The following is a 72,089-nucleotide window of genomic DNA, read 5'->3' as shown; positions in this document are numbered from 1 at the left end:
AAAGGACACGCTCTTCTCATGGCACTGTTTTCATGGTGGTGTGAGGTCCACCTGTCTCTCTGCTGGCTTCTCTCTTTTATATCTCAAAAGAGATTGATTTAAAATACAACCTAATCTTGTAGATTGAGTCTTGCCTCATTAACATAACTGCCTCTAATCCTGCCTCATTAACATCATAGAGGTTAGTATTTACAACATAGGAAAATCACATCAGATGACAAAATGGTGGACAATCACACAATACTGTGAATCATGGCCTAAAGTTGACATGTGTTTTTGGGTGACACAATTCAATCCATGACATTTCACACTTTGGCCCTCCAAAATTCATGTCCTTGCCACATGTAAAACATATTCACCCCATCATATCATAGCAAAAGTCTTAAATCAACTCCAAGTCCAAAATCCAAAAACTCCTTTTCATCTGCGAAATCTAGAATATAAGTTATATCTGCTTCCAAAGTACAATGGTAGAATAGGCATGAGTTAGACATTTTCATTACAAATTAGAGAAACTGGAGGGAAAGAAGGAATAACAGGCACCAAGCAAGTCAGCAGAATACATTATGTTAGCCCTCAAGGTTTATAAATAATCATCTGTCCTCAGAGCATTACACAATGGCCCTGCCCTCTAGAGCCTAGGTATTGGCTACACTCTCTGGAGGCCCCTTAGCCCTGGGCTTCAGCTCCCCTTTCCAGGCCCAAAGGAATGGCAACTCTGCTCTCTTAAATTTGGGTGGCCTCATTCTCTTAGTCCATTTGAGTGGCAACTCCACCCTTCGAAAATGAGGCAGCTCTGCTTCCTGTGTTCCTTGTCTCTTCAGCTCCTGCTTCCTGGTTCCTTAATCTTTCAGCCCCTCTGGCTTCATTGACCTCATCTGCCCTGCTGGGGCAAGTGTTCCAAAGCTCTGTAGCTCCACCAGTAGGTGCCTGGGGGCATCCCACTCCACCATGGGTCAGCTCCAGTACTGACTTGCACTGGTCTCCAGGTTCTGTTGCTGCCAGTTCTCTGCTGCTTCTCACAGCCTGTGCTGTCTCCAGTGTAATAGCTCTCCTCACTTCCTTCTGAGTCCTCACCAGAGTCATCTTTGATATCACTAATTCTGCCAACGGTCTCTTGAAGGCAATCTAGGCTTTTACTGTTAGGCACTTTAAAACTCTTCCAGCCTCTATCCAGTCACAGTTTTAAAACTGCCTCCACATTTTAGCTATCTGTTAGAGCAGCACCCCACTCATCCAGTACCAACTTCTGTCTTAGTCGTCTAGTGCTGCTATAACAGAAATACCACAAGTGGACGGCTTCAACAAACAGAGATATTCTTTTACAGTCTAGTAGGCTAGAAGTCCAAATTCAGGGCATCAGCTCCAGGGAAAGGCTTCCTGTCTGTGTCAGCTCTGGAGGAAGGTCCTTGTCATCAATCTTCACCTCAACTAGGAGCTTCTCAGTGCAGAGTCCAGGTCCAAAAGACACGCTCTTCTCATGGCACTACTTTCTTGGTGGTATGAGGTCCACCTGTCTCTCTGCTGGCTTCTCTCTTTTATGTCTCAAAAGAAATTGATTTAAGATACAACCTAATCTCATAGATTGAGTCTTGCCTCATTAACACAGCTGCCTCTAATCCTGCGTCATTATCGTCATAGAGGTTAGGATTTACAACACATAGAATAATCATATCAGATCACACAATGGAGGACAACCACACAATACTGGGAATCATGGCCTAGCTAAGTTGACACATATTTCTGGGGGACACAATTCAATCTACAACAACTATTAACCGAAAGGTTGGTGGTTTGAACTCACTCAGGGATGCCTTGGAAGACATGCCTGGAGATCTGCTCGCTAAAGTTCACAGCCTTGAAAACCTGATGGAGTAGTTCTGCTCTATAACACATGGGGTCACTATGAGTTGGAAATGACTCGAAGCTGGTTTGCTTTCTCAGCAAAAACTGTAGACATACAATCTTACATACAACTTCAGAGATTTCACAATCCCCTGAAAGCAATTTATGGACTCCATAATTAGACCCTGGGTTAAAATTCCCTGACAATAAGAGAAAGAGGACCGCAGGATGGTTCCATCTCTGGTACCTGTTGTTAAAACAAAAATCATATTAAGCCAATAATAAAAATTGATTAAGATTTATTTAATATGCAATTTGCAAATTGGGATATAATTTTGACTAGAGTGTCAAAAATATTCCAAAGAGGAAAGAACTTTCAAAGATTCTTATACCCCAGCTTACTGCTAGTAACACAGTTTGTAGTCAGTAGAATTCCATACAGCATAGACTTGAAGAACAAGTAAAATAATGATTGATTATCCTAAGACATAGCTCCAGGTTTACCTTTGGAGTTTCTGTTTCTTCAAACTGTCTGCACAGAGATAATTCGTCAAAAGAGCACAACGCCTGATGCAGAATGGTCCTTACTAGTTTACTTATACCCTTGTTTGACTCTGGAAACCTTGGTGTCATAGTGGTTAAAAGCTATGGCTGCTAGCCAAAAGGTTGGCAGTTCAAATCCACTAGGTGCTTCTTGGAAACCCTATGGGACAGCTCTACTCTGTCCTATAGGGTTGCTATGAGTTGGAATTTACTCAATGGCAGCGGGGTTTTTTTTTTTTTTTAACTCAAAGGTGACTTTAGGACACCAATTCTCTCAAAGCTCAAGGTCCAAAGATCATCTCAGGGCAATAGCTTGGGTGGGTCATCCCAGTCTCCAAGGAACTCAGAAATCTGCGTTTCATGAGAATTGAAATTCCATTTCTCACCATGTGTGGATACTTTGCTTTGAAAGGTCTGGAGCCTTTAGACAGTTGGGTTCAAGAACTTTGAATACATGAAGTGTTGAGAGTGAAGGCAGTTGATTATTCGTTGCTCAAAGGAGGGAGAGCCCATGGAATGGAGTGGCTTGGAATGGATCCAGTGAGATCCTGTAAGAATGGGTGGGATCTGGACAGATAGAAGGATATGCACCAGAAAGTTAGGATCCCTATTTACTTTGTCCTTCACTATGCCTAGTACTGTTGTTATTGTAAGTTTCCATCGAGTCAATTAAAACTCTTGGCAATACCATATTACAGAGTAGAGCTGCTCCATAGGATTTTCTTGACTGTAATCTTTTTTTTATTATTATTTTATTTTAGATGAAGGTTTACAGAACAAACTAGCTTCTCATGATGGCTAACGACCCCATGACATGTCGACACCCTCCCTTGTTGACATTGGGTTCCCTATTACCAGCTTTCCCGTCCCCTCCTGCCTTCCAGTCTTTGCTCCTGGGCTGGTGTGCCCCTTTAGTCTTGTTTTGTTTTATGGGCCTGTCTAATCTTTGGCTGAGGGATGAATCTCAGGAGTGACTTCACTATGAGCTAAAAGGGTGCCAGGGACCATACTCTTGGGTTTTCTCCAGTCTCTGTCAGGCCACTAAGTCTGGTCTTCTTTCATGAGTTAGAACTTTGTTCTACATATTTCCTGAGCTCTGTCTGGGACCCTCTACCGTGATCCCTATCAGAGCAGTCAGTGGTGGTGTTGACTGTAATCTTAATGGAAACATCGTGAGAAGTTTTCTTCCATGGTACTGCTGGTGGGTTCAAACCGCCAACCTTTAGGTCATCAGTTGAGTGCAAAAAGTGCTTGCTATATGTTGGTAGCCTTTCAGTAAATATTTGCACAGTCTTTCATGCCTCATTTCTAGTGAGGGACTTGAGCCAAGAAAATGGCAAAAACTCGGGCCCCAAGTTCTACATGAGTCTCTGATACAAAGCTACTGACACAAATGGTGGCAGGTCTCGATGGCTCTAGTGATCATCCAGAAACACGGCAAGTGTTGTATAAGAGTTATTTAGGGCTCAAACCTGTAAAATTAAATGTCTTGACTTTATTGCTAAGGAACTAAGAAGCAACAGATATATCAACATTATATTATGAAATTCTGATACCCCCTGAGGAGTAGAACTTGGTGGTGGTGATTCTAAATCTGAGACATTAACCCTGAGGCCCAAATCCCCCACAGCAGAGGAAAAGCTGACATTTTCAGTGTGGCTCTTCTAGCTTGCAGCATTCACCCTCTCACTGAGCCTCATTTCTCAGACAGAGGAGGGAAGAGAGGCTTTTGGGGCAACAATGTCATTTTTAGCTTTGGCTTTTTCTTCTCTCCTCTTTCAGAAACACTTTAAGAGGATGTGTTATCATCAGACACAGAGCATTCTTCCCCCACTCCCACCCCCTCCCTGGCCTACCCCTCCTCTTCCTACCTGTACACAAGTGGGCTCTGTACCTGCCGCATCATCCCTGTGGTACAATGAGTCAGCTGTGGCTTTCCTATATTCTGAGATGTAAATAGAATTGTTAGCTATTAATTGAATGCTGAGTTGCTCTGGGGCATTTTCTTTTTCCTTTCTGTATAATTTACATACATATCTATACATATATTTGTCTATCTTACACATTTAATACAAGTGACAGTGAAGTTTTCCCCTTTGAGAACCTTGCCATTACCCACAGCAGGGCTGTGTCATTCACCTCTATTCCCTATTGATTGTTATGAATAAAACGATCGTGTAGTGAAGTGCTGGAGGCCCAACACGTCCAAAAAGTACAGAGTTGACTATTTCACAGTCCAGTTGAATAGTATGTATGCGTTGAGGATGGTGGTGATGATACCTTCTCTCTGAAGTTTTTTTGCCCAAGGACGAGGGACATAAATTAGCATATCACTCCTGGCCCCTCTCCCCATTCCCTTAGGGGTGGAGAAGTGCCTTTGCTTAACACTGAGTTTCAGAGAAGGAACTGGTCATCTCCTTCCTCCTTTCCTTTCTCTTTGGGATTTGCCTGCCTGCTGAGAGTACTCTTCATTCTGTCCTCCATACCATCAGCTGAGCTCTGTAAGCCCCTGCTCCAGGGAAGGGGACAGGGCTGAAGTTTGGAAAGTGCAATTCTGTGGTTGGGTATTAGGAAGACTATGGCTGCTAAACATCTATGCCAACTTCATAATAAGGATGATATTTTGATCTCTGATTTGTTGTAGTCCTCTGTGTATTTCCATTGCAGAAATTGGGAGGGGAAAAAAGAGCATAATTGATTAACCGTTTCATAAACCAAAAAAAAAAAAAACCTGTTGCCATCGGGTTGATTCCAACTCGTGGTGACTCCGTGTGTTGCAGAGGTGCTCCATGGGGTCTTTTTTTTGGCTGTAATCTTTATAGAAGCAGATCACCAGGCCTTTATTCAGTGGCACCACCAGCTGGGTTTGACCCACCAACCTTTAGGTTAGTAGTTGAGCCAAACTGTTTATGCCACCTACGGATCTCACTTTCTCAGACAGCCCCCAAATAGGCCAACTTTTAGTCGTTCAATTACTAATTTAGATGACATTACTCAGCCTATTGTCTTGGAGAAGCCCAGGGTAAAGCCTATTTAGAGTGGACTGCATTTGGTGAGAAATCTATGAATTTGAAATTCTGATTTCAGGTGCAGGGTTTATAATTTAGACATGAGTGTACTTTTGTTTTATTCCCTTTCCACTGCAAACATAAGAAAAACCCATGTGAACCTACTTTTGTAAAAGGGCATTGTGGGCGTTGAGTAGTAACCTGAAACTACCAGGGTGGATGCTTTAGTCAATTTTGTAAAATTTCCTATGCTGTTTCATCGTCAGTGATATAGGGATGAAAGTACTTCACAAAGTTGTTGAGGGGATTCAATTAAGTGACAAAATGTGTATGAAAAACAGCTAATTCAGTACTTGGCCCATCACAGGTGTCTTAGTCATCTAGTGCTGCCATAACAGAAATACCACAAGAGGATGGCTTTAACAAAGAGAAATTTATTTCCTCACAGTAAAGTAGGCTAAAAGTCCAAATTCAAGGCATCGTCTCCAGAGGAAGGCTTCCTGTCCCTGTTGGCTCTGGAGGAAGGTTCTTGTCCTCAATCTTCCCCTGGTCGAGGAGCTTCTCAGGCTCAGGGACCCCGTGTCCAAAGGATTTGCTCTGCTCCTGGTGCTGCTTTCTTGGTGGTATGAGGTCCCCATCTCTCTGCTTGCTTCCCTTTCCTTTTATAGATAAAAGGTGGTGCAGGCCACACCCCAGGGAATCCCCTTCACCTTGGATCAGGGAGGTGACCAATCCCACCCTAATCCGCTTAACATAAAATTACAATCACAAAATGAAGGACAACAACACAATACTGGGAATCATGGCCTAACCAAGTTGACACATATTTTTGGGGGGACGCAATTCAATCCATGACAACAGGCATTTGGCAAATGTTTAAAAAATACCAATGGCGTAGATAGGCACCCTGTCTTCAAAATAGTATTCTTTATGATCAGTGAACACAGTAAGACAGCATTTTGCTGTCCAAGACAGAGCAATTTAAAAGGAGTGAAAAATAAATCACTTTGTTTCTAGTGGCATCATCTTTTCGCTTCTATCTATTTGCTAACATTCTCTTTTTATTTTTGACTGAGCCAATGCCGTTTTGAATACATAAGACCTAATTTTCTTTTTTTAATTTTATTGTGTTTTAGGTAAAAGTTTACAGTGCAAATTAGTTTCTCATTCAAAAAATTTGTGCTCAAATTGTTTTCTGACATTGGTTCCAATCCCCACAATGGGTTAGCACTTTCCCCCTTTCCCTTTCCACCCTGGGTTCTCCGTGTCCTGTTTGTCCAGCTTTCCTGTCCCTTCCTGCCCTCTCCTCTTTGTTTTTGGGCAGGTGCTGCCCATTTGGTCTTGTATACTTGATTAAGCTGAGAAGAATGTTCCTCACATGTATTAAGCTTTATTTTACAGGCCTGTCTAATCTTTGGCTGAAAGGGGGACTTTGGGAGTTGCTTCAGTTATGAGTTAGCAGGGTGTCCGGGACCTATAGTCTTGGGGGTTCCTTTAGTTTCTGTCAGACCAGTTAGCCTGGTCTTTTTTTTTTTTTTTAATGAATTTGAATTTTGTTCTACATTTTTCTCCTGATCTGTCTGGAACCCTCTATTTCTATCCCTGTCGGAGTGGTTGGTGACGGTAGCGGGCACTGTCTAGTTCTTCCAGGCTCAGGCTGGTGGAGGCTGTGGTTTATGTGGTCCATTAATCCTTTGGACTGATATTTTCCATGTGTCTTTGGTTTTCTTCATTCTCCTTTGCTCTGAACTCGATGGGAACAATAACGTATTTAATTTATTTATTGTGCTTTAGATGAAGGTATACAGAGCAAATTAGTTTCTCATTAAGCAATTAATACACATTATTTTGTGACATTGGTTGCCAACCCCACAACGTGTCATCACTCTCCCCTTCTCAACCTTGGGTTCCCTATTACCAGCTTTCCTGTCTCCTCCTGCCTTCTTATCCTTTTCCCGGGATTGGTGTGCCCATTTAGTCTTGTTTTCTTTTAAGGGCATGTCTAATCTTTGGCTGGAGGGTGAATCTCAGGAGTGACTTCATTACTGAGTTAAATGAGTGTCCAGGGGCCATAGTCCCGGGGTTTCTCCAATATCTGTCAGACCAATAAGTCTGGTCTTTTGTGGGTTAGAATTTTGTTCTACGTTTTTCTCCAGCTCTGTCCAGGACGCTCTACTGTGATCCCTGTCAGAACAGTCAGTGGTAGCAGCCAGGCACCATCTGGTTGTGCTGGACTCACTCTGGTGGAGGCTGTGGTAGTTGTGATCCATTAGTTCTTTGGATTAATCTTTCCCTTGTGTCTTTGTTTTCTTCATTCTCTCTTGCTCCAGACAGAGTGGTACTAGTGAGTGGGGTGTCTTAGATGGCTGCTCACAAGCTTTTAAGACCCAGATGCTACTTAGCAAAGTAGGATGTAGAATATATATATATATATATATTTTTTATAAACTATAATAAGCCAGTTGAGCTAGATGTCCCCCAAGACCACGGTCCCCAGCCCTCAGCCCAGTAACTCAGTCCCTCAGAGAGTTTGGATGTATCTATGAAGCTTCTATGATCTTGCCTTGGTCAAGTTGTGCTGACTTACCCAGTATTGTGTATTGTCTTACCCTTCACCAAAGTTACCACTTATCTATTGTCTATTTAGTGTTTTTCCATCCCCACCCCTCCCCTCCCTCATAACCATCAAAGATTGTCTCTTTGTGTGTGTAAACCTTTTCATGAGTTTTATAGTAGTGGTCTCATACAATATTTGTCCTTTTGTGATTGACTTATTTCACTCAGCATAATGCCCTCCAGATTCATCCATGTTGTGAAATGCATCACGTATTCATCATTATTCTTTATTGTTGTGTAGTATTCCATTGTGTGTATGTACCATAGTTTGTTTATCCATTCAACTGTTGATGGGAACTTAGGTTGTTTCCATCTTTTTTGCTACTGTGAATAATGCCGTAATGAACATGGGTGTGCATTTGTCTATTCGTGTGATGGCTTTTTATTTCTCTAGGATATATTCCTAGGAGTAGGATTGCTGAATCATATGGTATTCCTATTTCTAGCCTTTTAAGGCAGTGCCATTTTGTTTTCCAAAATCATTGTACCATTTTGCGTTCCTACCAGCAATGCATAAGAGTTCCAATCTCCCTGCAGCCTCTCCAACATTTGTTATATTCTGTTTTTTTGATTCATGCCAGTAATGCTGGGACGAGATGGTATCTCATTGTGATTTTGATTTGCATTTCTCTGATGGCTAGAGATCGTGACTATTTCCTCATGTGTCTGTTGGCCATTTGAATGTCTTCTCTGGTGAAGTGTCTGTTCATTTCCTTTGACCATTTTTTTAAATTATTTTTTTATTAACTTTTATTGAGCTTCAAGTGAACGTTTACAAATCAAGTCAGTCTGTCACATATAAGTTTACATACATCTTACTCCGTACTCCCTCTTGCTCTCCCCCTAATGAGTCAGCCCTTCCAGTCTCTCCTTTCGTGACAATTTTGCCAGCTTCCAACTCTCTCTATCCTCCCATCCCCCCTCCAGACAGGAGATGCCAACACAATCTCAAGTGTCCACCTGATATAATTAGCTCACTCTTCATCAGCACCTCTCTCCCCCCCACTGTCCAGTTCCTTTCATGTCTGATGAGTTGTCTTCGGGGATGGTTCCTGTCCTGTGCCAACAGAAGGTCTGGGGACCATGGCTGCCAGGATTCCTCTAGTCTCAGTCAGACCATTAAGTATGGTCTTTTTATGAGAATTTGGGGTCTGCATCCCACTGATCTCCTGCTCCCTCAGGAGTTCTCTGTCGTGCTCCCTGTCAGGGCAGTCATCGATTGTGGCCGGGCACCAACTAGTTCTTCTGGTCTCAGGATGACGTAGGTCTCTGGTTCATGTGGCCCTTTCTGTCTCTTGGGCTCTTAGTTGTCGTGTGACCTTGGTGTTCTTCATTCTCCTTTGCTCCAGGTGGGTTGAGACTAATTGATGCATCTTAGATGGCCGCTTGTTAGCATTTAAGACCCCAGACGCCACATTTCAAAGTGAGATGCAGAATGTTTTCATAATAGAATTATTTTGCCAATTGACTTAGAAGTCCCCTTAAACCATGGTCCCCAAACCCCCGCCCTTGCTCTGCTGACCTTTGAAGCATTCATTTTATCCCGGAAACTTCTTTGCGTTTGTCCTTTGACCATTTTTTAAGTGGATTATTTGTCTTTTTGTTTTAGAGGTTTTGGGTTTTCTTGTAGATTTTAGAGATTAGATCTTTGCTTTGTAATAGCCAAAATTTTTTTTTCCAAGTCTGTAGGTTCTCTTTTTCCTCTTTCGGTGAAGTCTTTTGATGAGCATAAGTACTTAATTTTTAGAAGATCCCAGTTATCTAGCTGATCTTCTGGAGTTTGTGTTCCGTTAGTTATGGTTTTGTATCCTCTTAATACCGTGTATTGGGGCCTCTAACATTGATTGTATTTTTTCTTCTATAATCTTTATAGTTTTTGGCTTTATATTTAGGTCTTTGATCTATTTTGAATTAGTTTTAGTGTATGATGTGAGGTATGGGTCCTGTTTCATTTTTTTGCAGATGGACATCCAGTTTTGCCAGCATCATTTGTTAAAAAGACTGCCTTTTCCCCGTTTGATGGACTTTGGGCCCTTGTCAAAGATCAGGTGACCTGAGGTGGATGTATTTACATCTAGGTTCTCAATTCTGTTCCACTGGTTAGTGTTATCTGTTGTTGTACCAGTATCAAGCTGTTTTGACTATTGTAGCTGTGTAATAGGTTCTGAAGTCCTCCTACTTTATTCTTCTTCTTCAATAGTGCTTTACTTATCCGGGGCCTTTTCCCTTTCCATATAAAATTAATGATTAGATCTTCCATCTCTTTAAAGAATGCTGTTGGTATTTGGATTGGGATTGCATTGTATTTGTAGATTGCTTTGGGTAGAATTGATATTTTCAATGTGAAGTCTACCTATCCATGAGTATGGTATGTTTTCCTATTTATGTAGCTCTCTTTTGGTTTCTTGCATTGGTGTTTTGTAGTTTTCTTTGTTTAGGTCTTTTACATCCCTGGCTAGATTTAGTCCTAAGTATTTTTTTTTTTTATTTAAAAATTCTGTTTTTTTAGGGGTATTGTAAATTGTAATTTTTTCTGGATTTCATTTATGTCATTCTCTTTATTCACACATAGAAATCCAACTGATTTTTGTATGTTTTTCTATTTTCTGATAGTCTGCTGAATCTTTCTATTAGTTCCAGTAGTTTTCTTGTGAAGTCTTTCGGGTTTTCTATGTATAGTATCATATCACCCACAAATAGGGACAGTTTTACTTCTTCATTACCAATTTGGATGCCCTTTATTTCTGTTTCTTGCCTTATTGCTCTAGCTAAGACTTCCAGCACAATGTTAAATAGGAGTGGTGGTAAAGGGCATCCTTGTCTTATTCCTGTTCTCAAGAGCAATGTTTTTATCCTCTCTCCATTGAGAAAGATGTTGGATGTTGGTTTTGTATAACCAAAAAAATCAAAAGCATTGCCATCAAGTTGATTCTAACTCATAGTGACCCTGTAGGACAGGGTAGAACTGTCCCATAGAGTTTCCACAGAGGGCCTGGTGGATTTGAACTGCTGACCCTTTGGCTAGCAGCCATAGCACTTAACAACTGTGCCACCAGGGTTTCCTGATTTTGTATAGATGCTCTTTATTATGTTGAGGAATTTCCCTTCTATTCCTATTTTATTGAGAATTTTTATCGCAAATGGATGTTGGAGTTTGTCAAATGCATTTTCTGACTCGATTGAGATGATCACATGATTCTTTTATTTATGTGGTGGATTATGTTGATTGATTTTCTAGTGTTGAACCATCCTTGAATACCTGGTATGATTTCCACTTGGTCGTGGTGTATTGTTTTTTTGATATGATGCTGATTCTGTTGGCTAGAATTTTGTGGGATATTTTTGCATCTATATTCTGAGAGATATTGGTCTGTGATTTTCTTTTTTTGTGGTGTCTTTTTCTGGTTTTGGTGTCAAGGTTATACTAGCTTCATAGAACGAATTCAGAAGTATCCCTTCCTTTTTTATGTTCTGAAATAGCTTGAATAGCACTCATATAAGCTCTTCTCTGAATATTTGGTAGAATTCTCCAGTGAAGCCATCTGGGCCAGGGCTTTTTTTTTTTTGTTGGCAGTTTTTTAAATTACCTTCTCAATCTCTTCTTTTGTTATGGGTCTGTTCAGATTTTTGACCTCAGTTTGTTAGTTTGGGTAGGTAGTGTATTTCTAGAAATTTGTTGATTTCCTCTAGGTTTTCAAATTTGTTGGAGTATAGTTTTTCATAGTACTCTGCTATGATCCTTTTTATTCCAGTTGGGTCTATTGTAACGTCCCCCATTTCATATCTTATTTGGGTTATTTGCGTCTTCTCCTGTTTTTCTTTTTTCAGTTTGGCCAGTGGTTTGTTGATATTGTTGATCCTTTCAGGCAACTAACTTTTGGTTTTGTTGATTCTTTCTATTGTTTTCCTTTTCTCTATTTCATTTATTTTTCTCTGATCTCTGTTATTTCCTTCCTTCCAGCCAGGTGCTCCTTGGAAACTCTATGGAGCAGTTCTACTCTGTTCTATAGGGTCGCTATGAGTCGGAATCGACTCAACGGCACTGGGTTTGTTTTTTTGTTTTGTTTTGGTGGCTTTGGGCTTCTTTTGCTGTTTTCTTTCTATTTGCTTGAGTTGTGTAGCTAATGTTTTGATTTTGTCCCTTTCTTCTTTTTTGATCTGTGAATTTATTGCTGTAAATTGACCTCTGAGCACTCCAACTGCTGAGTCTCAAAGTTTTTGACATGATGTGTTCATTGTTGTTTGATTCTAGGAATTTTTTTATTACATTTTTTATTTATTCTATTACACAATGGATTTTAAGCAAGGTGTTATTCAGTTTCCATGTATTTTTTTTTTTCTTGGTCTTCCTTTTATAAATTTCTACTTTCATGGCATTGTGATCATAGAAGGTGCTTTGTATTATCTCAATGTTTTGGATTTTGTTGAGGATTGGTTTGTGGCCCAAGATGTGGTCTATTCTGGAGTATGTTACATGTACATTGGTAAAGAATGCATACCTTGCTGCTGTTGAGTGGAGTGTCTATATATGTCTATGAGGTCAAGTTTGTTGATTATGGACTTTAGATTTTCCATATGTTTGTTGAGTTTCCCTCTAGGTGTTTTATCCTTTACTGAGAATGGTGTGTTGAAGCATCCTATTATTGTGGAACTGTCAGTTTCTCTTTTTGGTGCTGTTAGAGATTGTTTTATGTATTCTGTAGCTCTGTCATTGCATGCATAGTTATTTATTATGTGTTTGTCCTCATGGTGAATTGTCCTTCTAATCATTATATAATGTCCTTCCTTGTCTTTTATGGTGAGTTTTGAATTAAAGGTTATTTTAACTGAGATTAGTATTGCCACTTCTGCCTTTTTTTGATTGCTGTTTACTTGATATACTTTTTTCATGTTTTGATTTTTAGTGCATTTATGTCAGTTTCTAAGGTATGTCTCTTGCAGACAGCATATTGATGAGTTTCGTTTTTCATCCATTCTGTAACTCTCTGTCTCATTATGGGTGCAATTAAGACATTTAAGTTCAGTGTGATATTGATAAGTGTGAGTTTACTGCTGTCATTTTGCAGTTTTTTTTGTTTGTTTTTGTGGTGCTGACATTTTCTTTGTTCTTCTTACTCCCCTGGCTGAATACTTTTGTTCATGGATTTATTTTTGTTTCTTTTGTTTTTGTAGATCTTGTGTTTACTGAGGCTTTATGTTTTTCTTCTTTGTTTTGATGAGTAGGTTTGTTAAGTTTCTTTGTGGTTACTTTGAAATTTAAGTCTAAACCAGTCTTTTATTACTTGATATCACCTTGACGTCCTCTGCGTTTGAAAATTCTATACCTACACCATTTATTCCCTTTTTTATTGTTCTGATGTTCTTGCAATTTACAGATTGACTTCCCTGGTTCCCTGTTTTAAAAATTTTAGTTTTGTTTTACCCTTGAGAGTACATTACTTATGTTGGTATCTGGCTGATACTGTCCTGTGTCATAGATTCAGGGTGGTCTGATGTTGGTTCTCTAACTGAAGGACTTCCTTTAATAATTCTTGTAAGTTTAGTTCAGTTTTTAATATTCCCTTAATTTCTGTTTATCTGGAAATGTCCTAATAGTACCATCATATCAGAAGGAGAGTTTTGCAGGGTGTCTTAATCATCTGGTGCTGCCATAACAGAAATACCACAAGTGGATAGCTTCAACAAAAAAAATTTATTTTCTTACAGTCTTAGTAAGCTAGAAGTCCAAATTCAGGATGTCTGTTCCAGGGGAAGGCTTTCTATGTTAGCTCTAGGGGAAAGTCCTTGCCATCAGTCCTCCCCTGGACTATGACCGTCTTCATGCAGGAACTCTGGGTCCAAAGAATGTGCTCTGCTCCCCACACTGCTTTGTTGATGGTATGAGGTCACCCAATTCTCTGCTTGCTTCACTTTCCTTTTATTTCTTGAAGATAAAAGGTGGTCAGGCCACACCCCATGGAAACTCCCTTTACGTTGGATCAGAGATGTGACCTGAGCAAGGGTGTTACATCTCACCCTAATCCTGTTTAACCACAGGCAGAGATTATGATTTATAACACATAGAAATATCACAAAATGGAGGACAAACAAACAATACTGGGAATCATGGCCTAAACAAGTTGACACATGTTTGGGGGGACACAATTCAATCCATGACACAGGATATATTATTCTTGATTGGCAATTTTTTTCTTGCCTTCTTGCCTGTATGGTTTCTGCTGAGTAATCAGAGCTTAGTCTTGTTTCCCCTTTGTATGTGACTTTTTTGTTTTTCTCAAGCTGCTCTCAGGATTCTTCCTCTGTCTTCGGCTTTAGTGAGTGTGATTATAATATGTCTTAGTGATTTTCTTTTGACTTCTATCTTATACGGGGTGTGTTGAACTTCTTGAATGGTCAGCTTTTCATTTTTCATGATATTAGGGAAGTTTTCTGTCAATAATCTTCAATGATCCTCTCTTTGTTTCCATTTTCTACCCCTCTTCTGGACCTCTGAGCACACAAAAATTTTTGCTTTTGATTGTTTCATACATCATTCTCAAGGTTTCTTCATTTCTCTTCATTCTTTTCTCTGATTTTTCCTCAAAGTAGTATCCAAGAATTTGTCTACAATTTAATTGATCCTGTCTTCCACTGTATCAAATTTGTTCCTAAAATTTTCTATTGCACTGTCCATTTCTGAAAACTTGTTTATCTCTGGATTTCTTATTGCTGTTTTTGTATGATTTCTAGTTGTTTATTTTGATGTTTTGTATCTGTATTATTTTTCTGAATTCTCCCACTGCTTTGTCTGTGTTTCCCTGATTTTGTGTGTATTTTCTATTATTTTGTCTATTTTTTCCTTATTTTATCTGTGTTTTCCTTCATCTCTCGGAGAGCCCTGGATATTAGAATTTTGAATTCCCTACTGGGTAGTTCCAGTGCCTTTCCTTCTACTGGAAAGTCATCTGGTGTTCTAATTTGGTTGCTTTCTGGAGCCACCACATCCTTTTTTTAATGTTTTGATATTGTCTGCTGTCTTCAGAACATTTAGGAGTTCTGTCCTTCATTTATTGATTTTGGGTTTGTTTGTTTTGTCCTGCTTTTTTGCTTTATTTGGTGACGTATGGGCAGGCAGCCTGGGCGTGCTTTGTTTCTTGGTCATCTGTGGGAATGGTACGTCTCACCACCTTGACCAAGTGGGCAGGGATTGTTGCTCAGCTCTGGTGCAGCAGGGCAGGTCCAGTTATTGGGAGAGACAGGAATGGGTCATTAGTGGCATGTACCAGGGACAACAGGGCTGGGGAGGGGGAAGTGCAGGGCATGGTTTGATGGTCCATGCCTGTGGTGCTCAGGGGTCCAGCGCCCAGCACGCAGGACAGATAGACAGGAGAGAAGGTAGAGGATGTGGTGTGTGGAGCTAAGTGGGTGAGGGAAAGAAGAGAGAAGTGAAACAGGAGCAAAAAATAAAGGAAAAAAGCAAAAGCAATTAAAATGGCTGCGCAGTAGGATTTGGCAGGTGGGGCGGGGTAGACCTGGCAAGGCAGTATTCTGGTGGCTTTCTAGCTGGTGTAGCTCAGCCTTTAAAGAAGGGTCATGGTCGGCACACAAGGCTAGGTGGCAGGAGAAAGTAAAGAATGGAAAGAGAGCAAAAGAAAATAACAACAGCAACAAAAATAGATATGGTGCTGGGGGAGTCAGCCTTTGAGGGTGGGGCAGAATTGCGATGGCAGTGAACTGATGTCTCCCTCGTCAAGCAGTGTAGCATGGCTCATCAGGAAGGGACTGAGGCAGCGCAGGGTCTCGATGGGAAGGAGGAAAAGGGAGAAGGGGAAAGATAAAGAAAAATTAAAAATATGGCACTGAAGGAGCCAGCCAGTAGGGGTGGCAAAAACCTGGGGAGACCATGTGCCAGATGGTCTGTAGCCAAGTGGCACAGCACAGCATGTTGAGAAGGGGGGGAGGAGCAGTGCATGAGGTAGGTGGGTGGAAGAAAGGATAGGAAGCAAGGGAGAGAGAGAGAACAACAGCAAAAAAAAAAAAAAAAGAAAAGAAAAAACAAACAAAAAGAAAAAATAAATGCACTGAACAAGCCTTCCAGTGTGGGCAGCACAGACCCAGGGAACCCGTGTGCTGGTGGCTCTCTAGCCAAGTGATGTGGCACAGCCCATCAAGAAGGGGCAGAAATGCCACATATGGGTAGGTGGGGGGGAGAAAGTAAAGGAAGGGAGAGAGCAATAAGGAACAACAAAAACAAAAAAATGACACTGAAGGAACCTGCTGGTGGGGTGTTGCAAAACCAGGGAAGCTGTGTCAGTGGCTGTCTAGCTGAGCAGTGTGGCACAGCTCATCAAGCAGGGGTAAGGAAAGCACAGGTAGCTAGTTGGGCAGGAGGAGGGAAAGGAAGGAATTGAGAAAGATAAACTGAGAAAAAGTAGAGTTGAGGGGGCATGCTGGTGGGGTGGTGCAGACCTGGGGAAGCTGTGTGCTGTTGCTATCTAGATGAGCCGTGTGGCACAGCCCCTTAAGAAGAGGTGGGGACAGCATATGTGTCTAGGTGGGTGGGAGAAATGAAACAATGAAAGGGAGAGAGAGATAAAAAATAAATAAATAAATAACCAAAGGAAAAAAAAAAAAAAAGAAATGGCACTGAGGAAGCCTGCTGGGTGGGAGGTGGCACAGACTCAGGGAAGCCATACGCTGGTGGCTCTCTAGCTGAGTGTTGTGGCACAGCCTGTCAAGAAGGGGTAGGGATGGCACAGGTGGCTAGGTGGGTGGGAGAGAGGAAAGGAAGGAAAGGGAGAGAGAGAAGAAATAAACGAACAAACAAAAAAAGGGTGCTGAGGGAGCCTGCTGCTGGGGTGGTGTAGACCTGGGAGGCCATGTGTCAGTGGCTCTCTGAGCAGCGTGGCACATCCTGTCAAGAAGGTGTGGAGATGGCACACGGTGCTAGCTGGACGAGAGAAAGTAAAGGAAGTGAAAGAGATGAAAAGAAAAGCCAAAAAACAAACAAAATTGTGCTGAAGGAGCTGGTCAGTGGGATTGGGGTGAATCCAGGTGACAGTGAGCTGTTATTTTTCTGACTGAGCTACCACAGCCTCTTGGAAAGTGGCAGAGGCCTTGTACAGGCAAGAAGTGTGGGGAGTGGCAAAGCATGTATCCATGGTTACTGGGGCCTCTATCTACAGTTGGCTTCCCATACTCCCTGTCTTTGTTACTTGGTGTCTGAGGTCCAAAATGGTGAGTCTCTGCTGAGTTAGCTGGTAGGGGACCCCCACTCCATAGCTCTCCTTGTTCTCTGTTCTTCGTCAGTTTCTTATTCCATTTAATGCTCGATTGAATCTTTATCCCTTCATTTGATGCTTAGGGTTCCAGGATTGATGTTTGTATCTGTTTTACTTAGTTTTTTGAGTCTTTGCTGTAGAGAGACAGCGTGGTGCTTCTGTCTATAGTGCCGTGTTGGCTCTGCCTCCCAATAATGTGTTTGAGATGGCCACTCGCAAGCTTTCAAGAACCCAGATGCTACTCATCAAAGTAGGAAATAAAATACTTGCTTTATGAGCTATTTTATGCCAATTGACCTAGATGTCCCCTGAGACCATGGTCACCAGCCCTACGCCCCAGTAACTAGGTCCCTTGAGGTGTCTGGATATATCTAGGAAGGTTCTACGGCTTTGTCTTTGTCAAGTTTTACTGATTTCCCCTATATTGTGTCTTGTCTATCTTTTCATGAAAGTTACCACTTGTTTACTATCTAGTTAGTGATTTCCACTCCCCACCCCTTTATAACCATCAAAGATTGTTTTTTTCTTCTGTGTGTAAAATTTTCTTGAATTTTTATAATAGTGGTCTCATATAGTATTTGTCCTTTCGTGATTGACTAATTTCACTCAGCATAATGCCTTCCAGGTTCATCCATGTTGTGGGAAATTTCCCAGGTTCATCATTGTTCTTTATCATTGGGTGGTATTCCACTGTGTGTATGTACCATAATGTGTTTATTGATTCATCTGTTGATGGGAACTTAGGTTGCTTCCATCTTTTTGCTGTTGTGAACAATGCTGCAATAATTATGGGTGTGCATATGTCTATTCCTGTGATGACTCTTTGTATCTCTAGATTATATTCCTAGTAGTAGAATTTCTGGATCATACGGTACTTCTGGAAACCCTGGCAGTGTAGTGGTTAAGTGCTACAGCTGCTAACCAAAGGGTCAGCAGTTTGAATCCACCAGGCGCTCCTTGGAAACTCTATGAGGCAGTTCTACTCTGTCCTATAGGGTCACTATGAGTCAGAATTGACTCGAGGGCACTGGGTTTGGTTTTTTGGTTATGGTACTTCTATTTCTACCTTTTTAAGGAAGCAACTTCCTGTTTTTCATAGTGGTTATACCATTTTACATTTTGACCAGCAGTACATAAGAATTCTAATCTCTCCACAGCCTTGACAACATTTGTTATTTTCTGTTTTTTTGATTAGTACTGGTAAAGTCGGGAGAGATGGTATCTCATTGTAGATTTGATTTGCATTTCTTTAATGGCTAATGATCTTGAGCATTTTCTCATGTGTCTGCTAGCCTCCTGAATATCTTCTTTGGTGAAGTGTCTTTTGATATCCTTTGTTCATTTTTAATTTGGATTATTTTGTCTTTCTGTTGTTGAAGTGTTGAAGTATTTTATAGATTTTAGAGATTAGACCCTTCTCAGATATGTCATAGCCATTTTTTTCCCCCCAGTCTGTAAGTTCTCATTTTACTCTTTTGGTGAACTCTTTTGATGAACATAAGTGTTCAATTTTTTGGAACTCTCGGTTTTCTAGTTTATCTTCTGGCGTTTGTTCATTCTTAGTTATGGTTTGTATTGTATTTATGACATGTATTAGGGACCGTAGAATTGTCCCTACTTTTTCTTCCATGATCCTTATCATATTAGGTTTTATATTTAGATCTTTGATCCATTTGGAGTTAGTTTTTGTGTGTGGTGTGATGGATGGGTCTTGTTTCATTTTTTTACAGATGGACATCCAGTTTGCCAGCACCATTTGTTAAAAAGATTGTCTTTTTCCCATTTAATGAACTTTGGTCCTTTGTCAAAGATCAGCTGACCATAGGTAAATGGATTTACATCTGGGTTCTAAATTCCATGCCATTGATCTATGTGTGTGCCATTGTACCAGTACCCGCCTGTTTTGACAACTCTGAGTGTATAGTAGATTCTGAGAACAGTTAGTATGAGGTCTTCTACTTTGTTTTTGTTTTTTTCTTTGGTAATGCTTCGCTTATCCAGGGCATCTTTCCTTTCCATATAAATTCAGCGACTAGTTTTTCTGCCTTGTTAAAGAATGTTTTTGGTATTTGGATGGGGGTTGCATTATAACTGTAGATCACTTTGGGTGAGATTGACATTTTCACAATATTGAATCTTCCTATCCATGAGCATGGTATGTTTTTCCATTTATGTAGGTCTCTTTCATTTCTTGCAATAATGTTTTGTAGTTTTCTTTGTATAGGTTTTTTACATCCCTGGTTAGATTTATTCCTAAATATTTTATCTTTTTAGAGTCTATTATAAATGGTATTGTTTTCCTGATTTGATTTCAAAGTTCTCTCTGTTGGTGTTTAGGAATCAAACTGATTTTTGTATGTTAATCTTGCATCCTGCTACTTTGCTGAATCTTTATATTGGTTTTAGTAGTTTTCTGTAGGGTTGCGGTGAGCTGGAACTGACTCAATGGCACTGGGTTTGGTTTGGTTTTGGTTTTTCTTGTGGAATCTTTGGGGTTCTTCATGTACAGGATCATATCATCTGCAAATCCACCCACTGCCAATAGGGGTAGTTTTACTCCTTCCTTCGCTTTTCATTGCTCTTTCTTTTTCTTGCTTATTGCTCCAGCTAGGACTTCCAGCACAGTGTTAAATACCGACTGCTGTCGAGTCAATTCTGGGTCATAGTGACCCTATGGACAGAGTAGAACTGCCCCATGAGTTTCCAAGGACTGCCTGGTGGATTTGAACTGCTGACCTCTTGGTTAGCAGCTGTAGCTCTTAACTACTGCGCCACCAGGGTTTCCACAATATTCAATAGGAATGGAAATAAAAGGCTTCCTTGTCTTGTTCCTGTTTTCAGGGGGAATGCAGTCAGTCTCTCTCCATTGAAAATGACATAGGCTGTTGATTTTGTATAGATACCCTTTATTATGTTCAGGAATTTCCCTTCTAGTCCTATTTTATCAAGAGTTTTTATCTGGAATGGATGTTGGACTTTACTGAATGCCTTTTCTGTGTCTACTGAGATGATCATGTGATTCTTTTGTTTTGTTTAGGCTGTGGATTATGTTGATTGATTTTCTAATGTTGAACCATTCCTCCCTACTTGTTATGAATCCATTTGGTTGCAGGGTATTATTATTATTATTTGATATGATGGTGAATTCTATTGGCTAGAATTTTGTTGAGAATTTTTGCATCCATATTCATGAGAGATATTGGTCTGTAATTTTCTCTTTTTTTTTGGTGTCTTGCCTGGCATTGGTATCAGGGATATAGTGGTTTCACAGAATGAATTCAGAAGTATTCCTTCCTTTTCTATTCTCTGAAATAGTTTGAGTAGCACTGGTGTAATCTCTTCTCTGGATATTTGGTAGAATTCTCCAGTGAAGCCTTCTGGGCCAGGGCTTTTTTTTGGGGGGGGGGGGGTGGAATTTTTTTTTTAATTGTACTTTAGATGAAGGTTTACAGAGCAAATTAGTTTCTTGTTAAACGATAAACACACATATTTGTTTTGTGACATTGATTGCCCACCCCAAAACATGTCAACACTCTTCCCTTCTCGACCTTGGGTTCCCTATTTCCACTTGTCCAGCTTTCCTGTCCTTCTTGCCTTCTAGTCCTAGCCCCTGTGTTGTTGTGCCCATTTAGTCTTGTTTTGTTTTATCGGACTGTCTGATCTTTGGCTGAAGGGTGAACCTCAGGGGTGACTTCAGTACTGAGTTAAAAGGGTGTACTGGGGCCATACTCTTGGGGTTTCTCCAGTCTCTGTCAGACCAGTAAGTCTAAATTGTGAGTTAGAATTTTGTTCTACATTTTTCTCCAGCTCTATCTGGGACCCCCTATTGTGATTCCTGTCAGAGCAGTTGGTGGTGGTAGCGGAGTACCATCTAGTTGTGCTGGATTCGGTCTGGTGGAGGCTGTGGTAATTGTGGTCCATTAATCCTTTGGACTAATCTTTCCCTTGTATCTTTGGTTTTCTTCATTCTGCCTTGCTCCAGACAGGGTGGGACAAGTGGAGTATTTTAGATGGGCACTCATAAGTTTTTAAGACCCCAGATGCTACTCACCAAAGTGGGATGTAGAACATTTTCTTTAGAAACTACGTATGCCAATTGAGTTAGATGTCCCCTAAGACCACGGTTTCCAGACCTCAGCCCAGTAATCTGGTCTCTTGGGGAGTTTGGATGTGTCTATGAAGCTTCTGTGACCTTGAGTAGGTTAGGCTGTGCTGACTTCCTCAGTATTGTGTACTGTCTTACCCTTCATCAAAGTTACCACTTATCTATTGCCTAGTTAGTGTTTTTCCCTACCCACCCCTCTGCTCCCTTGTAACCATCAGAAATTGTTTCTTTCTGTGTGTAAACATTTTCATGAGTTTTTATAGTTGTGGTCTCATACAGTATTTGTCCTTTTGTAATTTGTTGGGAATTTTTATTACTTCTTCAATCTGTTCTCTTTTTATGTGTCTATTCAGATTTTCTATCTCAGTTTGTGTTAGGTAATGTGTTCCTAGAAATTTGTCCGTTTTCTACATTTTCGATAGGCTCTCAAATTTACTGGAGCACTATTTTTCGTAGTATTCTGTTATGATCCTTTTTATTTCAGTTGGATCTGTTGTAATATGCCCCATCTCATTTCTTATTTGGGTTATTTTGCTTCTTCTTCCTTTTTTCTTATGTCATTTTGGTCCATGGCTTGTCAATTTTGTTAATCTATTCAAAGAACCAACTTTTTGCCTTATTATTTCTATTGTTTTTCTGTTTTCTATTTCATTTATTTTTGTGCTAGTCTTCATTATTTCCTTTTCTGGTGGCTGTGGGCTTCTTTTGCTGTTCTCTTTCTATCTGTTCAAGTTATAGGGCTAGAGTTTTGATTTTGGCCTGTTCTTTTTTGACGTGTGTGTTTATCGGTTTTAGTTGGCTTCTGAACACTGCCTTTGCTGTGTCCCAAAGGTTTGTGTATGATGTGTTTTCATTTTCATTTAATTCCAGAATTTTTTATTCCTTCTTTGATTTATTCTATTACCTAGTTGTTTTTAAGCAAGGTGTTATTCAGTTTCCATGTATTTGATTGTTTTTCCTTGATCTTCCCATTAATACTTTCTACATTTATGGTGTTGTGGTCAGAGAGAATGCTTTATATTATTTAGATGTTTTGGATTTTATTGATGGTTGCTTTGTGGCTTAAAATATGGTCTATTTTGGAGAATACTCCATGGGCATTGGAAAAGAATGTATACTGCACTGCTTTTGGGTGTTCTGTATATATGTGTCTATGGTGTAAAGTTGGTTGATTTTGACCTTTAGATGTTCTGTACATTTGTTTAATTTCTTTCTAGATATTCTGTCCTTTACCAAGAGTGATGTGTTGAAGTCTCCTACTATTATTGTGGAACTGTCCTATTTTTCTTTTCAGTGCAGTTAAGGTTTGCTTTATGTACTTTGGAACCCTGTCATTAGGTGTGTATATTTTTACCAAAGTTAGTCTTCTTGTTAGATTGTCCATTTAATCACTATATAATGCCCTTCCTTGTCTTTTATGGTTGATTCTTCCTTAAAGCCTATTTTATCTGAGTTTAGTATTGCCCCCTCTGTCCTTTTTTGGTCATTGTTTGCTCGATATATTTTTTTCCATCCTTTGATTTTTAATGTAGTTTTGTCTTTGTGTCTAAAGGGTGTCTCTTGCAGACAGCATATTGACGAATCTTGTTTTGTTATCCATTCTGGCACTTTGAGTCTATTTAGGAGTACATTTAAGCCATTTATGTAGTCAGTGTCATTATCGGTAGGTATGAGTTTATTGCCGTCATATTGTACTTTTTTTTGTGGTGATAATGTTTTCCGCCTCCTACTTTCTTGTGCTGAATTCCTATTGTTTGTGGATTTTCTTTTCTTTTCTTTCACTATTACAGATTTTGTGTTTACTGAGTCTTTATGTTTTTCTTCTTTTTTATTCTGATGTTTAGGTTTATTGATTTTCTTTCTCTCTTACTCTGATGTTTAGGTTTGTTGATTTTCTCTGTGGTCACCTTGAAATTTACCCTTTTCTTCCTAAGTTTGATCCAATCTTTTATTACTTTATATTGCCTTGACTTCCTCTCCCTTTAGTCCCCATTTTACTGTTTTGACATTGTCATCATTTACAAGAGGTCTCTGTTTCCCTGTTGTAAGTCTTTTAGCTTTATTTTATTATGGAGAATTCTTTACTATAGGGTTGCTATGAGTCAGAATCTACTCTACTGCAAGGGATTTTTTTTGGTTTTACCTAGGTTGATATCTGGTTTATACTGTCTTGTGTCCTAGATTCTGGCTGTTGTCTGATGTTGGTCCTCTAGCCAAAGTCTTCCTTTAATGTTTCTTGTGAGTTTGGTTTGGTTTTTATGAAGTCCCTTAATTTCCCTTTATCTGGAAATGTCCTAATTTCACCATCATATCTGAAAGTTTTGCAGTATATATTATTCTTGGTCTGGCAGTTTTTTTCTTTCAAGGTTTTATATATGTCACCCTATTGCCTTCTTGCTTGCATAGTTTCTGCTGAGTAATCAGAGCTTAGTCTAATTGTTTACCATTTGTAAGTGACTTTTCTTTTTTCTTGAGTTGCCCTCAGGATTCTTTCTTTGTCTTTGGTTTTGGCGAGTGTGATTATGATATGTCTTGGTGACTTTCTTTTGGGGCCTATGTATATGGGGTTTGTTGAGCTTCTCGGATGGTCAACTTTTTATCTTTCATGATATTTGGGAACTTTTCTGCCAGCAAATATTCAACAATCTTCTCTGTGTTTTCCATTTTCTCCCCTGGTTCAGCAAGTCCGATCACATGCGAAGTTTTGCTCTTGATTGTGTCCCAGATAATTCTTGGGTTTTCTTCATTCTGTTCTCTGATTTTTCCACAAACAAATTGATATCTATGGATTCGTATTTAATCTCCCTGAGCCTGACTTCCATTGTTTCAAATTTGCTCCTAAGACCTTATATTTAGTTGTCCATTTCTGAAATTTTGTAGTTTATCTTTTGGATTTCTAGTTGTTGTTTTTTTATAATTTCTGTTTATTTTTTGACATTTTGTTCTTGTATTATTTTCCTGAATTATTCTATTGATTTGTCTGTGTTTTCCTTGATTTTGGCTACGTTTTTGTTGGTTTTGTATGTGTTTTCCATGATTTTGACTGTTCTTTCCTTGACTTTGTGTTTTCTTTGATTTCTTTTTTAATCCCTGGGAGAGCCCTAAATATTAGTGATTTGAATTCCGTATCAGGTAGTTTCAATGCCTTTTCTTCTACCGGAAGGTCACCTGATTCATTATTTTGGCCACTTTCTGGTGCCATCTTGTCCTGCTTTTTTATATGTTTTGATATTGTCTGGTGTCTCTAACATTAAGGCATAATTTCTTTATTGATTGTATGTTCATTTGTTTTTCCCTGCTTTTTTTGTTTTGTTTTGATGTGTCTGGGCAGACAGATTGGGTGTGGTCTGTTGCTTGCTTATCTGTGGGCATGTTTTCTTTCATCCCCTTGTCTGGGCTGGCAGGGCAGCAGCAGATAGGGTGATACTGCTGTACACTGGTGAGGTGGCTGACTAAATACTGGACAGGCATTGTCTGCCTCCTGAAATTGGCCCAGTGGTGTGAGAGAATTCACAGACTCTCACCACATAGGCACCAGTTTTGGACAGGGAGTGGTAAGGACTCCCTTTCACCATTCAACAGCTGATAGAGTGGCAGGAGGGAAGGGGTAGTGTGGGCCTTGTTTGGCAACAGGCTTGAGCTCCTGGGACACTTTAGCCACAGTGGCATGGCAGAAGTCAGTGGACAGGGATGTGTGGCCTATGGGGCTAGGTGAGGGAGAGAAAGAAAAGAGAGAGAAAGAAGAAGGAAAAAAATAGGTAGCCAGTTGGTGGGGGCGTGGTGGACCTGGGGGCCTGCGTGGAAGGGGGATAGATGGCACATGAGGCTAGGAGGGAGGTAGAAAGGAAAGAAAGAAAGGAAAAGATAAAAGAATAAGGTAAATGGCAGTGCAGTGCAGGTCAGTGGGTGGGAGCAGGGCAGGCCTGTGGAAGCAGTGGGCTGGTGTACTGGAGACTCTCTATCCACCATGGTGCAGTGGTGGCCAGTGGTAAGGGGAGAGGTGGCCTACAGGGTGAGATGGAAGGGAGAAAGGGAAGTAAGAAAGGAAAAAAGAGAAAAAAATATGGCAGCACAGTGAGGGCCTGCAAATGGGGAAAGGTCAGATCTGAGATCTAGTGGGAAGGGAGGGGAGGTGGCTTATGGGGCTAGGTGGGAGGGAGAAAGAAAAGGAAGAAAGAAAAGAAAACAAGGAGAATAAAGAAGATGATGGTTCAGTGGAAGCTGGCGGGTGGCAGTGGGGTGGACCTAAGGTGGTAGTGAGCTGGTGGCTCTCTAGCTGCTGTCACAGAGGGACTAACTGGTGGGATGTGGGGGTAGGTGGCATACAGGGCTAGTTGAGAAGAAGAAAGAAAAGGAAGAGAAAAAAAGAATAAAAAATGGTGGCATGGTGAGGGCTGGCTAGTGGGGTTGCGGTGGACCTGGGAGCCAGCGTGAAGGGAAGGGAGGTGACATACCAGGCTAGGTGTGAGGGAGAAGGAAAAGAGAGAAAAATAGAAAAAAAATTGATGGAATGGTGGAGGCCACTGGTGTGGGTGGGTTGGACTCGGGGCAACGAGGGGCTGGTGTGCTGTTGGCTCTCTAGCCATGGTGGTGCAGTACAGTCTGGCAGGTAAGGGGGGGAGGTGGCATATAGGGCTATGTGGGAGGGAGAAAGAAAAGGAAGAAAGAGAGTAAAAAAAGAAAAGACAGTAATAAAAAAATTAAAAACTTTTACCATGGGGGAGCTAGTGAGCAGGTACAGGTCATACTGTACCACTGGAAGGGAGAAAAAAAAAAATAAAAAAGAGAGAGGGTGACATATGGGGCTAGGTGGGAGGGAGAAAGTAAAGAGTATAGAAAGTATAGAAGGTCTAGAAAGAAAAAGTAGTGAAAAAATGGCGATGTGGTCAGATCTAGTGGGCGGGGGCAGGGGGGACCTGGAGTGGTTGTTGGCCAGTGACTCTGTAGCCACAGCAGTGCTGCATGGCCCTGTGGGAAAGGGTGGAGGTTGCATGTGGGGCTATGTGGGTGGGAGAAAGAAAAGGAAGAAATTGGGAAAAATGGCACAGTAAGAGCCAGCAGGTTGGGGTGGGGTGAACCCAGGGTGGTGGCAGGCTGTCTATCCAAGTGGTGTGGCATGGCCCAACAGGAAGGGGTGGAGGTGTCATAAGGCGCCAGGTGAGAGAAAGAAAAGGCAGAAAGAAAAAAAAATAATGGTGCTGTGGGAGCTGGCAAGTGGTGGTAGGGCAGACCTTGAGTGGTGGCAGGCCAGTGGCTTTCTAGCTGAGCAGCACGATGTGGCCCATCAGGAAGAGGTTGAGGTGGTGTATGGGATAGAAGGGTGAGGGGTGGGAAAGCATGTTTCTCTGGTTTGCAAGTGCTCTCTTTCCTGTTGGGAGCTCCATGAAGTTGCTTTCTTGTACTTCCCGTCTGGGGTCATTGCTGGCTGCGTTCCAAGACGGTGATGCTGCGCTGTGTTAGTTGGCAGGGAACCTCTACTTCATATCTCTCTTTGTTCTCTGTTTTCTGTCAGTTTTTTCATCTATTCAGTATTTGATCTAGTTCTTTATCCCTTCCTTTGGTGCTTAGGGTTCCAGATGGGACTGGACTCAATGATATCTTAATTATGCTCTAATTCCAGTATTAGAAAGGTGTGCTTTATGAGTCAGAAAGCAAATTTACTTCATTTCTAGATTTCTGATTTTTTAAAAAAATGCCTTCTATTGTATTATAGATATCATATTATATATCATTTTTGGAATATAAACCCACTTTTACATGCTTATTAAGCTTGAAGCTCTTAAAAATCACTCAATTATTATTCAATATTTGGTTATTAAGAACTTAAAATTAAATACTTATTTTTTAATTGAAAATTATCACACGTCAAATGTATTAACTTCCCAGGGCTTCAGTAAGAAAGCTCTAAAGCTAGGTGGCTTAAAACAACAGAAATTTCTTCTCTCACAGTTTTGGAGGCTGGAAGTTTGATATCAAGGTGTCAGCTAGGTTGGTTCCTTCTGAAGGCTCTGAGGGAGAATCTGTTCCATGCTTCTGATGGTTGCCCATAATCCTTGGTGTTCCTTGGTTTGTAGACACATCACTCCAATCTCTGCCTCCATCATCACATGGTGTTCTCCACTCTGTGTGTGTCTCTCTCTGTATTCAAGTTTTCCTCTTCTTAGAAGGACACCAGTCATTAGATTTAGGGCCCACCCTAATTCAATATGATCTCATTTTAACTTGACAACATTTGCAAAAAACGTTTTTCCAAATAAAGTCACATTCACAGGTACTGGGGTTTAGGAATTCAACATACCTTTTTGAGGAACACAATTCAACCCATAACATCAATGAAAATAATCCATGAGTTGGAGACTCTTTCTTTATTAAAGTTTGCTTCAGTTCTTAGAAACCCATGAATAACATGAGTGCAGAAAAATTCCAAGGTTATATAATACTGAATTTTACTGAATCTTAGATGCACATTTTTTCCACATTATAACAACTCTGAAATCAGAAGTTGTCTTACAGTAGATGGCATTTTAGCATCATGTCATAGATTAATTGTGGTGCTTTCCTTTTCTTGGAGCCCTGGTGGCACAGTGGTTAACAGCTCAGCTGGTAACCAAAAGGTCAGCAGTTCGAATTCACCAGCTGTTTTTTGGAAGACCTATGGGGCAGTTCTACTCTGTCCTATAGGGTCACCATGAGTCGGAATTGACTCAGTGGCAATGGGGTTTGGTTTGGTGTAGTTGGCTTCTTTTCTTAATAATAATTAAAATAATATACTTGCAATTAATGGCATCTTAGATTTGATGAAATACACTACATATTAATTTACCGTAGATGCCTAAATTTTATTTCAGTTTTCTAGTCTGACATAAATGCATTATGTATCCTAATCTTTCACCTTAAATGAGATTTTCATGAACCTAATATATCTTAACATAATCATTTTAAGTAAACTAAGCTATATGGAATGTTTTTTTATTCAGTGTGAATTCCAAGGTGGGCTTAAGCTACAACTTAAACATGTCTGGGCTTGTTGGATGAACTGGGCATGCATATGAGGTGTTTATGTGTACAAATTGATTTATATGGGGTGTTCTTGTTGGAGAAGGAAGAAAGTTTTGTTTCAGTGTCTACGGCAGGACACAAGCATATAAATGGGGTGCTCTAGGAAGCAGAGACTAAGACAGAGGGGCAGTATAAGCAGTTTATTGAGGTAACACCTGTAAAAGATAAAAGGGAGAGAAATTGTATTGGGCAGGGAACACCTACAGATCTGACAATAGAGTCAACTCAACAGGTAGCTCTGGAGCAAAGATTGGCCATGAGATTGGGTACCCCACTGGGCAGAAATGACCAGGCTTTAATATACCCACAGTGTAGTCAGACTTGGTTGCAGGCTGCCCAAGAAGACCATGGTCTTGCCCTGAACACTGAGGCAGATCTTGAATAAGCTACAGTTGGAGACTGTAAGCTAACAGGGCTCCTTGCAGGTAAAGGGCAAATTATTTCTTGAAGGGAGATCTGAGAACTACTCAGGACAGCACAGTATGTGTCTTAATTAAATGGTGGTTCTTGTCCAAGGCCTCACGTCTGAATCCTGTAGGAAAAAGTGTGTCAACAACTGAGAAGTCTCTGAGATTTCAGCTTACTTTCAAGCTAGCAAATCAGCCTGGCACAGTTTCATGGATGCTGTCAGAGGACATGGAACTCCTGGGTCAGAGACAAAGGGCTTGAATACTCATGACACAGTAGCCATCATGTTTACGTTGATTCCCTGTGCTCCAGTTCCCACAGGGAGATGTGAAGAGGGCTAGGAGACACTTGCAGATGCAGTGGGGTGTGTTGTATGAGAGGAACCCTGCCTGAGCTTATGGGAACCTGAATCTTTTACAATGGGCAGAAAGCCTACCTGAATTTTGTCCCAGAGTGCAGTAAACAAGCTTTCCCCTTGCTCCAGGGGGAGACACGATATCTTTCAAGGCAGCTGACGATATATACATTCTTAAGAATATAATCTAGAACAAAGCCAGCGAGTGCCTCTGCTTACAAAACTTGCAGAAATGTGACAGACCCATGGAGAACTATCTCCCAACAAGGTGTTCCAAACAAAGTTGAAGTAAATATTTTCATAAGTGACTTTGGAAGACAAGGGGCACAAAACAAAGAGATGACTCTGCCTTGGTCCTAAAATAACAATTGTTAACACATAGTAGGGAGAAGGACGTTCTTCCCACTTCTTGCAACACTTGAGCTCAGTGAGAATTTCAGGGGAGGCAACGCCAGGTAAGCTTCTTGAGTGTTTGTAGTTTGGGAACACAGCATTATTGGCATGTACACCAGTGCCTCACTGGCTTTTCCAGGGCCAAGGTTGCTCTTGGAGAGCATGCAGAATTGGACTGTAGTGAGTTGGGTCAGAGCCTGAAAGCAATGAGAAGACTGTAAAGACTTTGGAGACATCCTTTGAGGACTTTCAAAGTTAGGCAGGGATTCAGGGTCTTATTTTGCATGGGACTAATTTCTCTCTCTTATGCAGGTGAAAATAAAAGGCAGGTAATTTTGAGATGTGAGTATTAATATTCCCAGTACCCTAAGGAGCCCTGGGGGTGCAACAGTTAAGCACTCAGCTGCTAACCAAAAGGTTGATGGTTCAAACCTACCAGCCACTCCATGGGAAAAAGGATCTGGTAATTTGCTTCTATAAAGATTACAGTCTAGAAAACCCTATCGGGCAGTTTTACTTTGCATGTGGGGTAGCTGTTATGGATTGAATCGTGTCCCCCCAAAATATATACTAATTTGGCTAGGCCGTGATTCCCAGTATTGTGTGATTGTCCACCATTTTGTCATCTGATATTGATTTTCCTATGTGTTATAAATCCCATCTCTATGACGTATATGAGGCAGGATTAGAGGCAGTTATGTTAATAATGCAAGACTCAATCTATAAGATTAGGTTTTGTCTAAAGGAAATCGCTAAAAGAGATATAAAAGAAAGAAGCAAACAGAGAGACATGGGGACCTCAACTCCCCAAGAAACTAGAGCCAGGAGAATATTGTGTCCTTTGAACCCGAGGTCCCTGCACTGAGAAGCTCCTAGTCCAGGGGAAGATTGATGAACGGACAGAGAGAAAGCCTTCCCCTGGAGCTGGCAACCTGAGTTAGAACTAGCCTCCTAGACTGTAAGAGAATGAATTTCTCTTTGTTAAAGCCTCCCCCTTTTGGTATTTCTGTTATAGTAGCACAAGATAACTAAGACAATAGCTAGAAGTCAAAATTGACTTGAAGGTACACAATAACAACAACAGCCTGTACCTTAAATCTGGAAGACCTGCCTGAAGAAATTCAGGTCACACCAGCAGTGCTTATTCAACAACTCTCACCAGTTCTTTGATGTATGAATTGCTATAGCTAGTAATTCTGTCCAGCCTAACTATAGCTGGCAGTGTGTCCGCTTCCATTTTTGTCCCTTAACCTTCCTTTCTCAAGAACACCTAACTTAAGGAAAGAATGAATAAGCAAATAATTCCATCTAGGTAAATGATATTAATAATATTAAAGTTTTAGTATTAAGGAAAGAATTTATTATTCATATTTCAAAGCTCTGTTCAACATTTACCTTCTGCTTGAAACCGGCCCATTCCAGATCACAGTGGTTTCTTCCTTCTTCAAACTCATACAACTAATGTTTTAGATCTTCTTACGTTGTTGTATGCCATCAAGTCAAATCTGATTTATAGCCACCCCATAGGGTTTTTTTTATAGGCAGAATAGAACTGCCCTATAGGGATTCCTAAGCTATAATCTTTATGGGAGCAGAATGCCAGGTCTTTGATTTCTTCCACATTTCAATAAGCAGACAAGCACTTAAACACTGTGCCACCAGGCCTTCTCAATCTTCTCATATGTTTTTTTAAAATCAATTGAAAGTGACTACCTGGAGTCCTTTGTTGAAAATGGTGAGACCATGTCCCAACTCTTGGGAAAGGCAGCTATGAACAACGTGGTCCAAGAAGTTCAGATACGGAGGTAGCAGCATACCCTTATATATTAACGAACAGTTCTTTAATTGTTCCTCCATAGAAGACAGTTTCCCACCCCTTCTTGCTCCCACAGAAGTAATGCAATCTTATGAAACAAGGGTTCTTTTTTCAAACAACTTTGGAAAACTCTGAAAAGGATAGAACCCTCCTGGGAATTCACAAGGCACATTACCATAACAAAAACTACAATGAACCTTGCATTAAAGAAATCTGCTTGATTCTGTGTAATCTAGAATCTTCAAACTATTTTTTTTTCTGCGCGGCCTTTTTTTCTCAGTGACATCCCAACAAACTACTTGAAAATCTTTGTTTTATTCTCTTGTGTAGAAATACAACTACTGGCTTGTTTACCTTTCCATATGTTTGGTTTATATCTCTCTACAGCTGAACTATAAACTTAATGAGAACAGCAGTGTTGTTGATTGAATTCTGTCCTCCAAAAACGTGTGTCAACTTGGCTAGGACATGATTCTCAGTATTGTGTGATTGTCCAGCATTTTGTCATCTGATGTGATTGTCCTGTGTTGTAAATCCTACTTCTATGATGTTAATGAGGTAGAATTAAGGGCAGTTATGTTAATAAGGGAGGACTCAATCTACAAGACTAGGTTGTGTTTTAAATCGATCTCTTTTGAGGTATAAAAGAGAGAAGCTGGCAGGAGACATGGGGACCTCATACCACCAAGAAACAAGAGCCAGGAGAATAATGCGCCGTTTGGAACTCAGTCCCTGTACTGAGAAGCTCCTTGACCAGGGAAGACTGATGACAAGGACTTTCCCCCAGAGCTGACAAAGAGAAAGCCCTCCCTGGCACTGGCACCCTGAATTTGGACGTCTAGCCTCCTAAACTGTGAGTGAATAAATTTCTCTTTGTTAAAGTCATCCACTTGTGGTATTTCTGTTGTAGCAGCACTAGATGACTAAGACAAGTGGCTATATCCTAAACTTCTTGTAAAAAACCCAGTGCCATCAAGTCAATTCCGACACATAGCGACCCTAAACTTCTTGTATCCATCACAAAATCTAAATCAATCCCACATACATAATTGGAGTTCAAGATGTATTTTTAAATGTTTTAACTAAGTTAACCATAATAAGAATGGTGGTTGTAGATATTTCATAAATTCACCAGTGCTTTCCCAGTGCTTAGCACATAGTAAGCACTCAGTCAAAATGTATTGAATATTAGAATTTTGTGTTAAGATAGCTGAGGATATAAAGATGCATAAGACACAGTCCTTGAAATTAAGGAGCTTAGATACTTTTGAGGCAACTTTGTAATAAAGATCATTGGGCTCATGTTGCAGTGGAAATGAAAGAAGGTAAAGAAGATCCTGACTGTGAATGTTGCTTTCCCAGGAACAGGTACCCGAGATGGGTTCCCACCTGGGCCAAACGTGCCCTATACGCAGATGCTTAGGGAGTGGAACAGTGCGTAGGTAGTGTTTTTCTCTGGGTCCGGCCACCAGAGCTCAAGGCTTGGCTCTGCCACTTGCTAGTTGTGTGTCTTCAGATCAAGCTTTTAAATACTTATGTAGAAAATGGAATAAAAATAGTTCCTGCCTTATAGGGCTATTGTAAAAATTAAATAATATATTTAAAGAATTTGACACAACTGTCACACACAGGCAAAACTGAATACATATAATTTATTATGTCTGCTAGGGTGAATAAGAAACACCATGGGGAGGTGTAAAAGTTCTTTAAACCAGGGCTCAGAACTGGTTCCTCTGGTTTGAACCTCTGAGGAGAATTTGCGTTTCTAACAAGCTCCCAGGACATGCTAATGCTGCTGGTTAGAGGCCAATTCTGAGAACCACTAATACAGCAAAAAAACCTCGTCGCTGTGGAGTTGATTTTGACGCATAACGACCTTATGTGACAGAGTAGAACTTCCCTATAGGGTTTCCAAGGAGCAGCTGGTGGATTTGAACTGCCAAACTTTTGGTTAGCAGCCATAGCCCTTACCCACTGTACCACCAGGGCTCCAGTGGGTCTCAGAATTTATTATACCTAAGAATCACTTGGGGGTTTTGTTAAAATGTAGATTCTGATTAAGTAGATCTGGGGTGGAAATGGAAATTATCAGCAGGTGTTTGAACTGGAAGGCACCAGTTCGAAGCCCTGCTTTAAAACTTTTGAATAGCAACACGATATCAGTCTTTTTACCTCGAAGTTTCCAGGTGTCTCTTCTTTCTCAGTAGTTATTTATTTTTTAAACACAATGTATATTATAAGTAAGGTGGCCTTTTTCCTTGGCGTTGCAGAAATAACCATTGGAGTAATTAAATTGCCTTGATCTGGGACTTCCAGGCCACATTGAAGTATTTGTGTTGATGAATGGGGCCTGGCCAGAACAGAAAAGACTCACCTGGAAGGCCAATATCAACTAGCCTCAGGAGGCATGATTTAACCTATCCTGAAGGACTGGCCACTAAAAGCCTGGAACACTAAGACTTGGAAAGCTTCCTAGGTGATGAGAACATCTGCTCTTGGAAGGGTAGCACGTCCTTTGGGATGTAGAAGCTTTACATTGGGAACCCTCCCAGACCTCGTCTTAGGCATCTCTTTGTTTGCATCCTTTTTGGCTATAATAAATCCGTAGTCATAAGTATAGTATCCTCTCTGTGACTTCTGTGTCATTTTAGTAAATTATTGAACCCAAAGTGGCAAAGGAGCCAGCAGTTTAGAAAGTAAGGGTGTCATGTGGACTCCGAAGCTTGTGGCTGGCATCTTGCAGGCAAAGTGAAAAACCAACCTCAGATTTGTGGCCAGCAGGTTGGAAGGTTGGGATGTTGTGTGGACTCTCCAAACTTACTGTTGGTACCTGCCTATTTGGCAATCTGAAGAATGGTGTCCCTTTAACTTGTGAGCACTGACCTACCTTCCAGTGGCTAGGGTCAGAGAGAGAGAGAGTGTCACGAGGGATGCTGGTGATGAGGATGGAGAAGCAGAAATGTGAGGACTGGATCAATCTTCGGTTTTGAGGATTGGACTCATGTTGGCCCTTACTGCTCAGTATGTCTTTCACGATGGCATAGTCACTCAGCTTTGTACAGTCAATTAAAATCATATTTTATGTATGACTTTACTTGAGGACAAATACCACGTCCCATGCTTTTTCTATCACTTGCAGAGCCAGCACAGTATTTTTTAGAAGTTCAACACTCAGTTAATGCTTATTAAATAAACAAGCAACTTCCAAATGTGATTATGGGTTATAAGGTAACTGGTCCTTTAGGTAAGACAGAATATGTTGGCTGGCTACATATGTGAATTGCTACTTTGTATATTTTGTTATAACGAATGCATGGCTTATGAAAGCTTCTATTATTTTAAACGTGGACTATTCAGTGTAAATTTTTTGGTGTCAATTTTTTATAGTTGTCTCAGTTTCCCAAGCCCCAAGCATTCAGTTGCTTTTAAAAAACACTAACTTCTTTTTTGAATTCCCTATTTCCTCCAGCGGTACTAATGACATTTTTAAGTTTAACACTGTATTTTAAAACAGTTCCTCAATTGTGTGACTATAAATGTCATAAAAAAAAAAAAGTCATAGACGCTTATAATAAAGATTCTTAATCATCCTATTTGTTTCTTATTCTTTCTGTAGCCTACTTAGGCTATGCTGCTTAGACAGAGCATGGATTGAGCACCAGCTTTTGTTTTTTCATGTTCTTCCTAAATCACGATGTCTATTTTGGAGACTGGCTGAAGGACTGACCCTGAGATTACTAATATTTCCCTGGATATGAAAAACTTTGTTGTTGTTGTTAGGTGCTGTCAAGTTGATTCTGACTCATAGCAACCCTACGTACAACAAAACAAAACATTGTCCAGTTCTGCGCCATCCTCACAATCATTGCTGTTTGAGTCCATTGTTGCAGCCACTATGTCAACCCATCTTGTTGAGGGTCTTCCTCTTTTTCACTGACCCTCTACTTTACCAAGCATGATTTCCTTCTCCAGGGACTGGTCCTTCCTGTTAACATGTCCAAATAATGTGAGACGGGGTCTCGCCATCCTCATTTCTAGGGAGCATTCTGGTGTGCTTCTTACAAGACAGATTTGTTTGTTCTTCTGGCAGTCCACGGTATATTCAATATTCTTAGCCAACACCATAATTCAAATGCGTCAATTCTTTGGTCATCCTTATTCATTGTCCAGCTTTTGCACGCGTATGAGGCGATTGAAAATACGATGGTTTGGGTCAGGCATACCCTAGTCCCCAAAGTGACATCTTTGCTTTTCAACACTTTAAAGAGGTCTTTTGCAGCATATATGCCCATTTGATTTCTTGACTGCTGCTTCTATGGGCATTGATTATGGATCTAAGTAAAATGAAATCCTTGGCAACTTCAATATTTTCTCCATTTATCGTGATGTTGCTTATTGGTCCAGTTGTGAGGATTTTCAGCCATGCTGTAGTCTTTGATCATCATCAGTAAGTGCTCTTCAAATCCTCTTTGCTTTTAGCAAGCAAGGTTGTGTCATTTGATATCACAGGTAGTTAATATGTCTTCCTCCAATCCTGATGTTGTGTCCTTCTTCATATAGTCCAGCTTCTCAGATTATTTGCTCAGCATACAGAACAAATAAGTATGGTGAAAGGATACAACTCTGATGCACACCTTTCCTGCTTTTAAACCACACACCATTCCCTTGTTCTGTTCAAATGACTGCCTTTTGGTCTATATACAGGTTTGGCTGAGCACGATTAAGTGTTCTCGAATTCCCATTATTTGAAAAGTTATCCATAATTTGTTATGATCCACACAGATGAATGCCTTTGCATAGTCAATAAACACAAACATCTTAATGGTATTCTCAGGTTTTATCCAAGATCCATCTGACAATAGCAATGATATTCCTTGTTCCATGTCCTCTTCTGAACCCAGCTGGAATTTCTGGCAGCTCCCTGTCAATGTACTGCTGCAACCGTTTTTGAATTATCTTCAGCAGAATTTTACTTGCATGTGATATTAATGATATTGCTTGATAATTTCTGCATTCTGTTGGATCTCCTTTCTTTAGAACGGGCACAAATATGGATCTCTTCTATTCAGTTGGCTAGGTAGCTGTCTTCCAAATTTCTTGGCATAGATGAGTGTGCACTTCCAACGCTGTATCTGTTTGTTGAAACATGTCAATTGGTATTCTGTCAATTCATGGAACTTTGTTTTTCACCAATGCCTTCAGTGCAGGTTGGACTTTTTCCTTCAATATGAAAAACATAGTGAGGAATAAATAACTGAGCAAACATTAAAGCATTGCAACGGCTTACTTCCTGAATCCTTACTGTGTTTGAAGCATTTTTTATATAAAAAAATCTTCATCATATGAGACAAATGTTAACATTATATCACTGAAGGAATGAAAGCCTAGGAAAGTTAAGAAGCTTACCTAAAGTTAAATTGCAATGACTAGCATAACTGGGATTCAAGCCTAAAGATCACCCCGATTAGAGTCTGTAGTTTTAAGCACTACTCTATACCAATTTTACCCATAACTTTTGGCACATGAGTACCATTTTTATAGTTAAAATTTGAATGGTTAAGCAGAAGTTGGCCCCTTGGGACTGCTCATGCTGCTGGAACACTGGAATATATCCTACTTTTCTTCATTCATACTTCAGCTCTCTGGATATATTTTAATCTTAATTAGAAGCAAAAATGTTCCATTGTAAGTAAAAAAAAAAGTTGTAATTTATGGTATAGACTCGAGTCTAGTTGTTTTACTTTCACCTTCATTCAGTGCCTTCTGAAAACTCCTGTTCACGTTGAGTCAGCAAGTAGTGCAGTCCTGAAGTTTAGGAGCAGAATTGGGACGACGAACCACTGAGCAAATCTTCCTTTAAAAGCCAGAGTTTGAGATTTAAATAAGTGGCTGCTTGATAACTACTGATTTCCCTGCGAGACACACATTTTTATTATCATTGATTCTTCTGAGATTTATCAGTCATCAATAAAACAACTAGAACACAATCAAGCAGAGAGAAGAGTTGAAAGATTTCACTTAGCTTAGAAAGCATTTTAAAAAACATGTGTTTGTCATTAGTGGAAGTACTAAAATCCTAAAAGAAATACTCAAGTGTGTCCTTCCGAAAGAAAGTGTAAATGACCTCAGATGGGATGAAGATGCAAGAAACAGAGCATCAAAAAAGTGGGTAAATCTCAGAGAGTGTCTACTGCTAAAGCAATAGTGATGTCCGTGAAGTTTAAAACATATGTATAGTTAAAACAAACGATAACAATGTCATATAAATATGAAGAATGGCAAATGGAGGTAATGTATTTTAATGTTCTTGCTTGATCTTGGAAGAAGTACAAGTAGTCCCTGACTTACGACGGGGTTTTGCTCTGATGACTGTCATAAGTTGGTTCTGACGTAAGTAGGATATGTCACTTTTTTTTTTTTTTTTTTAGTTTTCATTATTATTGTCTTTTATGATCAGTATTTTTATAAATCCCATCTTTGTGGGGGTTAGAAAGATTACATATAAACTCACAGATACGTTTTAATACATAAAGCCCAAAACCAAGCCCATTGCTGTTGAGTTGATTCCGACTCACAGCTACCCTATGAGACAAAGTAGAACTGCCCCACAGAGTTTCCAAGGAGTTGCTGGTGAATACGAACTGTCATCCTTCTGGTTAGCTGTGGAGCTCCTAATCACTGCGCCTGAGGGCTCCAATACATACAGACATAAAAAATACACAAATCATAAAAATTTACTTCAACAATGAAAAAGAGTCAGATGACATTGGCATTTTGTCCATTTCGATAATAACTCTACTTGTGGAAGGTTCTGGATTATCTAGATTATCCCTGGGAATGGGGGTGGCATTTCTAGTCAGAAAATTAGTGAGTGTTGTCTATATGGTCCTTTTCTTTTTTTCTTCATGTATTTTGCTGTTACATCTCAGTGCTTCCTGAGTCTGCCTATCAACTTGAACGAAGCGGTCAGCATTGGGGTCCATGTTTTCAAGCAACTGAAGGCCCTGATTTAGTTTAGAAAACTAAATCTACACAGCAGTGTTTTGAACAGTAAATCATAAAATCGAGCACCTGTGAGTGAACATTCGAGAATGACAATATTAGCAAATTATGTACTGCAACATTGTATGTAGAATATATTACTAATGATAAGACGTACAAAGGAAAAAATGGATGATCATTAGTGTGATTCGTTGTAACTCAAATGCACTGTAAATCGGGGACTACCTGTAAAAGTAATAATTTACATTAAAACCAAACCGGTTGCTGCTGAGTCGTGTCCTACCTGTGGTAGCTCCGTGTGTTGTGTCAGCGTAGAACTGTGTTCTACAAAAATGTCAATGACCAGTTTTTTGGGAGTAAATTGCCGGGCCTTTCCTTCAAGGCACCCTCTGAGTGGACTCAAACCTCCAACTATTTGATTAGCAATCAAGCATGTTAATCACTGGTACCACCTGTCAAAAGCCACGCTTAGAGAGAAATTTTTACTTTTTAATACGTATATTTTTTAGTAGGATAGAAGAATCCCTGGGTGGGATGACTACGGAGCACTTCCTCAAATCTGTAAAAAAAAAAAAAAAAAAAAATACAAGTAGTAACCCTTAATTCAAAGACTAAATCATAATTAAATCCATTTTTAATAGAAATTAAAAATTATTACTAGTGAATGGTAATGGAAATAATAGATTTCAAAATTTTCGTAAACAAGATAAAGTAAATTTATTGCTTTAATTCGTAGGCTGGCAAACTTTTCTATAGAAGGTCACATAGTAAATATTTTAGGTTTGTGTGTCATATCAACGGCACTGGGTTTCTGGGTATGGGAGACCCTGGTGGAGTAATGGTTAAGTGCTACGGCTGCTAACCAAGAGGTCGGCAGTTCAAATCAGCCAGGCGCTCCTTGGAAACTCTATGGGGCAGCTCTACTCTGTCCTGTAGAGTCGCTATGAGTCGGAATCAAATCGACGGCATTGGGTTTGGTTTTGGTTTGGTGTCATATGGTCTCTGTTGCAATTACTCAGCTGTTCCATTGCAGTAGTAAAGCAGCCATAAGCAATACAGAAATGAATGGTTATTCCTCTGCTCCAGTATGATTTTATTGTCATGAACAGACAGTGGGCCAGATCTGACCCGTAGGCCATAGTTTGCCAATCCCTGCTCTAATGTATGAATTAGAGTTGAAGATAGGAGGAAAATTAATGAGCTAAGTATTCATTTTGAGAAATAAAAAAGAACAATAGGATACATCTAAACAAAGTAAAGAGAAGATAGTAAAGATTACAATAGAAAACAAGGAAAAAGAATCAAACATAAAATAGAAATGATCAACTATGTCAGTTTTTGAAATACTGGGCATCCTAGGGTTATAAAATTCTGATTTATGTAACAACCCATAGTTATGAACCAAGCCCTATAGAGCCTATTATATTAAAAATTTGAGGTACATACATTACTATTATTACTGTATTATTGTGTTAAAGATATTTTCATGCACCTGGAAGTGTTTCTTTAATGATTTTTATTTATAGAAAAGTACACTATTTACTATATGCTAATTTTTTTTTAAGACAAAAATTTGACTGCCGTTAGATACCAACTGTACCTAATTATTCCAACTTTCATACAAATTTCACTTAAATTTATGCTTAGGAACAGAACTTGTTCATAACATGGGGACTGTCTGTATTAACAAAGTTGACAAATTTTGGCTAGATTGATAAAGACAGAAAGAAACAACACATAAATAATATAAATAATAAAAATTGACAAAACTGTAGATTCTGTAAGGAATAGAAGATAACTAGAAAATACTATGAACAACTTCGTGCCAATATATTGAAAACTTAGATGAAATGAATACATTCTTAGAAAAACAATTTACCAAAACTGACTCAAGAAGAAATAGGAAGACTCCATAGCCCAGTAATTGTACTTACAAGTGGTAGTTGACAGCCTTCTCAAAAACAGATGCAACAGGTTTTAGAGAAAACTTCTACTAACATTTAAGGAGTAGGTGTTTTCTAAAAACAAATAAACAGTAAAACCAAACCCTTTGCCATGCAATCAATTTTGACTAATAGCCACTCTATAAAAGGGTGGCACAGGACCAGGCAGTGTTTCATTCTGTTGTATATAGGGTTGCTATGAGCTGGAACCAACTTGATGGCACCCAACAACAACAACAGCAGAGAACATAAAAAGAGGAAATAATATCCACTCCTTCTATTAGGCTAGTCTGACCTTGATACCAAAACCATAAAGATATGCTGTGACAGGTAAAAGATGGACACAAATTCACTGACACTCCTTCCGTGAAGAGGTGGAGTTTATTTGCCCTCCTCTGTATGGATTGTGTGTGGCTACTCTGACTACTAGAGTTGGAAGAAATGGTGCTGTGCCAATCCCGAACCTAGCTTTTAAGAGCATTGGCAGGTAAGAAGTGTGACTATGGAGGAGAGGGGCCTAGCCAAGCCCAGCACCTGCCTGCCCTGCCAAGGCACCAGGCATCTGATAGAAATTTATCATGGGTTTTCAGCCCAGTTCCCTCACCAGCTGAATACCGAACGATCTCAGTCAATGCCACATGAAACAGAAATATTTCCCAGTGAATCCCTGCCTAAGTTTCCAACCCACAAAATCATGAAATTATAATATAGTTGCTATTTTAAGTCTCTGTGCTTGGAAGTACTTGGTTATGTGGCAGTAAATAACGAACAATAACGTGAGGAAGCAAACTTGTAGTCCAGTATCAGGCGTGAACATAGATGCAAAAATCCTGAACAAACAAAAAATCATCTGGCAAACCAAAATCAGCGAAGAGTAAAAAAATTGCACATCATCACCAAAGTGAGTTTATCCCAGGTAGGCAAGGGGATCTAATGTTAGCAACTTTATTAATATCATTGTCTGAATTAATTGATTGAAGAAGGAAAACTATTTCATTTCGATAAATGCAAATAAAGCATTTGAGAGAAGTCAACACACATTCAGAAGAAAACTAGGAAAAGAGGGCTATTATTTGACCTAATAAAGAGTCAGCCATAAAATACCAGCGAACATTGTTCTTAATGGTAAAATGCATTCGCAGCTCATTTAAAATCAGGAGGGTTGATTTAATCAGTGCATCTATTTAACATTGTACTAGTGATCCTAGCTAGCATCATAATATATGAAAATGAAATAAAAACGTTAAAAAATACCATATATAATAGCAAAAAAACTCATAAAGTACAGAGTAATAAATCTAACAAAAAGTGTGTAAAACTGTGGAAACAATTTAAAACGTCATTGAAGATATTTTAAAAAGCCTGTATAAATGAAAAGATACAATATACCATGGATATAAAGTCAATGCCATAAAGATTTGCATTTTCTTGAAATTAATTTTTAGAATTAATGAAATTCCAATCAAACTTCCAATAGTTTTTTCTTCTTTTTTTTAGTGAAACTTGACAAGCTGATTCTAGAATTTTATATAAAATAGCAAAAGCTCAAGGATAGATAAGACATTCTTGAGGAAGAAAAATGTGATAAGAGTACTTACATTTCAGATATCATGATATAAAACAATAATAATTAATATAATTTGATATTCGTGAAGGGATAGGCATATATGTATATACATACATTTATATATATATTTAAAATATATATAAAACCTAAAACACAAACCCTTTGCCGTTGAGTTGATTCAGACTCATAGTGACCCTATAGGACAGAATAGAACTGCCCCATAGGGTTTTCAAGGAACAGCTGATGGATTCAAACTACCAACCTTTTGGTTAGCAGCTGCACGCTTAACCACTGGTTTGAACTCACCAGCCACTCCTCGGGAGAAGGATGTGGCAGTCTGCTTCCATAAAGATGTACAGCCTTGAAAATGCTACAGGGTCATTATCAGTTGGAATCAACTCCTTGGCAGTGGGTTTCCTTTATGTATATATACTGTTGTTGTTGTTGTTAGGTGCTATCGAGTGGGTTTCAACTCATAGCGACTATGTACAACAGAACAAAACACCACTGGACTCTGCGCCCTCCTCGCAATCATTGCTATGTTTGAGCCCATTGTTGCAGCTACTTTGCCAATCCATCTTATTGAGGGTCTTCCTCTACTGAGGTATGTAAAAGATTCGTCGACACTGCTTCCATAGAGAGGTGGAGTTTATTTTCCCTCCTCTACAATAAATACTGCATTTTTTTTTTGGGATCTACGGCATAGCTATAAAAATGTGATAAATATATCTATAATAATCAAGGATTACTAAAGGTAATAGAGATATTTCATTAACAACCCTGAACTCTGTAAGCCATTCAAAATTTTTTAAAAATCCCTCAGGAATGAGAGCATGCTAAGGAAACCTGATTTCCAAGAGGAGAAAACTTCATGACAGGTATAATTATTGAGCAGCACCTAAGCTGGCACACCGCTCTGTCATGCCTCCAGCACACATTCTGTTTCCTCCATTGCCTGATCTGTCTCTGCTGTTGTTAGGTGCCGTCCAGTCGGTTCCGACTCATAGCGACCCTATGTACAACAGAACGAAACACTGCCCGGTCCTGCGCCATCCTTACAATTGTTGTTATGCTTGAGCTCATTGTTGCAGCCACTGTGTCAATCCATCTTGTTGAGGGTCTTCCTCTTTTCCGCTGACCCTGTACTCTGCCAAGCATGATGTCCTTCTCCAGGGACTCATCCCTCCTGACAACATGATCTGTTCCTAAAAAAAAAAAAGATCATCCTGACAATATGATCTGTTCCTAATCATTTAAAAAAAAAAAAAAATTGATCTCTGATACTGAGGTGTTCCCTGCTTAACTAAATTTCCTCGGGCTTGTATAAAGAACAGGTCATCAGTCTCTTAGCCATACTGTGTTTGTGACGAATACAGATTTCACTGCGTTTTTGGACTTCAATCACACTGTAATGCAGCTTGTTTATACATTTGCCCTATTAGATTGAATTCCTTAAAGGTAGGGTAAGTCCCCTTTTATAGATAGGAATTTTTGCCAGTTTCTTTACTAGTTATTGGAAATACAGAAATACTTACTGAGAATGTGCTTGGATGCATGGAGAGAATTAAGGGGAAAAAAAGGAAAGAAAAAAAGCTGTCGGCAGTAATAACCTTTGGAATTATCTCCTATGCTAAACACAGTGCTGATCACATCCACATATATGAAGTCATGGAATTTTAGAGTTGGAGTAGACTTTGGAATCATCTGCCTAACCTTCTTATTTTACAGAACTAAGTCCCAAAGAGGTGAAGTGGCTCATCCAAGGTCACGGGGCTCTTTGGTTGTAGAACAAGGCACTGAAGTCCAGACTTCCTGACTCCTAGGCTGATGTTCCTTCCCTGTATCATATTGCTTCTTGTCTGGCCTTTCTGAAATAAAAGGACGGAATTTAGTATCTCTAACCCTGTGTATTATCTGATCATGGCACACAACCAGAAGTCTTGATAGTTCCAAAATAACAGTTTTAGGTTGGCTTAAGAGCTTGTTTTGTGTCATTTTCTTCTTCAGGGAAATCAGCTACATGCACTTATAGATTGCGTGATTTAATACTAAATTATGTACCATGGTTCAGCCTCTATACTACTCATAAAAATCCAAATATCATTAAATTATTCTAATTTATGTTCGAGAGAAAAAAATCTGCATGAACCTTAGGCTAGACAAACAGCATTATTATTATTATAAAACACAAATATATGTAAATTTAGTTCTTTAATACTTAGATTATGTGACCACCTGTAATTACAAATTTGTAATTTATAATTACAAATTTTTATATAATTTACAATTACAAATCAAAACCTCTCCCAATAATTTATATTCAGCCTGGGTTATACCCAATTAGACAAGACATTTTTATTTAATGTTGGCTTTTACATTTTTGCATACTAGAAGCTTGACAATCCACTTAATTTGGTTTAATTTTCTGAAGCCTGGAGTGTTTTTGAATAAGCTTTGTCTTTACTTCTAATTAGGACTATATCTGTTTCATAAAAAAAGTTGATCTCAGATTACAAGAAGTATACAGAGATAAAATTATTTCCCTGCCTTATAATGATGTTTTAATTTCTATTTGTCCCATTAATCTACCTTGTTTATTTGTTTATTTTTTTAAAGATTGAAAAACATGCAAAATCACAAAGTTTTCAATGTTAGATCATTAGGCATCTCCAAACAACCACCTATCATTTGTGAGAAACCTGGGCTCAGCTAAAGAAGTTTCTTTTCCTGAACAGAACAATGAGAACATCAGACTTGGTCGTAAACTGCTCAACTAGGATAAACTCAATTCATATATGGAGTCCTATCTAGAAATGTGAGTTAATCTAGAAAGCACAGAATTTTCTCTGTTCTCTGGAGATAGAAGCTGAAGGAAAGCAAGCCAGTGTGGATAAGGGTAAAGAATGCTCAAAACAACAACTCATTTCTGTTTTCCGGGTCACTAGCAATTTTCTGACTAATATATCTCTAGACCATTGAAGAATACATTGAAAGTCTCCTCCTAGCAAGTTGTTGATAAATCATTTGTAAAGTCCGAAATTTTCACCTTTTCCTAAAACCAAATTTCTAAAAAGCTGCCTATATCAGTATAGATTGCTGAGTTATGTTTATTAAAAATCTTCAGAAATAAAGTTGTTTGACTGTATTACGATGGTTTGCTTCCACTCCAGTTCCAATGTGTGTGTGTATCTTAATCTGTGTCTTATTCTGTTCCCTCGTTTAGAAATGGGGAGACTGTTTCTCCGTAGCTGATAGCTGAGGGAGCTATTTTGAAGAATGAATAATTGTGGCTTTGCTGCTCCATCCTGGCACCCTGCTCCTTTGGGGGAAGTGCCCTGTGCTTTTGCTGGGGACAGTCAATCACACTAGCTCAACAGTGGTTGCAAAGATGGGGCCAGGGCATGACAAGGGGGTCTAGACCAGGTTAGTCAGTGTCCTTCTCTAGGATGTCCTACAAAGATGTTGGGAGAGAAAAATTTCCTTTCCTCTGTGTTCAGGAGCTGTGAAAATATGACTTCAGCCCTGCCTGTGGCCATGTCCCCAGCCCCATGGCAAAATGAAGTGCCACCATCATGCAATGATGAAGAAAATAGGGCAGGCGTCGAGGAGATTACAGAATGAATGAGCAGGAGAGAGGCAAGGCTGACAACATTTGAGTTCCTGTTCCTGGCCTTGTCCCCAGTGGGTTCCTCGTTCCTGTTGTTCTTTTGATTCTGGAATATAATCCAGGATCTTCCAAGACGTAGCCCTTTCACTTGAGCTGATTTGAGTAGTGTTTTCCTATTAATACAACTAACTAATATACTTTAAAAAATGACGAAAATAAGAAAAGGAGGCTCTTAAATGTAGGTACTTTTTTAGAGATAAGTCATGTTATTTATAGTTGTGGTTATGGTACTATAACAGCTGAAGAGTTTCATCCTTGTTAGGTTAATTCTCAAGATGTTGGTAGACTTTAAATCAGAGAAAATATTCATGTATGTCTTCTCCCTTGGGGTCTTTGCCTCTTAGGAGGGGCTCTTGGAAGTGTAACCAGGTCTTCAGGGGGAGTCTGGTTGGGTTGGCCACACTCTAGGAGCAGTGTGAAGGCCAGCAGTGCTTCCTGATCTAGAGTCCCAAGGCCATCCAAGCACGCACTGACAACAGTGACTCACTGACCCCCTCAGCCAAATTAGGATTGTGCCAAAATACACTTTCACAGAAATTTGCAACTTTTTTTTTTTAAGCTTCTATCTTTACTTGCAAAGAACTCTGGTGGTGCAATGGTTAAGTAAGTGCTCGGCTGCTAACACAAAGGTTGTCGGCTCAAACCCACCAGCTGCTCCATGAGAGAAAAGACCTGGTGATCTGCTTGCATAAAGATTATAGCCCAGGAAACCCTACAGGGCACTTCTCCTCTGTCCCATAAGGTCACTGTGAGTCAGAATCGACTCGATGGTACACAACGACAATTCTTACTAGTACATTTATAAATGGAATTTTAGCCAGAAACACTGACAAACTCTTGAACAGAAATTTAAAGTGATTTCATGACAGTATTAGCTACTGTAGCCTCACAATATTTTAGTGAGGAGGCAGATATTATCCTACTTATTAGAGAGAGGGGTACAGACAGGCAGAGATACAGACAATTGCCTCTAGTCATCTGAGTGGTCTACTGTAAGAACAAGAACAGCTATGTTGAGAAATTAGACGGTATTGAGAGGCACAGCTTTATCTTGAATTCTCCTGTGTACTCTGAAGTTTTTCCTGTGATAAAAGTAAAATGCGTTCAGAATTTCTTCTGAAAGCTGTTATACCTCTGAAATGTGCCGTAATGATATCAGCTTCTGGCAATGCAGCTGACATATTTCAGCTCAAACACACACACACAGCTGTTATTGTGAAAGCAGCAATCCAGCAGTTACCCATGACGTGATCCAACCTCATGTGTCTCATTCCTGGCTCTGTGGAGCAGCAACGCACAGGAGGAGCTGTTGCATTTTAAGTGATGATACCAACATGAAGTTTCCTAAAATTAAATGAAGGCAAAGAACAAAGACAACACATTACTGTTTGCCAACATTTAATAGTGATGTCCAGGTGCTTGGATATTCTGCATGTTTTAGGGAGAGTTTGGCTGTGTGTTGTTTGCTTGGATAAGAGATTATTTGAAGAGCATTGCCTGAGTATTTTTGTTCTTCACCTTCATCATAATAGGCCAGTGATTAACTGGCTTTACGTACAGTAGTATATTTTCTTTTGTCAGGCTCACTCTTATTTAAACAAGCTGTCTTCCATATAACACATGATTTTTCTAATGGATTTTAATAGTTATTAATAAAATTGTAATATATTAGGTGGGGCCAAGATGGCAGGGTAGTTAGATGCTTCCTGTGGTCCTGCTTACAACAAAGACCTGAAAAGTGAATCAATTATATATGACAACCTAGGAGCCCTGGATATCAAAGGTGAAGTTGAGGAATCGGACTGAGCAGCAGGGGGAGAGAGGGACAGTTCAGAAGCAGCAAGTAGTTACCAGACCTGACCTGGTGGGAACTGACACCCAGCAGGCTGGACCAGCTGGCATGCGAAGTGAGGCAAATGGTGGCACTCAGGATGCATTTTCCACATAAGGAGAGACCTAGCAGCAGAGAATCCATGCAACACTTCAGAAACAGGGAGAAGCAACACTGAATCAGCAAAAGATAAGTACATGTGTCTGACCTACCATGGGGATCAAAAAACACTCCCTTTTGGAAGAACCTCTCTCCCATTTATTTCCCCCCTCCTCTCTCTGCACCAGTCCCAGGCTGGCTTCAGCGATTGCTACATCGCCTTCGCGCACTCTGAGCCATTCTCCCAGCTTTGGAGAAGGAACAAATTAACAAACAACAGGAAAAAAATAGTCTGCCAGCTCCCCTAAGCTGGGAACTCAGGGCAGGCACAGCTCCTTTGCATAGGCACAGGCATAAGGGGCCCACAGACTCTGAATGCGTCTCATCCCTGCACAGACTTGTGTGGGCCCTCATTAGCACAGTACAACAGGGTATATACCTGAAGCCTAATTTCAGCTGTATCAGCTATATGGCGGAGTAGCAGGTTTGTAATATTTGACACCACTCTGCCCATTAAGGGGGGTCCTCACCTACCCACATCAGGGGCCTGAGAACTGGTGGCTCCACCCATGCCACCTAGCCACCCACAACAGGGAAACAAGACTAAGTGGTGCCTTCCAGTCCTTAGAGCCAACAGCATTGGGTGCCTGTAGTCTGGCTACAAAACCCACCCACCTGCACACTCTAGGGAACAGGGACACACTTTCAGATATTCAGGTGTAGCTATCACCTCCCCCCCCCCGCCCCGCTCAGCACATGACCCACCACATGGGTCAAATACCTGTGGCTACTCCAATCACTCCACCCATCTAGGACTATAGGTGAGAGCCTGTACCACACACTTGGTGACCAACTAAATGTATACCTGAGTTGAATCCATATGAGAAGAGTAAGTGAACTCCTGGGCTTACATACCTAGTAACAGGTCTAACTGCCTGGTCAGAGCTTCAAAGTCACCAATAATCAAAAGAGCTCACATGAGCAGCCCATTTGGGCATATCAAAACAAAATAGAAAGCTAGGACACAACAAGCAAACATAAATAAATATAATAAATTATTGATGGTTTGGAGACAACAGTCAATATCAAATCACATAAAGAGGCAGAACGTGATGGCCTCAGCGAGATCCCAAACAAAGAATCAAGAAATCTTCAGGAGAAGAGAACTTCTTGGAATTACTGGAGGAAGAATTGAAAAGGTTAATATACAGAGCTCTTCAAGAGGTCAGGAAGGAGATCAGGCAAAACCCAGAAGAAGCCAAGGGACACACAGACAAAGCAATAGAGGAAATCAAAAAGGTTATGAAAGAGCATAATGATAAATTTAATGGGCCACCAGAATCTATACAGAGACAGAAAACAGAATACCAAAAGATTAATAATAAAATTTCAAAATTAGATTACACAGAAAGTCATAGGAGCTGAACTGAGGTAACGGAAGTCAGAATTAGTGAGACTGAAGATAAAGCACTTGACACCAATTTATTTGAGGAAAAAACTGATAAAAGGGTTTTAAAAAATGAAGAAACCCTAAGAATTATAAGGGACTCTATCAAGAGAAACAACCTACTAGTGATTGGAGTACCAGAATGGGGGCGGGGGGAGAGATAACAGAAAATACAGAGAGAATGGCTGAAGATTTGTTGGCAGAAAACTTCCTTGATATTGTGAAAGATGAGAAGTTATCTATCCAAGAAGCTCATTGAACCCCATACAAGGTAGATCCCAAAAGAAAGTCACTAAGACATATTATAATCAAACTTGTCAAAACCAAAGATAAAGAGAATTTTAAGACTAGCTAGGGATAAACAAAAAGTCATCTGCAAAGGAGAGGCAATAAAACTGCATTTGAACTACTCAACAGAAATCATGCAGGCAAGAAGGCAATGGGATGACAGATATAGATCCTTGAAGGAAAAAAATTGCCAGCCAAGAATTTTATATCCAGCAAAACTGTCTCTAAAATATGATGATGAAATTAGGTCATTTCCAGATAAACAGAAGTTTAGGGAATTTGTAAAAAACAACCCAAAATTAGAAGAAATACTAAAGGGAGTCTTCTGGTTAGAAAATCAGTAACATCACATAACAACCCAAGACTAGAACACAGGACAGAACAAACAAATATCAGCCCAGATAGGGAAGTCACAAATAAATGAAAGCTAAAACACTGAAAATAGGGAAACAGAGGTGTCAATATGTAAAAGATGACAACATTAAAACAGAGGGACTAAAAAATATAGTCATAGGTCTTTCATATGGAGAGGGAGTCAAAGTGGTATAAAGAAATAAAAGACTGGTTTAAACTTAGAAAAATAGGGGTAAATATTAAGGCAACCACAAAGGAAACTAACAATCCTAAACATCAAAATACAAAACACAAAGGTTCAGCAAATACAAAATCAACAACAATGAAAAGGGAGCAAAGAAAATACATAAAGAGTAATGACTCAGCACAGAAAATAAAGTGGAACAAAGAAACGTCAACAACACACACACACACACAAGACATCAAAATGACAGCACTAAACTCATACCTAGCAATAATTACGCTGAATGTAAATAGATTAACTGCTCCAATAAAGAGACAGAGAATCGCAGAATGAATTTAAAAAAAAAAAAAGATCCATCTATATGCTGCCTTCAAGAGACATACCTTAGACTTAAAGACATAAACAAACTAAAACTTAAAGGATGGAAAAAAAATGTATTAAGCAAACAATAATCAAAAAGGAGCAGGAGTGGCAATATTAATTTCTGACAAAATAGACTTTAAAGTTAAATCCACCACAAAGGGTAAAGAAGGACACTATATAGTGATTAAAGGGACAATATACCAGGGGGAAATAACCATATTAAATATTTATGCACCCAGTGACAGGGCAGCAAGATACATAAAACAAACTTTAACAGCATTGAAAAGTGAGATAGACAGCTCCATAATTACAGTAGGAGACTTCAACACTTTCGGCAAAGGTCAGGACATCCAGAAAGAAGCTCAATAAAGACACGGAAGATCTAAAGGCCAGAATCAATCAATTTGACCTGATAGGCATTTACAGAATACTCCACCCAACAGCAGCCAAGATACTTTCTTTCTAGTGCACGTGGAAAATTCTCTAGAATAGAACACATATGAGGTCATAAAGCAAGCCTTAGCAGAATCCAAAACGATGAAATATTACAAAGCATCTTCTCGGACCACAAGGCCATAAAAGTAGAAATCAATAACATAAAAAGCAGAGAAAAGAAATCAAACACTTGGAAACTGAAGAATATACCCTGCTTAAAAGTGACTGTGTTATAGAAGACAGAAAGGATGGAATAAAGAGATTTATAGAATCCAATGAGAATGAAAACACTTCCTATCAGAACCTTTGGGACACAGCAAAAGCAGTGCTCAGAGGTCAGTTTATATCAATAAATGCACACATACAAAAAGAAGAAAGGGCCAAAATCAAAGAACTATCCCTACAGCTTGAGCAAATAGAAAGAGAGCAACAAATGAAACCCTCAGGCACCAGAAGAAAGCAAATAATAAATGTTACAGCAGAATTAAATTAAATAGGGAACAGAAAAACAATTGAAAGAGTAAACAAGACCAAAAGTTGGTTCTTTGAAAAAATTCACAAATTTGATAAACCATTGGCCAAACTGACAAAAGAAAAACAGGAGAGTAACCAAATAACCCAAAAAAGAAATGAGATGGGCGATATTACAACAGACCCAACAGAAATTAAAAGACTCATATTACACTACAATGAAAAATTGTACTCTAACAAATTTGAAAACCTAGAAGAAATGGATGATTTCCTAGAAACACACTACCTACCTAAACTAACACAAACAGAGGTAGAACAACTAAATAAACCCATAAAAAAGAAGAGATTGAAAAGGTAAGTAAAAAACTCCCAACAAAAAAAAAAAGCCCTGGCCCAGAGGGCTTCACTGCAGAGTTCTACCAAACTTTTAGAGAAGAGTTAACACCACTACTACTAAAGGTATTTCAGAGCATAGAAAAAGACGGAATACTCCCAAACTCATTCTGTGATGCCAGCATATCCCTGATACCAAAACCAGATAAAGACACCACAAAAAAAGAAAATTACAGACCTATATCCCTCATGAACTTAGATGCAAAAATCCTCAACAAAATTCTAGCCAATAGAATTCAACATATATAAAAAAAAAAATTCACCATGACCAAGTGGGATTCATACCAGGTATGCAGGGATGGTTCAACATTAGAAAAACAATTAATGTAATCCACCACATAAATAAAACAAAAGACAAGAATCACATGATTTTATCAACTGATGCAGAAAAGGTTATTTGACATAGTCCAATACGCATTCATGATAAAAACTCTCAGTAAGATAGGAATAGAAGGAAAATTCCTGAACATAATAAAGGGCATTTAAACAAATCCAACAGCCAACATCATGCTAAATGGAGAGAGTCTGAAAGCATTCCCCTTGAGATTGGGAACCAGACAAGAATGCCCTTTATCACCGCTTTTATTCAGCCTTGTGCTGGAGGTCCTAGCCAGAGCAATTAGGCTAGATAAAGAAATATAGGGCATCCATATCGGTAAGGAAGAAGTTAAAATATCTTTATTTGCAGATGACATGATCTTATACACAGAAAACCCTAAGGAATCCTTCAGAAAACTACTGAAACTAATAGAAGAGTTCAGCAGAGCATCAGGATACAAGATAAACATACAAAAATCACTTGGATTCCTCTACACCAACAAAAAGAACATCGAAGAGGAAATCACCAAATCAATGCCATTTACAGTAGCCCCCAAGAAGATAAAATACTTAGGAATAAATCTTACCAGAGACGTAAAAGACCTATACAAAGAAAACTACAAGACACTACTGCAAGAAAGCAAAAGAGACCCACATAAGTGGAAACACATCCTTGCTCATGGATAGGAAGGCTTAACATTGTAAAAATGTCTATTCTACCAAAAGTCATGTACAGATACAATGCAATTCCAATCCAAATTCCAATGATATTTTTTATGAGATGGAGAAACAAATCACCAACTTTATATGGAAGGGAAAGAGGCCCTGGATAAGTAAAACATTACTGAAAAAGAAGAACGAAGTAGGAGGCTTCACTCTATCTGATTTTAGAACCTATTATACTGCCACAGTAGTCAAAACAGCGTGGTAGTAGTACAACAACAGATACATAGACCAATGGATCAGAATTGAGAATCCAGACATAAATCCGTCCACATATGAGCAGCTGATATTTGACAAAGGCCCAAAGTCAGTTAAATGGGGAAAATACAGTCTGTTTAACAAATGGTGCTGTCATAACTAGATATCCATCTGCAAAAAAAAGAAACAAGCCCCATACCTCACACCATGCACAAAAACGGACTTGAAATGGACCAAAGACCTAAATATAAAATCTAAAACGATAAAGATACTTGAAGGAAAAATAGGACCAACGCTAGAAGCCCTAATACATGGCATAAACAGTATACAAAACAATACTAACAATGCAGAAGAGAAACTAGATAACTGGGAGCTCCTAAAAATCAAACACCTATGCTCATCCAAACATTTCACCGAAGGAGTAGAAACATTACCTACAGAGGGGGAAAAAGTTTTTAGCTATGACATTTCCGATCAGTGCCTGATCTCTAAAATCTACACAATACTGCGAAAACTGAACTACAAAAAGACAAATAACTCACTCCCCCCACCACCAATTAAAAAAAGGGCAAAGGATATGAACAGACACTTCACTAAAGAAGAGATTCAGGGAGCTAACAGATACATGGGGAAATGCTCATGATCATCAGCCATTAGAGAAATGCAAATCAAAACCACAATGAGATTCCATCTCACTCCAACAAGACAGGCATTCATCCAAAACACACAAAATAATAAATGTTGGAGAGGTTGTGGAGAGACTGGAACACTTACACACTGCTGGTGGCAATGAAAAATGGCAAAACCACTTTGGAAATCAATTTGGCATTTTCTTCAAAAGCTAGAAATAAAACTGCCATACGATCCAGCAATCTCACTCCTTGGAATATATCCTAAAGAAATAAGAGCCTTTATACGAACAGATATATGCACACCCATGTTCATAGCAGCACTGTTTACAACAGCAAAAAGTTCGAACTAACCAAGGTGCCCATCAACGGATGAATGGATAAATTATGGTATATTCATACAATGGAATATTATGCATCAATAAAGAACAATGATGAATCTGTGAAACATTTCATAACATGGAGGAATCTGGAAGGCATTATGGTGAGTGCAATTAGTCAGTTGCAAAAGGACAAATATTGTACGAGACCACTATTATAAGAACTTGAAAAATAGTTAAAACAGAGGAGGAAATATTCTTTGATGGTTACGAGAGCAGGGAGGGAGGGAGGGAGAGGTGTTTTCATTAATTAGATAGTAAATAAGAACTATTTTGGTTGAAAGAAAAGACAACACAGAATACAGGAGAGGTCAACACAACTGGATTAAACCAAAAGCAGTTTCCTGAATAAACTGAATGATTTGAAGGCCAGTGTAGTAGGGGCAGGGGTTTCGGAACCATGGTTTCAGGGGACTGCTAAGTCAATTGGCATAATAAAATGTATTAAGGAAACATTCTGCATCCCACTTTGGAGAGTGGCATCCCCAGGGTCTTAAACACTAGCAAGGGCCATCTAAGATGTTTCAATTGGTCTCAACCTGTTTGGAGCAAAGGAGAATGAAGAACACCAAAGGCACAAGATAATTATCAGCCCAAGAGACAGAAAGAGCCACATAAACCAGAGGCTACATCGGCCTGAGACCAGAAAAACTAGATGGTCCCCAGCTACAACCGATGACAAGAAACACAACAGAGAACCCCTGATGGAGCAGGAGAGGAGTGGGATGCAGACCCCAAATTCTCATAAAGAGACCAGACTTAATGGTCTGACTGACACTAGAAGGACCCCAGATGTCATGGTCCCCAGACCTTCTCTTAGCCCAAGATAGGAACCATTAACAAAGCCAACTCTTCAGACGGGAATTGGACTGGCCCATGGGATAGAAAATGATACTGGTGAAGAATGAGCTTCTTGGATCAAGTAGACACATGAGACTATGTTGGCATCTCCTGTCTGGAGAAGAGATGAGAGGGTAGAGGGGGTCAGAAGCTGGCCGAATGGACATGAAAATAGAGAGTGGAAGAAAGGAGTGTGCTGTCTATTAGAGGGAGAGCAACTAAGAGTATATCATGAGGTGTATACAAGTTTTTATATGAGAGACTGACTTAGTGTGTAAACTTTCACTTAAGGCACAATAAAAATTAAAAAAATATAAAAAATGAATGCTTAAAATTGGAAAAAACAAACAAAAAAATACCTCAATCAAAAATGGGCAAAGGACTTGAATAGACTTTTCACCAAAGAGTGCATTCAAATGACCACCAAACATGTGAAAAGATGCTCAACATCATTAGCCATCAGGGAGATGCAAATCAAAACCACGATGACATACCTGTTTCACTCCCATTAAGATGACTAAGATTAAAAAGACAAAACAAACAAAACAAAAAGACAGAAAATAACAAATGGTGAGGATGTGGGAAAATTGGAACCTTTATCCACTGCCGGTGGGAATTCAAAATGGTACAGTCATTGTGAGAATCAGTGTGGAGATTAAAAAAAAAAAACTAAAAACAGAACATACGGTTTATTTTTAAACATTATTTTAGGACAAAACCTGAAAATTTCAATTTTAACCAAACATACAGGTGCATAAGTACACACAGACACACACATACATAATAATATCGGTTGAGTTCTCTCCAGCTCAGTCAAATTAATTGGAGGCGGGCACTCAGGAGAAGGGGAATACAGGAAGCAGGAAAGGGGAGGGGAAGAAAACCAAACAAGTGTATGATTTCTGCTGGAGACTAGCTTTAGCCTCCTCGCATGGGGGAGCGTTGGGCATGGATTGTACCACAGATTTGGTGCAATTGGGCAACCCCCCCCCCCATTACAGTTTGTTATTGACCACTAACTCCTCCTGAAAGAGGGAGGGTGGTGTATAATCTTTTGGATGATTCCATTCTTGTTTAGCTAAGGGAAATTCTCCAGATAAGGAAGCAGTTATTCGATATCCACAGCCAACACTCACAGCAAGCTGGAGTAGGGGTGTGCCTGTCCAGTAAAGAAGATATGGGCCAGATAACAGTGGCCACTACAATGCACTCTTAACACTACTCAAATCTTCTAGCTTCTTATGTTGAACTTCATCCCACTGAGGTACGTCTTTTCCAGTATTCTGATTGGTTACATCTTCTGGCATGAGGTAGGATCAGTAGTTGCCATGGTCATATATATATAGCTATACCTCCTTTATGATAAAATGGATCCCTTTGGGATATAGACAGTCAGCAAAAAAGAGGAAGACCCTCAACGATATGGATTAACATAGTGGCTGCAACAATAGGCTCAAGCATAATCATGATGAGGATGGAGCGGGATCAGGCAGTGTTTTATTCTTTTGTACGTAGTGTGGCTGAGCCAGAACTGACTTGACAGCATTTAACGAAAACAACAACACTGTTTTCCTGCAAGATCTTTTTTTTTTTTCTTCACTGTCCAGACAAATAAATTAAATGGGAATATGGGTACCACTACCCCTACATCCTTGTCTTTGAGGTCAACCATAAACTTTGCTATTCCAACTGGGATGTGATATTATTTTTCATTAACTATCTTATCTTGGATGGGAGAGAAATACTTGAGAAGCTTCTATTTGGCTTTTTTTTTTTTAATATAACAGCTCTTACTCTCTAGATCATGGAAAAAAAATGGGAGTTCAGACCAAGGCTTAGTAGGTGCATTCCAATTATACATTTGGGAACTGGGGAACCAACCATTGAGTAGGTTTTTGGAATTGGTATATCTATTACGAGACTAATCTGACCCAGGACTCCATTTATTTCCTGACAGGGAACTTTGGTAACACTTCACTTCCTCAGATATTAATGCCAATTTGGACCTTGAATTTGTAGTGAGTTCAAGGGGATTTGGGGCTGATCAAGAAAAGAGATATGACCACAAAATAATGTTGCACAACAAGCTATTTATTGGATTGGGGCCTATGCGTTGACAGCCGCATACAGGAGGCAGTCCTCCATAACAGGAGGTCTTCCAGAGGCAAGTGGTACAGGGAGCCATCAGAAGGACAAGAGGGTTTAAAAAACCCCAGGGAAGAGGAGTAAGGGGGGGCACTTACATATGTCGTGATGACACCCTCCTGCAGCAAGGTAAGAAGTCTCTGGGTCAAAGAATCCCAAAGTTAACAGCACCTTAGGGTCCTTACAACTACAGGATTTTATCTTATCTAACGCTGGAAGCACTCACTCAACTATGCCAAAAAATTTGGAGGACAGCTACCTGGCCAACCAACCAGAAGAGATCCATATCTGTGCCCATTCCAAAGAAAACTGTTCAAAGAGAATGTGGAAATTATTGAACGATATCATTAATATCACAGGCAAGTAAAATTTTTCTGAAAATAATTTAAAAAATGGTTGCAGCAGTACACTGACAGGGAACTGCTGGAAATTCAAGCTGGATTCAGAAGAGGATGTGGGCCGAGGGATATCATTGCTGATGACAGATGGATCTCGGATGAAAGCAGAGAATACCAGAAAGATGCAAAGGCATTCGAGTGTATGGATCATAACAAACTACGGATAACATTGTGAAGAATGGGAATTCTAGAACACTTAATTGTGCTTATAAGGAACCTGTACATAGACCAAGAGGCAGTCGTTGGAACAGAACGAAGGGATGCTGAGTGGTTTAAAATCAGGAAAGGTATGCATCAGGGTTGTATCCTTTCACCGTACTTATTCAATCTGCTTGCTAAGCAAATGATCCGAGAAGCTGGACTATATGAAGATCGTGGTGGCAAGGCTGAAGGAAAACTCATTAACAGCCTGTGATATGCACATGACACAACCTTGCTTGCTGAAAGCAAAGAGGACTTGAAGAGCACTTACTGATGATCAAAGACCACAGCCTTCAGTATAGATTACACCTCAACATAAAGAAAATAAAAATACTCACCATTAGACCAATAAACAACATCGTAATAAATGGAGAAAATATTGAAGTTGTCAAGGATTTCATTTTACTTTGATCCACAATCAACGCCCATGGAAGCAGCAGTCAAGAAATCAAACGATATATTGCATTGGTCAAATCTGCTGCAAAAGACCTCTTTAAAGTGTTAAAAAACCAAAGACGTCACATTGAGGACTAAGGTGTGTCTGACCCAAGCCATGGTATTTTCATTCACCTCATATGCATGTGAAAGCTGGACAATAAATAAGGAAGCCCAAAGAATCGATGCCGTTGAATTACGGTGTTGATGAAGAATATTGAATATTGAATATACCGTAGACTGCCACAAGAATGAACAAATCTGTCTTGGAGGAAGTACAGCCAGAATGGTCCTTAGGAAGATATTCATACTTGATAAAGTAGAGGGTCAACAAAAGAGAGGAAGACCCTCAGTGAGATGGGTTGACCCAGCAGCTGCAATGATGGGCTCAAACATAGCAATGATTGTGAGGATGGTGCAGGACTGGGCGGTGTTTTCTTCTGTTGGGCATAGGGTCAATATTAGTTGGAACTGACTGGATGGCACCTAACAACAAGGGCTTGCAGATGTTGGGTACAATTTGTGGGGTATATAAAGCAGGCAGGCTCTTAAAATCTGCTTTTTTGGTTTATTTTTAAAATGATTGGATGTGTACAAATATGAGTTTGGCACTGGCGGGCTTTTTGGGCTGAGGGCCTCAGCTTGCTATGAAGAAGTAAACAACCTGGAACCAATAACAAACTATGGATAACATTGTGAAGAATAGGAATTCTGGAACACTTAATTGTGCTCATGAGGAACCGGTACATAGACCAAGAGGCAGTCGTTGGATCAGACCGAAGGGATGCTGAGCAGTTTAAAATCAGGAAAGGTGATTTTTGACTCGTTTATAGAATAGTATTCAACAGCATCATAAGATCTAGGTAGCCTCCTTTCTCCTTTGAATAGTTACCTGAATAAATAATCAGAGATTCCTTTAGGGAAGAACTGGATGTTCAGAGTACTTCTTCATAGGGAGTCAGTCATTCCATCAGTTGATGTGCTCTGAGTTTAAGAACTGACTAAGGTGGAACCCGGCTAGGGATTGTAACCCTCCATTAAGAGCTTGGATGCTAACCAAAAGGCCAGCAGCTCAAATGCACCAGCCACTCCTTAGAAACCCTATGGGACAGCTCTACTCTGTTCTAGAGGGTCGCTGTGAGTTGAAATGGACTAGACGGCTATGGGTTTGTTTTTTGTATTGGGACAACTGACCTCAGTTTTCTGCTCATTCTTTTTTTTGTAAATTTACAGATTTGTGTAACCTTCACCACAATCCAGTTTTAGAACACTTGCATCACCCCCTGCCCAAATCCCCTTAAGCTCATTTGTAGTCAATCCTTACTCCCTCCTTTAGTCCCAATCTCTGATCTCTTCTATCTCTATAAATTTGTGGTTTTGGGGGGTTTTATAAATGGAATCATACAATACGTCCTCTTTTTCATCTGGCTCCTTCTACTTTGCATAGTGTTTCTGCGGGTTGATCTGTTTTGTAGTACATATCAGTATTTTTGCTCTTTTTAATTACAGTAGAACATTCCATTGTATGGATACCCTATTTTGTTTATCCATTCATCGGTTAATGGATATTTGGATTGTTTCTAGTTTCTGGATATTATGAATAATGCTGCTATGAACATTCATGTGCAAGTGTTTGTGTGGACATATTTTCTTTTCATATGGGTAGATACCTGGGAGTGGAATATAATATGTCTATTTTCAACTTTTTGAGAAACTTTCAAGCTGTTTTCCAGAGTGGCTATACCATTTTGCGTTCGTACTAACAATGTCTGAGTGTTCCAATTTCCCCATATCCTCGCTAGCACTTAGTATTTTCTTTTTTTTATTATAGTCATTCTAGTGGATGTGTAGTGGTATCTTATTGTGGTTTGAATTTGATTTTCACAAATGACTAAAGACCTTGATTACTCTTTCATGTGCTTATTATACTCACTTGTATGTCTTCTTTAGTGAACTGTCTCTTCAAGTCATTTGCCCATTTTTAAATTTGGTTGTGTAACTTATACTGAATTTTAAGAGTTCTTTATATAGTCTGGATATAAGTTCTTTATTAGATATATGATTTGCAAATATTTTCTCCTGATCTGCCACTTGTCATTTCATTTTTTAGATATTATATTTGGTTTCTCCATTGTTTTATAACTTGTGATTTGGGCATCATATTTAAGGTATTTTTGCCTAACCGACATCACAACATTTTTCTACTACGTCTTCCCCTAGAATATTTATAGTTTTAGCTCTTCCATTTAGGTCTACGATCCATTGTAAGTTAGTTATATGTGAGCTAGCTAGTTAACTGTGTGAGGTAGAAGAAAATATCCTTTCCCCATTGAACTGCGTTTGTACCTTTGCCAAAAAACCACTTGACTACAAGAAAGGGTTTTTTTTCTGGATTCTTAATTCTGTTCCATTTATCTACGTGCCACTATTTATGCCAACACTACGCTGTCCTGATTACTGCAGCTTTTTAGTAAGTTTTAGAATCAAGTGATGCAAATCCTCCAACTTTGTTCTTTTTCAAAATTGTTTTTGTTGTTCACATTGCTAGTAGAACTTCAAATCATTTTGGAAGCTTAAATCTGTTAAACAAGCATATTAAAACTGGATAAGCAATATTTTGTAGATATATCAACTTGAGTAGATATGTAAGGGCTCCTGTAGGCAGTGGGGGACCCAACAAATAACAAATGACAGTAATTTCTGATTTTCAATTTAGGCTAGTTTTTTCACAAAGCATGAGAAAAATTCCTGCATGTAATATGATTGACAGTTTTAATAAATACTTTTCTTAAATCTTTATGTGCACCTGTAGTGACCAGAATTTCTCTGCAGATACAACTGAAATTGTATGTGAGGTAACTTGACTGCATTAATCAAGTCTCCTTGTTGAACCAATCATGTCTTTGGCAATTTCTGTGTTTAGACCAATATCAATTCTTGAAATTGTTATTGATTACCTGAATTCATCAATAAATTAAAAAAAAATACTTCTTCAGTTGTACAATTTGGCTGAGAAAAAGTTTTTATAGACTACTTTATTCCGAACAAACATCAAAGATTCTCTGACTGTAGAATATTGGCAGCTTCATCAGTCTGCAGAGAACAGTGTTGACTTTGTCATTCTCTGGATAATAATTGCCGCTTTACTTTCCGTTCATATCTGTATTCTGAAATAAACTCTTCTATTTGACAGAGGCACATTATCGACCATCTTTGCTTGCTTTGTCCCCAATCATTGCTTTTACATTTATTTGCCAGTAGGAGTATATGTGTCTCACCAGTTATTTCACAACACTAGAAAGAAGGTTTGCACAGCTTTTGTATTCTTATGCTTATTATACAGCATGTTAGTTTCAGGATGTTTGAATGTTGTCTTAGTTATCCAGTACCACTATAACAGAAATACCACAAGTGGGGGGCTTTAACAAACAGAAATTAATTTTTTCACAGTTAAGGAAGCTAGAAATCCAAATTCGGGGTGCTGGCTCTAGGGGAAGGGTTTCTTTATCTGTGGCTGTGGAAGAAGGTCCTTGTCTCTTTTGAGATTCTGCTCCTGGGTGATCTTCAGGTGCCTCTACATCTCTCTTTCCTCATCTCTGCTTCTTTCAATTGCTTATTTAATCTCTTTTATGCCTGAAAAGAGATTGACTCAAGACATACCCTACACTAACCTTGTCTCATTAACATAACAAAGACAACCCATTCCCAATTAGGATTATAACCACAGGCATAGATTAAGTTTTACATTTTTGCAGGAGGACACAACTTAATCCATAACATTGCACCCTTGGGCCCCCGAAAATTCATGTCCTTGCCACATGCAAAACACATTCATTTCATCACATCATTCCAAAAGTCTTAAATCAACCCCAAGTCCAAATTCCATCCTGGGGCAAAATTCTCCTTTATCTGTGAACCTGTGAAATCTAGATTACAAGTTATCTGCTTCCAAAGTACAATGGTAGAACAGACACAAGGTAGACATTCCCATTATAAACAAAAGAAATTGGAGGGAAAGAAAGGATAACAGGCACCAAGCAAGTCCAAAACCCAGTAGAACAATTTACATTAGCTCTCAAGGCTTGAATATAATCCTCTATTCTCTGAGACCATCCAGGCAATTGCCCTGCCATCCAGACTCTGGGTGTTGGCCACACCTTCTGGATTCTGAGTGGAGGCCCATTGGCCCTGGGCTTCAGCTCTCTGGGATGACAATTCTGTTTCCTCAGCTTTAGGTGGCCCCATTCTCCTAGTCCATCTGAGTGCTGACCCCATCAGCCTCGGCTCCGGCAGGTCTTGTTCTTCTGCCTCTTGTGCATGAAAGTCCCCCTCCCTCAGCTTTGGGTGGCAGCCCTATTTCCCTGGCATACCTTAATGGCAGCCCCACACTCCATAACCACGTTGACAAAAATCTGACTCTGACGCCTAGGAGGCTCTGGCCCCACCCTTTGAAACCTAGAAGGCCCTGCTTCCTGTGCTCCTTCCAACAGTTCTGCTGATTCCCGAGCTCCTCCAGGAATGGTCCTTTTGTTTTTTTGGAGTACAACAGATATAGTTCCTTTGGTCTGTTTCATGCCAGTAGAATTTCAAGAGGCAGACAGCATTCTTTCCTTTTGTTCTTTTTCTGTCTCTTTAGTCTAAACAGATGGGTTTTCTGCTGTGGTAGTTTGTTAGATACATCAGTCACAGGCTAATCTCTTTAATAGAAGATCATGTAGCCACATCCTTGGTGAACATTCTAGGACACATGTCCTTAGTTTATACAACAGAATTTTCCAAATCTTTACTGTTTCATTTTGCACACTTTATTAAGTCCATCTCTTTCCTCTTGCATTTTACCGTAAGCAGCAAGGAGAAACCATGTAGTACCTTCAAGATCTTGCTTAGAAATCTCATCAGCCAGATATCCAAGTTCAACACCTATAAGTTTTACCTTCCACCAAACATTTGAACAAAATTCAGACAAGGTTTTTGCCACTGCATAAAAAACACCACCCCTTCTTCATTGTTCAACCACATGTTGGTCATTTTCTTTTAAAGCCTCACCAGAAGCACGTTTCGTGTCCACATTTCTAGCAACGTTCTGTTGCCGGTGCCATGTGTGTGCTCTAAGACAACAGAGACTTTCTCTACAGGTCTCCTCACTGTCTTCTGAGCCCTCCTCAGAATTGCCTTTGACATCCATAATTCTACCAACAGCAGAAAAGGAATCTAGGTTTTACTGTTAGACACCTTAAAACTCTTCCAGCCTCCACCCATTACTCAATTCCAATTTTTTTTTCTGAGATAGGCTACCTGGAACGGGACAGTAATTTTATAAATCCATTTGTTCTCTTATTCATGTGTGTTTTTTTTTTTTTTACTCATCAAAATATTCTGAGATGGGGCCAGAGCAAGGGAACTTGGCCTTAAAATGCTAGGAATATGGGAAAACCAATGAAATACCTTAATTCTATTCAGTACTGATGACGTGAAGTAACAAAACACAATGTTGTTACTCTTCTGGAATAGTGAATGAGCCCAATAAACTTGTGCTTGATTCAGGCCATGTATCTTGTGGCTGGGCTATTCAGTTACTGTAAAAGCTGAAGTGGATTTACCAGACACATATATTTTCTTTTTAGATTATTTAAGAAATATTTCTAAATCATTTTAAAACTTAAAATGCATATTTATTTCTTAGTAAGAAAGGAAAATGTGTTCACTGTAGAAAAACTAGACACGAGGAGATAAAACTTATTTTGTATTGTATGCTAAGCATTCTTTTGTTTAAATGTTAATTTGTCTAAAAAATCTCTAACCATTTCCGCCTTATAAATATTGCTTAATTTTGTGTTTATTTATGAGGGAATATAATGCTTTATTTTAAATTATTGGGGCTATCTATCATTTTGTATATTTAAAATTTGCTGCCATAAGAAACAAAAGAAAAACAGACAAATAAATAAAACCTTCACCAATAACCATACCACCCAAGTATACTCACTTTTAACATGTTGCATGTATATCCTCCAAGAATGTTTTTAACTTGTTAATCACTGTCAGAAATAAGAAAACAATAAAACAACAACAACAACAAAAAAAGTTGTCCTGAGTCAATCCTGACTGATGGAGACCTCATGTGTGTCAGAGTAGAACTGTGCTCCATATGTTGTTAATTGCTGATTTTTTGGAAGTAGGTCATCAGGCCTGACTTCCTGGGCACCTCTGGGTGAATTCAAACCTCTGACCTTTCAGCTAGCAACTGAGCACATTAACCATTCGCACCACCCAGGGACTCCATCAGAAATAATAATGCTCTTAAATTTGTTAATTTTTAAGTAAAAAATGCATTGGCTCCGTGTATTCTAAAGGTGCACATTGCTTTTTTCCTCTACTATTGCACTTGTTACTAAAAATTATATTTAAAAATATGCCTTTAAGAAGCTCATTGTCAAGTGGAGGAGTCATATAAACAAATAACTGTTACTATTCACACAATATGCTGTGGGAGCATGAGAAGAAGCACCTATCTAGCCTAGAGGAATCTGGGGAGGCCTTACAGAGGAGGTGATGTTTGAGCTGAGACTTGAATAGGAGCAGAGAGTTTTTATCATTTAGGCAAGGCAATGGAAGGTATTCCAGGAAGGAATGTATGCAAAGGCTGGGAAAGAACTTAAAATACAGGAGCTGTAAGTCAATATGGTGTATGATGGTGAAAAATAAGGCTTGATAGGTAGACAAAAATCTGCCCATACAAAGCCCATAAGGAGCCTGGGTTTCAAGGAATGTATGTGTGTGTTATGGTTGTTATAAAAAGTACGCAGGCTTTCTCCATGGATGATGTCTTAGGTTTGGTTCCCTAGAGGCATAGCATAAGACTGGTATTCTTGGGAATCAGGAAAGAATGATAAAGAGTGAGGGAATTAAAGCCATGTGTGGGTGTGGACTCAGCAGGTGTAAAAATGATGTGGCATGGGCACATCAGACCTCCTCGTCTAACTTCACAAAGAGGAAGGAGAATCGAAATCAACAGCCCAAGACTGATTCCTATAAGGCAGATGTCATACATACCGCCTCTCTCCAACCTTTTTACCAATTCTGACACCAGCTGGCCCTGCCACAGCACTCTCTACTTCTCTGTTGGGTTCAATAATTCATTGCAATGGCCACGCAGAACTCACAGACCACATTCAAAGATATGTGGTTTTTTAGGGAAGTAACAGTTTACAATTCAGCACAAGAACAACTTATGATACAGTTCTTCAATCAGAATAGCCTCTTCTTAGCCGTGCCCACAGGCAGACCTCTGTCTGACTCTTGGCCTCTCAGCCTGGCCTCTGTCCACTCAGACAAATGTTACAAAGCTCTTTAGCTCTGCCAATAAGTGCCCAGAGCACCCCTCTGCCAGTAAGCTGTGCCTTGAAGGTGCTCAGCTCTCTCACTCCATGGTTTGGCAAGCCTAGCTCTGCCAACAAGTGCCCAGAGGCACTGGACTCCACCAGTAAGCCTCTTGCCAAAGGGGCTCAGCTTTCTTGCTCTGTGAGTCAGTACACCCGCTGTAACCACCTTGCTTTGGGGTCGGGAAGCCCACTGCGCTGTCCTATGCCAGTCTTCTTGTTCTGCTGCTGCCATTTCTCTGACACCACTACTTGCCATCTTTCACTGTCTTCAGTGTTACAGCTCTCTCTCTTTTTCTCCTGAGTTTAGGAGGTTCTAAGCACAGGGACCATGGGGCCAAAGGATGCACTCCACTCTTATCTCTTCTTCTTGGTGGTAGTGAGGTCCCCCCTGTTCACCTGTGGGATGGCTCATTTTAAGCTTAGTGGGATGGTAAAATGGACCAATCCCCTTGTTAGGGTTCCATACACCTTATTTGCGTGGTCCCATGCCACAAGGGTGCCATGTACCTTATCGTGTTATTAACGAGCTGTCCAATCCCTTAGGTGGACTACAAGCACCTCATTTGCACAGTCCCACCCAATCATTTGGTGGGAGTTACAAGACCATGATAAGAAAGGCCATATAAAAGTGATCCATCACACCACAGGAGGATAGGAGCTTCTGTCTGATCCCATAGGTAAGCTGTGGAGCACAAATTGTTAGTCTTTCTTGAGGCAATGGGCTGGTCTTTTCTCAGGTAAGTTAGTCATTGACTGTGGGCTTGGGGCAGAGTTGGAGCTTCCTGGGATAGAATTGGCCAAGGGCAATTCTCAGGAGAAAGAGGCATCAGTCAGTACTCACGACAGCTGGTGGATGGGTGTACAAGTAGGTAAAGGGGAACTGAGCGGAGTACCAACCACTTCCATTATAAGTAGTTTTGACTTAACTGTACAAGTGGATTCCCACACATTTCTGGCTCTTCCTCTGAAAATTTGGAGCTCTAATATGTCTATATCTGTCTGATAGGAGAGTCTTGGGGACTTGACTACTAACTAACCATTCTCTACTGATAGGATGCTTCTTTCCGGCTCACAGTAGTATGCTATTCTCTTTGTTAGCGTACAAAGTTGGAGAATTTGCTACTAGGTATGAGACACTTAGAATTTATCTAGGGATAAGTTTCAACATAAAAGTGCTAAATAACAGTGGAAGAGTTAAATATTTCCATAAGGCAGAAGTATGTGGCCTCTCAAATGAGTGGCTGTGACTTCAATTAAACTAAAGCCACTTCCTTGCTTGTTTGGAACACCCTCTTTATGATATTATCTCAAGATTCTTGAGGAATGGTATCAGCTTTACCTGCTATTAGCTGAACTGAAATGCAGACAGAATATGTGCATGGAATTAATGATGGCTGCCTTTTGACCTGAAATGAACATTTATTCATCCATTCACTCAGCAAATATTATGTGACATGTAGTGTCCCACGTGATTGGAATATTACAGTGAACCACCCAAAATCCCTGAATTCAAAGAGTCTGCATTTTTGAAGGACAGAGGATGGGCTATACATAAATAATTAAGTAGACATGAATGTCAGCTTATGATAAGTTCTACAGTTAAAAAAATAAAACAAGGAAAGTAGATAGGGAGTATTAGGTATGAAGGAGGTTGATATGGGTTTCTATTTTATTTAGAGTTATCAGGGAAGACTTCACTTGAAGAAAATGAAAATGCAAATCATGTAATGTCTGAGTAAGAGTGTAGCAGTCAGAGGAAACAGCTAGTGAAAGTGCATAAGGTTGAAGTGCTCTTAGCATGTTTGAAGAACACCAAGAAGGCCATCATGAGTAAGTAGAACTAGTGAGTAATAAGCAGAGTGATAGAAGCTGAGATCAGAGAGGTGGGGGCAGGTACCATGTGGATCCCTGGAGGGCATTGTAGGGCTCTTGTCTTTTACGCTGAATGAGATGAAAAGCTACGGTAGTGCCTTGAGCAAAGAAATGGCTTATGATCTAAAAGGCCCAGTTGGGTGTATTCAGGACTGGCTACATAATTTGTGGGACCCACTGAAAAATGAAAATGTAAGGTTACTTGATCAAAATGACTAAGAATTTCAAGATGATGACAGCACAGCATTAAGCCAAGAGTCAGGCTCTTCTGAGTGCTGGACCCGGTTTTACTGCAAAGGTCACACACCCAGCATGCTGGTTCTAGGTGTATTGAGTACAGGCTTATGAAGTGAAGGGCAGAAGCAGTGGCACCCATAAGGAGGTGATGCAGTAAGTTAGGGGAGAGAGGGAATGGTGAGCTAGATTACGAGGTAGCAGTGGAAGTGTTGAGGAGTAGGTGGACTGTTGTTTGGAAGATGAAGCTGATGGAGTTTGCTAATGGATCAGTTGACATTGATTGAGATAGGAGAGAAGAGGTGTATATTTGTGGGGTGAAGCAGGAGTTCCTATGTGGACTTCTGGATGCCTATTCATCATCAAGTAAAGATGATATGTAGGTAGTTGGATATACAAATCTAGAATTGAGTGGGGAGATGCAGGCCGTAGACCCAAACTTGGGAGTCTTAGCACCATAAAGAAGGTACTTAAAACCACAAGAGCAGATAAGATAAGGAGAGAATGTACAAAGGAAAAGGACCAGGATTGAGATATAGGGCACTCTACTATTTATTTAGACATCAGAGATATAAGGAGAAATAAGCAAAAGAGAACTAGAAAGGGCAGTGAATGAGGAGAATGATGATACAGAGAAAGGTGAGGAAACTGTGTCCAGAAGAAAGTGCCAGTAGTGCCAAATGTCCTAAACAAGTTGAGGACTATGTATTAACCATTCAATTTAGCTACACAGTGGTTGTCGATATTCTTGGTAAGAGCTATTTAGGTTGTGTAGTGGACATGAAAGATCCTTTAGAGTGTCAGCAATTTAGAATGAAAGGAGAGGAAATGAAACACATACAGCTCTTTAAAAGAGTTTTTAAAAAAAGGAGAATAGAGGCGTGAGTGGTGAATGGAGGGGAATGTGGGGCCAAGAAATTGTTTTTTTCTTTTGTTCTGTTTGTTGTGAAAAATAAAAGGCATGTTGTTGTGCTGAGGGAATTATCTAGTAGTAGGGAAAATTGATGGTGGAGAAGCAAGAGGGAACAATTGCTAGAGTGATATCCCTACATAGATGAGAAGAGATGAGGTCCAGGGCACAAACGGAGTGTATGGCTTTGGATAGAAGCACAGAGAGTTCATTTATATTAATGGAAGAGAGAGTAGAGGTAAGAGATATGATGCAGGAGACTGACAGGTATTATGTTGGGAGGCCATAGAAATTCTATTCTGATTCTCTTTTCTCAGAAAAACAGGAAATAAGTTCATCAACACCAATTGAGGATTGTTGCAGTAGGAGTGGTGTTAAAAATCTTTAACAACCAGTACAGTTCCAATCAGAATGGACTCCAGTCTTAAGCAAACAGCCACACCAATAGACACAGGCTAAATAAAGATCTGAGGTTTCAGGAAAAGGGTGATGGTATGAAATAATTGTCTCTGAGAGTGAGACAGGAATGGACTAAAGAAATTAGAATTGCTGGGCAGCACTAATGGCCTCTTTGAGATTAGCGGTGATACCTTTAGAGTGAGACCTATCAGCTTGAGGGTTCTTTCTGCCAGTTATTGTTATCGGTGAAGGTGCAGAGTTGTCTTTTACTACATAGATAGTAAGAGGTGATACAAGCGGTACAATCAAGCAGTTGCTACACACTCAGGCACAGTGGAGTGGGTAAAATGAAATAAGAAGCAATGAACGAAGCCCCAAGCTCAATAGAAGAGCAACATCTGTGGTTAAACGAGGACCACAAGTAGACCAGATCAGCTGACTTTAGGCCAAGGTGTTTCAGTGTACAGATGCCCTGAATCCAGAAAAGTATGCTCAAATTTCATCCCACTGTTTGGTACAATGTAGACTTAAACACAAGTTAAGTCTAGGATGGAGTCATAAGCAGTGTCAGGTACTGTCATTGTCATCAAGTCAGTTCGGACTCACAGCAACCCTACAGGACAGAGTAGAACTGCCCCATAGTGTTTCCAAGAAGCAGCTGGTGGATTTGAATTCAGACCTTTTGGTTAGCAGCCAAGATCTTAACCACTATGCAATCAGGGCTCTGTATCAGGTGCTGGGGCTTTGTAATAATCTGCTAGGTCTTTCAGTTATTCATATGAAATGTTTCAAAAACACTGAACCCTTTTCCTGCTCATTCCAGCCCATCAGGCTCACTCCATCAGCTTCACTGTCCTTTGGCCCTGTAGGCTTCCTATGTCCCCAGTTATGTAGGTACCTCCCACCTCAACAGGTACTGTTTTCCTCCCATAAACATTGAACATTTTTCATTGACAACTTGCACCCAAGTCCCCACTGAGGGTTTAAGATGGCACTCTTCCCTCGATTACATTCTAAGAGAAGCCATGGGTCTCTTCCATGTTCCTGCCCATGGCATTGCCTTTGCTATCCCCCCATCTGGCTCCTGACCCCATGCCTTTTAGATCTCTTTGTCTTCCTGTGATGGCTTGGAGATGTGTCAACTTGGGTAGGCAAAGCAATAGCCTCTAAAATTCTCTGGTATGTTTCTTTTTGGGTTAGGCTACAGAAGGTACTCTGTTGGGAAAGCTGAAGATTTGGCTATTTTGTAGCTTATACACAACTTCTCCCAGTGACTTATTTGGACACTAATCATGGTGCTGCAGTGGAGGGACTCTACAGATGTGATCAAAGCCTGTAATCAGTTGACTTTAAGTTAATAAAAAAGGAGATTATTCTAGCTGGATGGCCTTTAAAAGAAGGCTTATGCCTTTCTTGAAGGACAAAAAGCAGCTGCAATTGCTCCCCTTTGCCTCAGATCTCCCCCGTCCTTATGTTTCTATCTTTTTTTCTTAATTTTTTTCAAAATCAGGATTATTAGTCTGGATAGCTATATTCAAGGACTCCATGTAGCTGGCAAGAAAGTGATTATATCATGAGATTTGGGTTTGAAGGTTAAGGCCACAGAAAGGCAAGCCCAGGTGACCAGAGTGCTCTACATTGGGGTTTTAGGAGTGAGCTCGGCTAACAAGAAATTGGTGATTTGTTTTGCTTTGTTCTGTCTTGGGTGTATCATCCCTTAAAGATTCACAGGGAGCAGGGGTGCCTTGGCCAAATCTTTCTCCCTTCAAGGCCTTGGAGATGTATACACAGGGTAAAAGCTGGCAAAACCATGTAGTGTGTCATCATTTTTTATAGTGTTTGGCCTCAGAGAAAAATTCAAGTAAGCTGAGCTGTGTAACATTTTTGTACAAATTATAGACCTAAATCATCTTCATCTACCACATTCAAACCCAAACCTCCAAATTTATGGCTCTGAAGGAATAAAAAGCTACACCTGCCAGTGCCAGAGGAAATAAATCCAGACAGAGAAAGGGAGAGAGATTGTGTTTGCTGAGGCCTTGGGCTGTTCCGTGCAAGAGTTCTGCCGGGGCAAGAGTCCTGAACCTAGTATGATATAAGCATGTGTAAAATTAACTCCAAAAATCTCAAACAAACAACAGTTTTGGGGAACATAGTAGAAAAGGGATGATCTCTTTGGATCACCTTATCAGAGACAGTTTTTTGAAGGAGATGAGGTTTGAAATGGGTTTTAAAGAATGTGAGAAACTTTCATGGAAAAAGGGAGAGAATTTTAGGCAAAGATGATCTGTGGATGCAAGATCTTAAATTGTAATTGTTATTATTTGTCTTAGTTCATGTATCTTCTAAAATCAGAGCCCAAAGCAGCATCGTGAGTACAGTTTATTCCTGGAAGATGATTCCAGGAAGCACAGTGAGGAAGTTGGTGAAAATGAAACAGGATAAAGAGGAAAGCCAATAAAGAAGATGTTAATGAGCTGGTGTTACTGCTGTGGTCAGATGGGGCTCATTGGTGTCTACAATGGTTAATTTTAAGTGTCAGCTTAGCTAGGCTATGGTGCCCAGTTGTTTGGTCAAATAACTAGTCTAGTTGCTCTCTCTCTCTATATGTGTGTGTGTGTGTGTGTATGTGTGTGTAATTTCTAAAAACTGGTTCTGGAAATAGCAGGGCCAAGACGGTGGAGTAGTCAGACACTTCCAGTGGCCCCTCTTACAATAAAGACCCAAAATAAAAAAGTGAATCGATTATATATATGACAAGCTAGGAGCCCTGAACATCAAAGGCAAAGTAAAGAAATCAGACTGAGTGGGAGAGGGAGGGAGAGATGGTTCTGAAGAAGCAAGGAGTTGCCAGACCTGACTCAACAGGAACTGGTGCCGCTCAGGCCGATCCCCTGGTGTGGCCGTGGCGGGGCTGGCATTAGTGTTCGGGATGCGTTACCTCAGCCAAAGGGAGCGAGTGAGTGGCTCAGGCCTGATCCCCTGGGGAATCAGCAGCAGGGCTGGCGGTAGCATTCGGGACATGGTTTCCTTAGTTATGGGAAGGCAGCAGCAGAGTCTATCCACACCTCCAGAATCAGCAAAGAACGGCTCCCTCAGCATAAGTTCTTACGTCTAATTTACCACGTGGATCAAACAGCTCCCCTTTTAAAAGAATTCTCTCCCATTTATCTGATCCCTCCTCCTTCTGCCCTAGGCCCCAAGCCAGCTTCAGTGACAGTCGATTTCTCTGGGCCTGAGATAGGTCCTGCTGTGCACCTGAGCCATTCTCCCGGCCTTGGAGTAGGAACAAATTAACAAATGGGGAAAAAATAATCTGCTGGCTCCCCTAAGCTGGCAACTCAGGACAGAAATGGCTCCTGTCTAGGCACAAGAGGTCCACAGACTTTGAATACCTTTCACCCCTGCATGGACCCATGTGGCCCCATTTCAGCAGCTAAGCCCTTGTTGTAACAGTACAAGGGTGTATGTGCCTGAGGTCTGACCTTAACCGTTTCACCTGTGTGATGGAGAGGTGAATTTTTGATGTTTGACACTGCACTGCCTATTAAGCAGGGTCCTCACATACCCACA

The 72,089-nt window shown here is 39.8% G+C and overlaps 1 long non-coding RNA gene across 1 annotated transcript; it reads right to left on the bottom strand.

Moving 5' to 3' along the window:
* Positions 1–38,843: 38,843 nt before the first annotated feature.
* LOC126061455 (uncharacterized) lies at positions 38,844–43,806 on the bottom strand. The gene is made up of 3 exons (XR_007513778.1): positions 43,634–43,806; positions 42,980–43,125; positions 38,844–38,969 (listed from the first exon to the last, which is right to left on the bottom strand). It is a non-coding gene; the product is annotated as an uncharacterized LOC126061455 (long non-coding RNA).
* Positions 43,807–72,089: the final 28,283 nt, after the last annotated feature.

Source organism: Elephas maximus, chromosome 18 (genome assembly GCF_024166365.1).
Source record: "Elephas maximus indicus isolate mEleMax1 chromosome 18, mEleMax1 primary haplotype, whole genome shotgun sequence".
Lineage (NCBI taxonomy): Eukaryota > Metazoa > Chordata > Mammalia > Proboscidea > Elephantidae > Elephas > Elephas maximus.
The sequence above is the reverse complement of the archived record's forward strand: the minus strand, read 5'-3'. Positions and strand labels throughout refer to the sequence as shown.